The sequence below is a fragment of the Brachionichthys hirsutus genome, chromosome 1 (assembly GCF_040956055.1).
Source record: "Brachionichthys hirsutus isolate HB-005 chromosome 1, CSIRO-AGI_Bhir_v1, whole genome shotgun sequence".
Classification (NCBI taxonomy): Eukaryota; Metazoa; Chordata; class Actinopteri; order Lophiiformes; family Brachionichthyidae; genus Brachionichthys; species Brachionichthys hirsutus.
In genome coordinates this window covers 5,536,423-5,604,296 of record NC_090897.1, presented here as the reverse complement: position 1 = coordinate 5,604,296, position 67,874 = coordinate 5,536,423, and the positions used below count along the sequence as shown (strand labels likewise).

Here is a 67,874-nt window from a genome sequence, read left to right as displayed (position 1 = left end):
TTTAATGTATAAATTAAGAGTGAATATATTTCTTGTATTTGCAATTTAAATATTATTTACAGCCAAGAAGATGCAGTTGATCAAATCGCTTTCCAAAGCTACATTCCAATCCAGAAGGTGGCGACCTCGCAACGGAAAACATTTGCAACCACCACATCTTATGCATAGAAAGAAGAAGACAAAGAAGAAGTGGCTAGTGAGCTAGCCTAGCCTAGCTGTAGATTACATTTATCGATAAATATGGCTGCCGTACTCCCCGTTAGACCTCCTTGCGACAGCAACCCTGCTACTCCTGGAGCGCAATCCATTAAGGTGACGTTTGCATTGCAGTCAAATAGAGCAATAATGAATAGCTCCGATTGCGTATGCTCTTCAGTTAACGCGTATCTTAGCTAATAGCTAATATACAGTCTGTGTATGAAAACTGTAAACGACATTAGTGTGTTGAATGTTAAAGGACGTTGCTGTCGCCTATTTTAACAGAATCACATGAAGCTTGTACGTCATAAATTGGAACCTAAAATCCCCTCATTCTGCCCCTTCAGAGACCAGATTTAGATTTCCGTATGTAAACACCATTATGTGTCCTCTCATAATGGTGCACTGGCTGTTCATAAAACCTCAGTTTCATCAGTCTTCCACGACTTATCTAGACTGCTGTGTACATTTATGCGTGTGAAACAATCACTGTAATCTGGTTGTGTGCTAATTATTATCTTAAAGGATTATCCCTTATTGGTTTTCGGGGGGGCATTTAAGGAACACTGAGCCATTTGTAAAAGAATAAAGTCTGCCTTGCTCTTACGAGGCGATGGCGTTACAGGGAAGCAGCTGCTTGGTTGATCGCCGTTTACATCATCATTTATCGTTGCATCTGCAGGAAGATGCGACAGAAGAGGAGTCCAACGACGGCAGCCAGCCTCCCAAGAGAAGAAGGATGGGTTCGGGGGACAGCTCCCGAAGCTGTGATACCTCCACTCAAGACCTTGGGTAGCTTTGGCTTGATATTTTGGGCGAAGCAATAAATTGTAATTGTCGGAATTTCTTTAAAGCGTTCTTGACAACCGAAGGGTTCATACGCTTTTGGTGATATCCTATGATCTGATTATTATTTCTCCCTGTTAATTTAAAATATGTCTTTATTGCTGTCTTCAAAAGTGATTTTAGGCTTAACCGCTCTTGTCCTTCCTTATTCCCTTCCAGCCTGACGTATTTCCCAGCAGAGAACCTGACGGAGTACAAATGGCCCCCGGATGACGCAGGAGAGTACTACATGTTGCAGGAGCAAGTCAGCGAGTATCTGGGAGTAACATCCTTCAAGAGGAAGTATCCTGGTAAGTACTCGACTCAGAATGGTCAGCTAACAAGCTACCCTGCATTGTGTTGCTGGTGTGAAACTAGTACTATCTAGAATGGCACTTATTAAAGCTTATACCCCTACCCCGGCCTAATATTCACATCTAATTCCATCAAACCATAAAGCCTTTGTCAAATTCACAGGATTGTATCTATTCTATACATTGAAAACATTGAAAACGGGTGTGTAGAGATTTTTTATTTATTACCTGCTGACAGACCAACCAACAAATGGATCCAGGTGAAAGCACAGTCAGAGGACAATAAGAATAATTACTGGAAAGTACATTAGTAATCTGAATCTGTCCTTCTGGCATCTTTGGTGTTTTAAAATGTTTTTGCTCTGCAGATATGGAGAGGAGAGACTTGTCCCACAAAGAGAAGCTTTACCTGCGTGAACAGAACGTCATTACTGAGACGCAATGCACTCTGGGTAGGAAACAAAGCTCAGACCTGGCTTCACTACGGTTCACACGATTTATTCCCTAAATAATATAATATGATGTATGTATATATATATATGATGTGATCACAGAGGGTGTCTTCTGTGCTTTTAGGTCTGACAGCTTTGCGGAGTGATGAGGTGATAGATCTGATGATAAAGGAGTATCCCGCCAAACACTCAGAGTATTCAGTTATACTGCAAGAGAGAGAGCGGCAGAGAATAGCTAAAGAGTACTCTGTAAGTTTACGGAGAATAAAGACGTCTCTTGTGGCTGATGGTTCCAGAGGTGTTTTACATCCCAGTAATACTTTTATACTTGTGTGTGTGTGTGTACTCCTATTGTGTTTGTTGTGTTTCACAGCAAATGCAGCAGCAGAACCCTCAGAAGGTGGAGGCCAGTAAAGTCCCCGAATACATCAAAAAGGCAGCTAAAAAAGCTGCAGAGTTCAACAGCAACTTCAACAGGGAGCGCATGGAAGAGAGGCGAGCTTACTTTGACCTCCAGACACACGTGAGCTCAACCCGAGGAGATGGATAAAACGCTCACCGGCTTCTCCGGGGATTTAGAAAACAGCTGCGTGACCGGGCTCGAGAATTCTTGACATGCATTTTATTTTTTTGGGGCTTTTCCAGATTATCCAGGTGCCCCAGGGCAGGTTCAAGGTGCTTGCTCCAGAGCTGACGAGGACGGGGCCGTACCCAGTGGCTCTCATACCGGGACAGTTCCAAGACTACTACAAAAGGTAACGTCCAGCTTTCGTTTTCAAGACACCGAACTCCAAAATGCGTAGCCTTAAAGGACCATCCAATGGCTTCCCCCCCCCTCATTTATCATTCTATTTTGTGTGGCAGATATTCTCCCAATGAGCTGCGGTACTTGCCGCTGAATACAGCTCTGTTTGAACCGCCACTAGATCCGGAGCTCCCTGCGCTGGACTCAGATCCTGACTCAGATGACCCCGAGGATGGCAAAGAAGACAAAAAGAACAAGAACTCATCTGTAAGAAATGAGGCTGTGCTACTCTGCTAGCCTGGATACGTTTTGGATCAAGTACTGTGGACCCGTCCCAGATGCTAAATGCTAGAACTCTGAATGCTTCTATGCAAACATGGAGGAAACCGCATGATGGATTCAGATGATCTCTATGGAACCTAACCCTTCCTCTTCACTCATTCTCCCCACCCTTCTGCTCCTCTTCAGGACAGTTCTTCAGGTAACACATCAGATGTTGAGAGCCAGGAGGGAGGCGGCGGACCTGGCCACAAGTCCAAGGGCAAAGATAGAACATCCACGCCGGCCAAAGACGGTAGCCATCGGCTTCCAGCCTCCCACAAAGCCACCCCAGGGTACAAGGTAGAGGACAAAACCACCTGAACTCTTCTCCAACAACAGCAGCAGCACTTTTTACCCCCTACTCCCCCTTTCTACTATTAGTACTCCCTTATTCCGTCCATCCCGCCCCTCCTCCCCAGCTTTCTTCACTTTGTTCTCTGGCTTCTACAGTTTGTCAGGTTATCAGCTGGGACAACCTGATTTTTCTTCTCTCACTCTCTCTCTCTCTCTCTCTCTCTCTCTCTCTCTCTCACACACACCGTGTCTCCGTCCTTTTTTTATTTTAACGATTGACACGCGGCTTTCCCCTCTTTTTATCGACTGTGAGCAATAAGAACATTTTCAGTAATAGTTCACTTTCTTTTTTTTTTTTTTTACTGCACTTTCTCTTTTTTGGGTTTTCAGAAAGGATAAAAAAATGTAAGTGTTTTTCCTTTGGAATGTCTCCTATATACCTCTTGTTTGTCCTCGCTTGTCAAAAAACATTATTTCCAAGGCAAGTAAGTGGATGTTTTAGCTGCTAGTTTAACACTTTCATTTTTGGAAATGGGGAAAAAACAAAACACCCCAGTTTTTGTTATTCTTATATAGGAGATATAAACCACACACACGTTTTGTGGTTGCTTTAAAAGTTGGTTGATGTTAACACTAGAGACTTTAGACATTTTTATCTGAAGTGTGAAATGCACTTAACTGTAATGTTTTAAGTGTGTAATGATATAATGAAATGCTTTGTTTATACTAAAATTTGATGTATTGCTAAAATGGGGTTTGCGTGACCCTATAATCTCGTGTTGGAGGGATGCCGACTTACTGACCTTGTTCACACTGACACTGAGCTGAGCTAGAAACAGCCTGGATGCTGCCGATCTGAGTTTGGACTCTGCTAAATATTCATTTTTTCTATATCCTGCCGAAACACAGCAAAAGAAGTAATGGACATTCATTTTAAGTCAACATCATGACCAGTTACTTCATCTAATTATTCAAGGAAGTGCCGATAGTGAAGTATTATTCAGTGTTTCCCAATACTATTCATTTGGAGGTCCTGTCCTGATCAGTGACTCGACTCTGCTCCGCTCCGCTCCGGTCTGGTCTTCTGTTCCTACTCAGGATGTGGATTATCCATGCATCACACGCAGACTCAGGAACAAGTCGAGCAGACAGGTTGAGTCACAGTGACATGAACTGAGGACAAAGTCTGTATATTCATTCATTCATTCATTCATCTTCTAGCGCTTTTCCGCTCTGCGGGTCACGGGAGTTGCTGGAGCCTATCCCAGCTTGCTATGGGCAGAGGCGGGGTACACCACCAACGCGTTGCTAGCGCACCGCGGGGCCACGAATAGACAGACAACCGTTCACGCACACACTCATACGCTATAGCCGATTCACATTGCATGCAGTAAACACTTCCTCAAAACCAAAGATGGACAAAGATCAACCTCAAAGTGCAATCAGGCCAAAAGAAAATCTGCATTTGAAATGAGTTGCTAGAGTTTGGCCTCGGAAACTGTGACCAAATTGGAACATATATTTTTTTGTAGATGGAGATCTTCAGACTGCTAACACTAGCCGCAGCAGGGAAGAAGAGACATATCCTTGGCTGACAAAAACAATAGTGTCCATCCCGATAAAGCGACAGATCCTTGACCAATGAATTGCTGTACATCACATCCGATTTTCTTATTTAACAATGAATCAACATTTATTCATTCCATGAACTCAAAGCAACGACGACAACTTGTCACCAGGCTGATGGAGAGAACTGTTAACATGTAATAAATACATATAAGAAGTGTAGAGTAGCTTACCTCTTTATTACAAATATTTATTAGCCTGAACATAGAATATTTCAGATTAAATGTATTGATGTGTACAGAGATGTAAAAGCTTTTCAAGTGTGACCCACAATTTTGTAACTGGATTAGTCAGTCAATCCATTATTTTTCTTCCCGTAGCAAAAAATCCCAGTAGATACAAAATATATTTATTTCTAATGACTTGTATATTTCCACAAAAGACGGAACCCGTGACGGCAAAACATTTCCCGATGTAAACTTCGGTTTGATGAACGTTGCTTTGCTGCGGTTCGGCTCCCAGCTACACTGTGTGAAATGCTTAAGTGTGATATTTCACCAACAGATGATGAATAAAAAAATAATTCTGACAAACATATTGTGGATTTTACATGTTGAATCTATACGACACCATTAAAGGGACATGTTCATGTTAACTATTCCACAAACGTGACATCTAATCACATTATTATTAACTGTAGCAGATTAGATTGTTAATTTCCCTTTTAACTAACCCCAGATGACCTGAGCGTGGAAAATTCAGTTTTATTTCTTTTTAAACTCACGTTATAAAATTTTATTATGTACGTTGGATACACTAATTTTAAGGCCTCGGGTATTACTATGATTTTCCTTTCACATAGATTCGGCACAGAATTGAATTGAAGGTTATTGCATTCTTGCTATTGTGATAGAACTCTTGATGCCAAGACATGATAACTAATCTGTGAATAAAAGTCAAGCGGGATGTTTATACTGCAAAACTTCCACTGATCTACAATCTGTGGAATCCTTGAGTGCTGGATGAATGTCGGGTCAGCCAGTATGAGATTCCCTTTGTGTCTCTGTATGTATTCTCTGCATGAATTATACTTCATAAGACCCCATGCAAAAGATATCAGATTCTATAAACACAAATATGCCTGAAACTGAGCACTTAGTATGTCTGAGTGTAAAGAAATTAATTTAATTCAGAATAAAACTCTTGTAAACGAGCTGGATTTATCCTGATTAATTTTCTTTGTGGGTGTTTCTGTTGAAGACGTGTTTTGCGTAATTAGACTTAATGTGTTGCTTTGATTCTGTGCAACAAGGCTAAAGATATGAACTATGTAAATTTAAAGTATTTGTTATAGTATGCAGCTGCATATGAAATGTGTATGTACATGTACACTGGCTTTTTCCAGGCCTTCCTTTTTCTTGTTTCCATCTTCTGCTGCTGTTATTAGTCTAATCCTCTGCTTTCTTTCTAAAGTTGGGTTTCCGTAATTACCACATGACCTCAGAAAGCGCTACTCTCGTTGTTTCGTTTGACCTGCTCCCTTCCTGTCAGGTGACATTTAATGAAGGATGTCACCATCTTCATACATTACATAGTGCAAAGAAATCAAAATCCATACGCTTTTCCCATCAATAGCAAGACAGCAGAGCGGATTTGTACTTTGATAAGTGCTGATTCCAATTTGACTGGCAAAAATTAAAGGTGGCTTATTTTATAAAGATAGATTTGTGTCACATCGGCATAAGTTTGAAAGACATTTTTCATTTTCGGGTGGCATCCTGATTTAAATATCCCAAACACGCCCTATCTTACTGCTCTGAAAGGTGTGAAGAACAGAAAGAAACTCTTCAGATCAATTTTCTTGTCAGATGGATTTCAGTGTTCATTTAACAAAACAAAAGTCATGTCAGGACATTTTCCATAAGAGGAGGTCCAGACCATCCCGTTCTTACAGGATGAATTATGGGTGATAGAAAAATAGAGCCTTCTCTGTACAAACAGTGATTTAAGGATTACAGATGCCACAGGAGTGTGTTTAAGACGCCACACACTGTTTTGTGGCCCTAAAAATAAAAATGTTTTTTATTAGCCAGGATAAAGTGTAAAGTGTTTTCTCCAGATATTAAATCCTTTGTTTTACCAGTATATTGTCCATGACTTTAGGATACCTGAGGTTTTTATAGCATTATTCTGCCCTTGCAGCCTAAGGTCATTCCCCATGCTATATGTGGCATTTGCCAGAAGGGTAAAGAGGCCAACAAGAAGGGAAAGCCAGAAGCTCTCATTCACTGCTCCCAATGTGATAACAGCGGTAAGTTGACACTTTCAGAAAATAAATACATTCACACATCGATTAATATTTAGCCACAAATACCAGTTGTATTATTTTTATCATTATCAGAATAAGATTGGTAGCAAGCAGTAATCATGAATCAGTTGTTCCTCTCACAGTGAAGTTGTGCATTTTATTTTTATAGTTCAGATTTTAGATGGTCCTTATTAATATAAATATGTGTTTATAGCTGCTAGTCACATTTGTCTTGAATTCCTTTGTCGAGAACTTTGTGTAAATACTGAAATAACAGGAGGTGAATTCACCTGTAGACCTGATCATTGTGTGTGTAGTTTTTTTTGTCTATCTTCCTTGTGTTTGTGTATCGTACTTACCCCCCTACGTTTTGCCGTATAACTCTGTCACATGTGACTACACATTTGCGTCTGTCTCTGTGTCCACAAACTTTAGGCCACCCAACCTGCTTGGACATGAATCGCGACCTGGTGTGTGTGATCCAGACGTACCATTGGCAGTGTATGGAGTGTAAAACGTGCACTGTGTGCCAGCAGCCTCATCACGAGGACGAGATGATGTTCTGTGACAAATGTGACAGAGGCTATCACACGTTCTGTGTGGGCATGGACTCCATACCTACTGGTTAGCGGATGAACACGCATAAAACTATAATGTACTGTGGGCAGACAGACTATTCTGTCTTTAAAATGTGCTTTTATTTGTTTCTCTTTTAGAGCTGTGAATTCTCTCTTCTTTTCTCCTCAGGTCTTTGGGTATGTGAGGTTTGTGAAAAAGATGTCGAAACACCCAAGAAGAAGGGAGGAGCCACAACATCTCAGAAGTCCAAGTCTGCTAAAAAATAATTAACCACAAAACACACACCAAACTACACTCAACTGCACAAACATTCCTAAAGTCATTTGCATAACCTGTTTTAGTGTCAGATACAAAGTAAATACTTTTTTTTATACTATTCATTAAAGTGCAGCATTGTAACTTGTTTATTACTTTAAATTTATTGAAAAAATAGGTATTTAAATAAAACCAAAGTAAGTAAACCTACCCTTTAATTTGAATCACGATAAGTCTTGAAACTGATTATACCTCAGATGTGTATTGCTCAAAACAAAAACCAAACCCTTGTTTTTGGCATAGCGTCTCTTCAATAGCAGAAATGAACTTAAACTGATATCATAAATAAATAATAGCTAAACTGTGAACAAAATTCATCCAATTTTACTGCACTAAATTTTATAAATTGCTTAACCACTAAGAGAATTGGTGTTTTCCCCACTTCGTCAAGGTGTGAATCTCATTGTTTCTGCCTCCTAACAATTCTGCAATGATTATCTATTTGCTGGGAAACTGTTTTTGTTCTGTTTTGATTGTTGACTACTGGAACAGTCAAAGTTAAGTACCGGTACAGCTCACTGATGACATTTCTGTTTAAACATTTTCCTATGTTTTTGTGACTTGTAAGCTACGGTTGGTATCTTCGCCTTACGGTTAGTGAGGCAGGCCAGTAAATCCCCATGTTATTGAAACAGAGTCTTTTATGAAATAAAAACATGGTGCTAGTGATTCTGTGTGATAAAATGTCAGCTCCTGCCTGTGCTAGTGTGCCTCATTTATTTCTATTCTATTTATCTTAATGGCTTGAAACAATTCTGATTTTAAATGTATTACTTTTGTTGTTAATCCTCTGTTACTATTATGCCACTCGCTGTAATTACAGACACGAACGATCCATCAGATAAGATGATTTCTTTGATATTTTTGTTGTCAGTTTGTGAGAATACTTTGTTATTTTTGTTATTTTGTGTTGTACCTAAGTAAGGGCGCTTAAAAAAATATCTGTTGCAAAAAATGTCACAGTCACTGAATTAAAGAGTTTTTAAATGAATAAAAGCTTCTTTATAAGAGTCAGATTCTTTGATTATGAAATGTACTGCTTCAAATTTTCAGGATGCTGAGTATTTAAATTGTTTCTCACAAATGGATTTAATGTTCCTTCAGTTGATGAGGTACAGAACATTAACTAAACTGTCCCTACATGTCTAGCAGTTTGCTATCTAACAAACAACTTCTGTCTTATGCAACAATTATATCTGTCTTTGATAGATATGTTTGTCCAGGTCGATGTAAATCAAGAAGAGCAAAACAAAAGTCAACTGGGCTTGTTTATTAAGGTTTGTTCGTTTCACCTCTCATCCAAGAGACTTCTTCAGTTCCAACTGGCTGGTGGAGATTCCAGATACTAACGTTGTCAATATTACTCTCACTTTTAAAGAATAAATACAGATTACACTACAGGAAGTACAGCCAAAAAATAACATTTTAATAATGAATTGCGATATTGATCACGTTTTCTAATATCTATCATGATCAGGATGCTTGTAAATGTCTGGGTGATGGTACAGCACAGATCAGTTCACACTGGTATTATATACAAGTCCCAAACAAAATGAAAATAATAATTCAAGGCAAAAGGATCCGATTTTAAAAAACAGAGTTGTCTGACTTTGTATTAACTGACTGAATGGTCTGAACCAGTGGAAACAGTCCCGAACAAAAGTTAAAAAGAACAATGTACCAATCCACGCTTGTTATACAACAAGTCAGCCTCTGGGGGCGCTCTCGCATAGGCTACAGTTAAGTGCACGGATGTGATGACGGTAGAAGAAGAGGCTGCCATATTTGCAGTGATACAGCGACTTTAGCATCTTGCATCTTGGACGCGGTCGGCTTTGTGAAATTAAAATGCTTTCTGCTCCCAGCCTCGCAGCCCCGGGGAAGATGAGAGACTATCACTACACCGGCCCGGTAGAGCACCGGTTCTCACCGTACGCTTTCAACGGAGGGTGAGTGACCGCTTAAAGCCTTGTAGCTAACGCTTCTATCCAGTTGTACTGTGCTAACTAGCTAGCTAGCGAAGCAAACTTCATGCTATTTGACGTAAATGAAAACGAAGGGAATGTAACGTGTGTTAACGGAGCCGAATTTCTTCACACTTCGTCCCGTGTTTTAATGTGCAAATTAACTAGCCTGAGTCGAGAAAGGTATTTGAGCCTATTATACAATAATAATACGACGGTTTCACGTTCGAGCAGGTCTCATTAGCAAGTGTCCGGGGCTGCGGTAGCTGCATTCTCCTCTTTGGCGTGGGGATGAAGCATCAAGCCCGTGTTGTGCTTATTTCTCCCTCAGAACCGTACTAGCTGTTGCCGGGGAAGACTTTGCCATCGTTGCTTCAGACACCAGACTGAGTGAAGGCTACTCAATCCACAGCCGAGACTCACCGAAATGCTACAAGCTGTAAATTATCTAATCCTTTCCGGTTGTTTTAAAGTTTTACATCAAATCATCATACATCACATTTTGATTTAAAGCACTGTTTTCCCTTACGGGTTAAATCACATTCATCTATTCTAGACCAACTGAATGATGGATGCTCAGTCTGCCTGTCTCCCCTGCTCCTTACAGGACAGACACAACTGTCATTGGCTGCAGCGGTTTCCACGGTGACTGCCTGACTTTGACTAAAATCATTGATGCCAGACTAAAGGTGGACTTCTTCTCCTTTTTTTCCCCCCAATGTTTCTGACTCGCATATTCGAACGTTTCTTAATCTCACAGATTCTCTTTGTCTTCAATGCCACTGAATCTCGCTCTACGTCTGTATGACGTGGAGTGAGGGTCTCTGAGGTTACTGCGTGTTTTACTGGCTCCTGAACTCTCATTTTATTTCCCTCACTCAGATGTACAAACACTCAAACAATAAGATGATGACCAGTGGAGCCATCGCAGCCATGCTGTCCACCATCCTCTACGGGAGGAGATTCTTCCCCTACTATGTCTACAACATCATTGGCGGGCTCGATGAAGAAGGTAGGAACTTCAGTGTCGTCAATATTAAAGCTTTTGGATTCTTTTATTTCATTCATTTGCCATATTGTCCTGTTTGTTTTGAAGGTAAAGGAGCGGTGTACAGTTTTGATCCAGTGGGCTCCTACCAGAGAGACACCTACAAAGCTGGAGGATCAGCAAGTGCTATGCTACAACCACTACTAGACAACCAGGTAAATACTACTGTACACAGGCCTGCTGCTGTCTTGATTCAACAGTATTATGGATAATTCTTAATAGACAAACTGCACTCGTGTCTGTCTGTCCTTCCACAGATTGGTTTCAAGAATATGGAAGGTGTGCAGCATGTTCCTCTGACTCAAGAGAAGGCAATTCAGCTGATTAAAGACGTCTTCATCTCGGCTGCAGAAAGGGACGTCTACACCGGCGATGCCCTGCAGATCTGTGTCATCACTAAGGAGGGCACCACGGAGCAGAGCGTACCACTGAGGAAGGACTGAGAAACGAAATATTCCTCTTGCTCTGGTTTCCTCTTTGATCTGTTCTTTCCAGATCCTTCTCTTTGGTTTCCATTAACTTTCTTAAGAGGAGTGTTGATCCAGAAGCTGTTAGTGGCCTCGTAAATCAGGTTTTAACCAGGGAGCTGATTTTCTGTTGTTTCTTTTTATATCGGTTCAACGTTTCTATATATTTCAAATTGGCCTTTGTCATTTTTTTTCCCACATTTACTCAATTAAATTTCGGAGATTACACTTAATTTTTGTGGATTAACAATGAGATTCTAAATCTGCGCTCCTGGTCTGAGAGGGAAGTTCTCCAAACATCCCTTGCCTCAACTCTGCCTCTGTTTGGATTTTTCACTGTACAAACTGGTATTATTTTTACATTCTTAATAAATGTAAAGAACCAAACACTTTGTTCTCCTTTTTCATTTTGTATTTGGACTTTCTACATCTGTTTGAACAGTTTGACTTATAATTGCCCAAATATGTTAAGTGCATAAGAATAGTTCCGTCACAGTCCAAGGTCAAATGTGTATGTATGGGTTGTTGTGAAATTAAACTTTAGAAGTTGAGTGAACTAAATGCCACTTTCCATTAATTAAATTGATAACTCCGCGTACAGTAGAATACTTTCTTTGGCTGTACTTTACATACCAATGAATTTGTCTGCCATTTTGTGCAATAGAGAAACCAACTTTTTGCTTGTGCCGAGGGTTTTTCCACAATTTTGTTTTGACAAAACCCAGAAGTTATTTTCTGGTCCATCAGATTTGCGCAACAATAAAGTTGGTGTAAGTATGTGCTGTGATTGCTTTCTACTTGACTACGTGGATTTATTTGAATACAATGGATGAATGAATGAAGAAGCAAACATTCAACATTTTATTTCTTTTTATTAGGACAAGTAGTTTGCAACTGTAAGTGTTAACTGTCACTTTTAATAGCCAAAAACTGACAGAAAGGCAGACACAGAGTCCTCAGGCGTAGTATTGAAGGTTTGCCTTCTTCTTGGCCTGAACTTCCAGGATTCCCTCCATGTAATCTTCATGGTTCAGCTCTGTGGCCCCACGGCGCAGCGCGATCATCCCTGCCTCCACACACACAGCTTTGCACTGAGCTCCGTTGAAGTCATCGGTGCACCGAGCCAGCTCCTCGTAGTTGACATCAGGACTGACGTTCATCTTGCGGGAATGAATCTGCATGATGCGAGCTCTGGCCTCTTCGTTTGGCATGGGGAACTCGATCTTTCTATCCAGACGACCCGAACGGAGCAGCGCGGGGTCCAAGATGTCCACCCTGTTGGTGGCAGCAATGACCTGAAAATAGAAGTGGAGCCCATGTGGTTACCCTGAAAATAATGCTACTATGGCTATGCAATTTAACTTTTATGATTTTAAAACTTCATAATGTTTTTGGAGCACTCATATCTGATATTTATATTCCCTGTATTCCAATTTCTTCTTACTTTGTACATCATTTCCTGAGTACAGAACATCATAATATTAATTAAAGTGGTCTGTGCTAAGGTTCTAGCATCCAGACAACTATTTTAAATAATTATTACCTCTCTAGACTCTGGATTGAATATATTTTCCAGGATTACTTCTGCCTACTCCTTTTCGCTCATGTAAACTGCATAATTACCGGTACTGCATTGCAAAACTTGACCAGGGTGAACCGGTAATGGACAAAACGGTTAAGAAGATGAATGCTGTAGTTTCCGTACAGTTCCTATTTGACAATATAACACCAACTGATCAGTATTGCTATATATATACCGAGTATATATAGAAACACAAGTGTTGCTGGTAGCGTATTTACCTTGACCTGCATGTTGGGTTGAAATCCATCCAACTGGTTGAGCAGCTCCAGCATGGTCCTCTGCACTTCTCTGTCTCCAGCCTTCTCACTGTCAAACCTCTTGGTTCCGATGGCGTCCAACTCGTCTATGAAGATGATAGACGGCGCTTTCTCTTTGGCCAGGGCAAAGGCATCTCTCACCAGCTTGGCGCCATCGCCGATGAACATCTGGACCAGCTGTGGGCCGGCCAACTTCAGAAAGGTGGCCTTGGTTTGAGCCGCACAGGCCCTGGCGAGGAGGGTCTTGCCAGTGCCGGGTGGTCCGTACATCAGGACCCCTTTGGGTGGCTGGATTCCCAGGTTCTCGAACTTCTCCTTGTGGTTCATGGGCAAGACGATGGCTTCCACCAGCTCCTGGATCTGCTTGTCCAACCCTCCGATGTCACTGTACTGCTCCGTGGGGCGTTCGTCGACCTCCATTGCCTTCACCCTGGAGTCGTACTCGGTGGGCAAGGTCTCCAGGATGAGGTAGGAGTCTTTATTGACACCCACCAGGTCTCCTGGCTTCAGCTTCTCGGCGTCAACCAGCCCGATCACAGGCAGGAAATACGTTTGTCGAGTGGAGGTCTTAATGACGGCGCATTTTCCTTTCCTCTGGGAATCCAGATCTACGTTCGCCCCGTCCTCCTCTTGGTCGTTGGGGTCCACATCCAGCAGCTCGATCACATTAGACACGAGGTACGGCAGGGTTTTGTTCACCTTTATCTTCTCCGTGTTCTCTTTGATCTTATCCTTCATCGCCTGGAGTTCGTGGGTCACCCGCAGCACTTCGCTCTTCATGATCTTTATCTCGCTGTCGAGGAGGCGAGTCCGTTGAACTATCTCGTCCGTGGACATTTTTAACACTTCTTCGCCGATTCCATCCTCCACCTCGTCCCAAACTGACTTGTCACTCAGCGACGCCATCTTTGCTCCGTCTCTGCGGTGAACTTTGACACGGCGGAAATGAAACCTTCCACTTCCGGAAGTTCGACGCTTCGACTCGCAACTCTTAATGAGCGCCCAACCACAGGACCCGGGATGAGAGCCGCAGGAATTGTTTTTAGTCGTGTGTTGAGTTGAGTTTCGCGTGGAAGTTCGCGGAGAATACGCCGCGGGTCAGTGGTAAAGTGTTGCTTTTATTTTAGTGCACAATGTTGTTGCTTTCGCTGTTAGCAAAGCATTCAACCAACATTTTCACGTTAGCTAACGCGGTATAGCTAATATTAGCTCTTCAGCTAATGTCAGCTATCGACTCTGCCGATGCTTTTCGTTTCGTTTCAGAGGCTGCCTTTATGCAGGAAGAACACCTTTTTGTTACCGCCCATGCAATTAAAGCCGTGTTTCCAGTTATATGCGTTAATATTATATGCATGTCGTGGTGAATACTTGCGAGTAAAATGTCTGAATAAGAATTTATTCTGCCCCCCCCCCCTTCCAGGCATAACCGAGCTGCCGGAGAGAAGAAATAAAGGATAGAAGTTCGGAACACTGCGATTGTTGCTTTTCTACATTAAAATTGGACGATCAAAGGCAGCACCTGTGTTAGGGTTAGGGTTACCAGACTGCGTGACCTCCTGCTCTTCAGTGAATTGACGTGAGGAGCAGAAGAGATGGAACAAAACAACAGTATACCAGCCTTCCAGGGACTGGCCTCGCCTCAGGTGACAATCAATGGTTTCAAGTGTTTTACTCTCAATGTATTTACTTCTACCATCAAGAGATGCTTCAGGTTGTTGTTTTTTTGACTGTCTGCACAATATCTTCAGAAAGAGTTGCCTGAATGATGGAATAGGTTTGAAATCGATTCTTAATTCATGGTTGAGAGTTCTAATGTCACTGTCGCAAGTAACGTAGCCCGTGCGACATTTTAAAACCACTAAATGAAACTAACAGCTGTGATTTTGTAAAGTTATGCAGAGGTATAAACATAGATACGGGTGAATGGTTGTATCATAATTTGTTCGTTACAGTTGCTGCTAATGTGACTCTTTATCGTTGTTATTTTTGTTTTTGCTTTGCTGTGTCCTTGCACAGGGTGCCATGACCCCGGGCACGCCAATATTCAGTCCCATGATGCCGTACGGCTCAGGCCTCACACCCCAGCCTGTCCAGAGCACCAACAGTTTATCAATACTGGAGGAACAGCAGAGGCAGCAGCAGCAGCAGCAGCAGCAACAGGCGCAGCAGACAAACACGGGTACGTTGTCGTTTTCTTCTCTGTCCTTTCTCGGCAGTATGAGATGAGATTTGATCATAATAATCTCATCGCCCCAGATTTGTATCTTCTCTATTTATTCTGTGATTTATTTACTTTGAACTTTATATTCCTGGACCGAGTTACACTGAAACGTTCATTTAAAAAGCAGCTCTCTTTGTTCTGCAGGCCTTCCCGGTACATCGGGGCAGACCCCTCAGCTCTTCCATTCGCAGGCAGTAACAGGCTCGACCACCACAGCACTACCAGGGAATACTCCACTCTACAACTCCCCGCTAACCCCAATGACCCCCATCACACCAGCCACACCAGCCTCAGAGACCTCTGGAATTGTTCCGCAGTTACAGTAAGTTTCATTTCGAATCAGAAAATGGTTCAAGCAGAGTCTGGAAATTGTCAGTGGATATTTAGTGATGAACTTCTACTCATAAATCTACACTACTATTATTTCCATACAACATACGACTTCTCATTTCTACTTGGCTTTGGCCGACAACCTGAACGGCTTCTCTTGCCTCCTCGACTATTATCAGGAACATAGTATCTACGGTAAATTTGGGCTGTAAATTGGACCTGAAGACCATCGCTCTGAGAGCTAGGAATGCCGAGTACAACCCAAAGGTGAGATTGTCGTTTATTACTTTCAGCTTTGTCGTCAACACATTGATGTTTTATGCTGCTATCAGTCCGGCTTAAGGTTAAAGTTCATTTTGTTGTTATCTGAGGAGACGAGTGGAGTAAGTTGTTGTTACTTTTGATTTTCCAAAAAGGAAGAAGATGACTTATTTCTTTTTTCACTCTTTCATACGCACGTGCAGGTCGTGATGGTTCGAGAAAGGATTAATTTCTTGTAGCTTCATGTGCGCACAAAAGGGCAGCGAGGCTTCGTACGTCATCATTTCCCTTTGGGATTATAAATTATTCTGAATTCTTGGCTCTTTGAAATAACTCAAGCCTTATAGCTTCCCAGAAATGCCCCTGACGTTTCTTGACACGCTTCGAAGCCCCGGCTCGTAACATCACTCCATACAGGCCTGACGCTCGCCACAGAGGGTCTGTAAACATGCACTTGAGGGAGATGGAGATGGTAGAGTGAAGGGCAAGCTGTGTAGCGGTGCCCAGGGAGCAGTGTCCTGGGTCCCCAAGTCACTACTAACGCCCATAAACAGAAAGAAGCCACCCTGCGTAACGGTCATCACTTTAATCTTTCTGTTTTCTCAATTTCCTAGCGTTTTGCAGCCGTCATTATGAGGATACGAGAACCCAGGACCACTGCTCTAATTTTCAGCTCTGGGAAGATGGTCTGCACTGGTGCCAAGAGGTCAGATGCAGCTCTTTTACAGGCCTAGTGTCTAGTCGGGATGCTGATCTTGTCCTGACTTTCACGTTAATACACTCAGTCAGTGACAACTAATTGAAATGTGCTTTATCTTGTTTGGTATCTCTTTTCATTCATTTTCTTTGTATCCTGTAATCTGCCCCACCTTTTTCCTAGTGAGGACCAGTCGAGGTTAGCTGCCAGAAAATATGCCCGTGTGGTGCAGAAGCTCGGTTTTCCTGCAAAGTTCCTGGACTTCAAAATTCAGAACATGGTGGGAAGCTGTGATGTGAAGTTCCCCATTCGGCTGGAGGGATTGGTCCTCACACATCAACAGTTCAGCAGGTAAGTTACGTTAGGCTGAATAAAAAAACAACAAGTCTGCTATGCTAGGAGATGTCCTCTGAAACCTTTCAAGACATTTACAGCAAGTAATAAGGGCTGCACAGTTTTTGGGGTGGGGGTGGGGGGGGGGTTTGCTTGAAAATAATTTAATGGTTTATGTAATTTGTAATTATTCACATGATTTTTCTGTTTCAGCTATGAACCTGAGCTTTTTCCAGGACTAATTTACAGAATGATCAAACCTAGAATTGTTCTGCTCATCTTTGTCTCTGGGAAAGTTGTGCTCACAGGTAAGACCTGCATTTCTCTGAGTATGACTTCACTTAGTATTAGGAGATCACCCACGTTTCCCTGTTTCCCAGGGGTATTGTGTAACTTTAGCGCATTTGGTAATGGCTTCGATTTTGTAAATGTTATTTTTTAATTTAGCTATAAATTGGTTCTTAATTACTGAAAAACTTTCAGCTTCCAACTTCCCATTGTTGGTTCAACGTTAATAGTTCAGCTGGAACAATATTTTCCTGTTCCCATGACTGCGGAGGAGTTATTTCATCTTCTGGAAACATCTGATTAGAATATAAAAATATTCGATGTTGTGCTTCTTATTGTAGCTGGCGTTGTGGTACTCCTTCTAGCTAAACCTGTTTCGACTGCTTAAAATGTGCAAGCTCACAACCAACCTGAGGAGGGTGATAAAAAATGTATCAGATTCTTCAAAGGTGTCATAATGTCTTTTTCTGTTGTAGTTAGTAATGAATTGTTTCTGTGTTTGTTTTGAAGGTGCCAAGGTGAGAGCAGAAATTTACGAGGCATTTGAAAACATCTACCCCATTTTGAAAGGTTTTCGAAAAACGTAGATCCTGCAACTCCTTTATCCCCAACTGATCTCTTTTTCTTTCTATTCTTTTTCATTTTTATTATTCATATGAAACATTGTCTGTATTTGGAGCTCTACAGGGGGGGCTGCTGTAGGGGCGCGGACGTGTTTCTCCATGGTTTCAAGCTTTTTGGAGATTTATTAGTAGTTTCTATGTTATCATGTTCATCTCATTTAATTGGACCCACTTAAGTTTCTTTCCAGTTACCGATAATTTTGTTTCTGTTCTTAACATTGTTGTACATAAGACTGTAAAGAAATGTAAAAAGGAGAGATGATAGACTAGGGAAGCAGGCTGACTCTGCTTCTCTTTGTTTTGTTTTTTTAAATGCTTTTAAATACTTTTGTAAATCAGCATTTTTATTCACCCTCTGTTCTGTCCCCATATTTTATTAAGACGTTCAATTGTTTCACACTAATTTGCTAAGTTTTGAACCATTAATGCCCATCCCAAACAATCTGGATTTGTGGAAGTGGATTTACCCCCGAATTGACATATTTGAATCCCCATTTGCATCCACCATTGTTTTTCTCTCTGTTTGGATTCTTGATACTAAAAATCAGCCAGAACAAAAATTTGAAGGAAATAAATGGTTGACCCCTACTCCATTGCTTCACTAGTACTAAGAGATTCAATGCGACAGCGGATGATGTATGCATTAAGTCCACCATGTTTTCTTTTATTGTAGCGTTGTCTTTTTGGACATTTCATTTATGCAAGTTTTTTTTTTTATGGACTGAGATGTCATCTGTCTTGTCCTATTCACACTGTAAACTCAGCACCAACAAAATTACTGTTACGTTTTGGGAACCTCTTGGTGTGCTTGAGTGCTGCAGGCAGTTCAGGCTGTTTGACCGCCTGATGTCTGTATGGACGGAAGAGATGACTGATCAATATTGTCAGCAGTATTAATTGACCTTTTTTAAGTTCAGCAGAAGCCAAGCAGGAGAGCGGACCGCCTCACCACATCTTTCTGAAATTTAATGTGCTGCACTGTGCATTAATAAACTTGTACATTCTGGCTCAGTCTTTAAAGCTCTTTGTTCCACAAAAACATTCTCCTGCTGATTCATTTGGCAACAGTATTTTTTATTTTTTTTCCCATTTAATTTTTAAGTATAACATATACTTTGACTGAAGAAAAGGGTTAAAATATCAAATGTACTGTCAACTTGGTCAGAAGAGTTCTGTTCTCTTTGAGCAAAAATAAATTATAGAACTTGTGTAGAGGCAGAAAAAGTCACACTGGAGTTTGAAGAACGGTCAAAGATGATGGTTTTGTGCTCGTTGCAACCAGGTGGAAGGTAAAGATCAGGAACTCGGTACCACCCACTGTACCGTGTGTTTATCGAACCGTGGGTTCAGTCAAACGAGCCTTCATTTGAAGCAGCACCAGACGGTCAAAGGTTTGTCTTCATAAAAAAATAAGTTGTGAATTTGTAAATGATGAGGATAATAAAACTTGTTTTTTTTTTACACAGGTTTTGATTAAATGCTGACCTTAGTGAAATTTGTTAAAACAGCAAGTTTTGGAGGATTTCTGACAACAGAACTGCTAAATGTCAAAAGGTTTTCAGTTGATTTTGATGACTTTGTGTGCAAAGGTGGATCATATATCAAATATGTTTATTACATATTGAGGGAGATCCAGGTGTCACAAGTATTATAGTGAAGTGTGTTTAAACAACAGAAAGCTAAAAATAAAAAAACATTTGAAAATGGGGGGAGTAAAAATAAACCCCTAACAAAACTAAGTATAGTGAGAATGATAACCAGGTCATTCACTGGTGACGTTTCACATTTATCAGCGTCTGAAGACAAATAACTAGCGTAAGTCAACAGCCCCCTAGGGGTAAGGGGCTGTTCTACACGTGTATGGCATTTTCTGCGATGGGCTGGTGTCTCATCCAGGGTGTTCCAGCTGGGATATGCTTCAGCAGAATCTGTGACTCGTGTTCCGGATCAGCATCCGAAGGCAAAAATAATTACAATAATCTTTTCTCCAAGAAGATCAACAAATTAATTTTCATAAATGAAAAGACCATAGCTCCATGTAGCAACAGGCTCATCAAAGACACAGGTGTATCCAGGCAACCTTGCCTTTGATCCACCTGATGAAAGCAAACGGTGCTTCAAAGACAAGCTAAACGTATATAGCTAAGTATCCATAGCTTGCAACAGAAATCCACTGGAACTCTGAGGTAAGGCTGCTTCATATTTCTGTGTCGCTTTATCGTGCTAATACACGTTTGTGCTGCATTTATGGATGATGGTAAAGTTCAATGGAGAGGATGGCCAAGAGACAGGACAAAAATGAGCTGATATCATGTAAATTCCATCACCAAAAATAATTTTATGTCTCTGTGAAGGTTCAAATTGATCTGGATCGACCATTAGTGCAAATCTTGTGTATGCTAATCTTGCTTTGTGACCTGAAAGGTGAATAAGTGGCTGTAGACAAGACGATCGCAATCTCCTCACATGCATCCATTTATTTTTTGCAGGCGAGGGAGATTGCATTTTAAAATAATAAAATACTGAAGATAAGCAGATTCCAAATGCTAAAAATGATATGTAGTGGTTTATTTTCAAGCCGCAAATCAGAGTAAAACAATGTCCCCATGATGACATAACTTATAAGGTCTGTGGTATTTCTTGAGTACAGTGAAATATAAACATATATAAAACGCTCCTTAACGTTTACGTTTACAAAACTGCTGAGATGACTCATGCAGTGATTTATATAGCGCTTTTCTAGATACTCAAAGACGCTTTACATTGCATGTGCATTATTCATTCACTCCATACTTGGTAAGATGGCAGGGGCGAGGCTGCCAATCCGAGCCATCAGTCCTCCTGACCACCACCGACATTCACTCGCTCACTACATTCACACAGGCGATGTGGGTGAAGTGTCAGTTGGTTACAGTTGCTACCAAAATTGTGCAAGTGAATTTTATTTGTGTGTGCGTGTCCTTGTGCAGGAACCATGAATCCGTACACTCCCGTGATGCAATATGGCGGCGTGCCTTTTACACCGCAGCCCATCCAGGACCTCAATAGTTGGTTAATGTTCATGGAACAGCAGAGGCTGCAGCAGCTGCAACAGCAGCTCCAGCTACAGCAGCAACAACTTGCACAACAGGCAAACACAGGTACAACTAACTGTCATCTTCCACTCCGTCCTTTCTCGATAGTATGAGATTTGATCATACGGCAATAATCTCATCGCCCCAGATTTGGTACTTTCTCCAAGTTGTATTTACATTGAACTTTATAATTACTGTCAAAGTTACACTGAAACGTTAATTTAAAAAGCAGCTCTCTTTGTTCTGCAGGCCTTCCCGGTACATCGGGGCAGACCCCTCAGCTCTTCCATTCCCCGGCAGTAACAACCACAGCACTGCCGTGGAACGCCCCACTCTACAACACCCCACAAAACCCAATGACCCCCATCACACCAGCCACACCAGCCTCAGAGAGCTCTGTAATTGTACCAAAGTTACAGTAAGTTTCATTTCCATACAACACACGACTTCCATTTCTACTTGGCTTTGGCCGACAACCTGAACGGCTTCTCTTGCCTCCTCTACGATTATCAGGAACATAGTATCTACGATAAATTTGGGCTGTGAACTGGACCTGAAGACCATCGCTCTGACAGCTAGGAATGTTGAGTACAACCCAAAGGTGAGATTGTCGTTTATTACTTTCAGCTTTGTTGTCAACACATTGATATTTTATGCTGCTATCAGTCCGGCTTAAGGTTAAAGTTCATTTTGTTGTTATCTGAAGAGACGAGTGGAGTAAGATGTTGTTACTTTTGATTAAAAAAACAGAAAGAGAATAAATTACTTAATTCAGTATCAATGTGCCAGTTGGGGGGGGGGGGGGGGCATGATTGGAATTTAAAATGAAACAGCATTTAATAAAATACTCTGATATGTACACTTTAAATATTGATAGTAATATATAATCCAGTATCACAATAGGAAATCATCAGAGCACTCACCCTTATCACCAGCTTTTAAAATACTAGAAGTAAACAGAAAGAAGCCTCCTTGCGTAACGGTCATCACTATAATTTGACTGTTTTCTCAATTTTCTAGCGTTTTTCAGCCGTCATTATGAGGATACAAGAACCCAGGACCACTGCTTTAATTTTCAGAACTGGGAAGATGGTCTGCACTGGTGCCAAGAGGTCAGATACAGCTCTTTTACAGGCCTAGTGTCTAGTCGGAATGCTGATCTTGTCCTGACTCTCAGTAAAATGTTGTCGGTATCTCTTTTCATTCATTTTCTTTGTATCCTGTAATCTGCCCCACCTTTTTCCTAGTGAGGAGCAGTCGAGGTTAGCTGCCAGAAAATTTGCCCGTGTGGTGCAGAAGCTCGGTTTTCCTGCAAAGTTCCTGGACTTCAAAATTCGGAACATGGTGGGAAGCTCTGATGTGAAATTCCCCATTCGGCTGGAGGGATTGGCCCTCACACATCATTGGTTCTGCAGGTAAGTTACGTTTGTGGAGTGGCTGAATTGATCGTCCATCCATTTGTGCCGTTTTCAAATCAATGTAATCATTCATATGATTTTTCTTTTTCAGCTATGAACCTGAACTTTTTCCAGGACTTTATTACAGAATGGTCCAACCGAAAATTGTTCTGATCATCTTTTGCTCCGGGAAAGTTGTGCTCACAGGTAAGACAACACTGAATAAAGCATCGTCATGGCGACATTAGCCTGTGTGCTACATCCAGGGTTATGACACTGGCAGAAATGTGCTCTGAGTCCTTTGCGGTTTAGAAAATGATCGAAGTTACCATGTGTCGTCATGACAACCGTGAAGGATAAATTGATTTGTTAATTCTTATTGTAGCTGCCGTTGTTGTACTTAAAACATTTGCAAGCTCACAGCCAACCTGAGGAGGGTGATTAAGGATTGATCTGATTAGTAATGAATCATGTGTTTGTTTTGAAGGTGCCAGAAAGACAGCAGAGATTTACGAGGCATTTGAAAACATCTACCCCATTCTGAAAGGTTTTCGAAAAAAATAGATCCTGCAACTCCTTTATCCCCAACTGATCTCTTTTTCTTTCTATTCTTTTTATTTTTTATTATTCATGAATTTTTTTTCTGTTGTTCTTAACATTGTTGGACATAAGACTGTAAAGAAATGTAAAAAGGAGAGATGATAGACTAGGGAAGCAGGCTGACTCTGCTTCTCTTTGTTTGGATTCTTGATACTAAAAATCAGCCAGAACAAAAATTTGAAGGAAATAAATGGTTGACCCCTACTCCATTGCTTCACTAGTACTAAGAGATTCAATGCGACAGCAGATGATGTATGCATTAAGTCCACCATGTTTTCTTTTATAGTAGCATTTTTATTGTAGCATATTTTAACCCATTTCTTCAAAGTATATTTTATACTTGAAAATTAAAAAATAATAATAAAAAATACTGTTGCCAAATGAATCAGCAGGAGAATGTTTTTGTGGAACAAAGAGCTTTAAAGACTGAGCCAGAATTTTAAAGAAGATTCAGGAGGAGTGGAACAAGAAATTTAATAGTTACAGATTTTCCAGTGAGATCAGATAATTGTGACAAAATTTGTTTTAAAAAAATGGCAAGTTCATATGTACTAATATATGAACAGCAGTGAGAGTCGTAATTGGAGCAAGACCTCAATGGGGCATGGACGGGCAGTTTAAAGGAGGTTGGTGACTGTAAGGTCATGGTAGGAGAGAGTGTAGCCAACCAGCATAGGCTGGTGGTGTGTAAGATGACTCTGGTGGTGAAGAAGATGAAGAGGACCAAGGCAGAGGACAAAGTGGTGGAGGCTGAAGCACGAAGAGTGTTGTGTGGCTTTCAGGGAAGAGGTGAGAGGCTCTGGGTGGACAAGAGAGGCTTCCAGAAGACAGCTAAGGTGATCAGGGGACAGATGGAGAGGACTGGTGGTGGAACCAGGAAGTGCAGAAGTGTATACAGGAAAAGAGGTTAGCTAAGAAGAAGTGGGACATTGAGAAGCTCCTTGGGAGCGATCAGGTTTGATATGATTAGAAACGAGACAATAAAAGGGACGGTGAAGGTTAGACGTTTTGGGGCAAGGTCAGAGACCAGACTTTAAACGGTTTGGACATGTCCAGAACCTTTTGAGTTATCTTGCTAACTGATGGACAGAAGGACAAATGGTTGCAATAACATGCATTATATAGCATCACAGGTGAGATGGCTTTGGGCCTCTTCAAAGCACCTGTTGCTTTGTTCTTTTGAATCCCCTCAGCCACAGCATTGTTCCTGCTTTAAGACCTCAACCATCGCTCCCCTCCCCAAGAAAAGCCCACTGGTTTTGGAATTCGATCGTCCAATGCAACCCGGTAGAATGTAATAATCAGAATCACCCACTGTACTGTATGTACTGATCAAAACCAATGAACATTGAACAAAGCTAAATGTAATGAGAGTCATTATTCGCAGATTATTCATCTAGATCATTAACTGGTGACGTGTCACATGCATCAGCGTCCGGCACCAGCAGCATATTTGATGCAGGTTTGATCTGCGTTTGTTGATCTGGGCTGAAGTCCTGCTTCCAGACGAACTCGGGGCAGTACTGGTCATCATCGTTACAGCTGGCAGAGCAAGTGTAGATGGCCAGTGTCCCCCAGTCAATACTGGCCCCTCTTGAGTCCACATGAAGACTGTTGAGCAGCTGGGGCATCGCCTGCAGACACACATGATTAATACATGTACAACTCTCCGGCACATACAAGCTTCACGTCTAATCCCAAATCTCGGTTAATCTTGCGAAATGCTTTCTCCGTTATCGGGTCGCGGGTCGTGCTGGAGCCTGTCCCAGCAGCAAACGGGTGAGAGGCCAGGTACACCCTGGACAAGCCGCCAGTTCATCACAGGGCCACACACAGACAGACAATCATTCACACACACACACACACCTATGAGCAATTTAGCGTAACCAATTCACCCAAGTTGCATGTCTTTGGTGGTGGGAGGAAGCCGGAGAACCCGGAGAGAACCCACGCAGACACGGGGAGAACATGCAAACTCCTCACAGAACGGCTGCAAGTCGGAGTCGAACCCGTGACCTTCTTGCTGTGAGCATTGCTTATCACTGTGTCACCCCTAAACAGTTTTATATGAATGCTTTGCCGAGTCAAAAAGGAGATTGGGATTTTTACTAGCGTTCCATTTGGAGGGAATTCGTCTTTCTGACTTTTTTGTAATCCGATTACGTAGCATTTAGGAGACAGGGACTACCTGAAACTCAAAGGTCCTCTTGGAGCCACAGGTGCATGGTGGGATATCCTTATCTGATGGGATGTGCTGAGAAGAGACCCACAAAGGAGAGCCTCCTCGACTGTAACGCACAACCTGCACAAAGTGACACGCCATGAGACGGACAGAGACTGTGTTCATTCCAGAAATCGTTTTTTTTTTTTTTTTTTTTACCTGGTGTGGCTCTGGAGCAACCTTCTTTTTGAATCGCTGGAAGACTTTTCTGTCTTCAGTCTCGTGCAGCGCCATCTCCTCGAGGTCCGTGTCTGCCAGCGCTGAGAATACAAAGTCCGCATTAAGGGCTAAAGAAATAAACAACGTGAAGACAAAAACAGTTAGCAGCACTGCTAAACGCACGCATCCAGCTTTCTGACGTGATTGAACGCTTACGTTCCGCCAGGGAAGGACATTCGACACCCTCGTCTTCCTCAGCCTCCTTTGTGTCATTCTCATCCACCTCCTCCTCTTCAGGCTCAGTGACAAGCTCAGACTCGGGAAACAGGAAGGGTGAAGACGTGACAATGGACGCCTCTAGATAAACAAAAAAATAGACATTTTGGCTGCTGAGCGCAAAGATGGCAAATAAGTGTCTTGTTATTAACGGAACGTGTAACGCACCTGGGCTGCAGCACTCCTTCCTGTGCGTCTGTTTCCAGTGGAGAGTCTGGTGGTGCTTTCCACAGTAGGTAACAGTATGACAGCGAGAGCAAGCTTTGTTGCCAGGACAACCACACACCCAACACAGTTTAACTCCAGAGACGGGCAACACACCGGGGTCTGGTTCAGAGTCGCTGGGGGGCTCCTCCTCTGAAACACATGAAGGCAAAGCAGTCGGCGCACAAATCACTTTATCTGCAGGTCTCCCGTGACGTTTCACAACCACGACTAAATCCGAATAATCAACCGTCGAATCTCCCCTATCACATCAATCAATACCGTATCAATACACATACCTGGTGGAGGGTCGTACGGGTAGAATTCATTCTTCCTCGGTAGTTGACTTCTGAAAACTGAAAGGACGGAGGAGAGAAAACACAAGTGAGTAGAATAAAATAAATAAATAAAATGGAGCTAAAATTGAACCGAGCCGTCCGTTCTGTCCGGAGAAAGACGTTCGAGCAGCAGTAATGGCTACCTTTCATACAGCGGCCGTCGCCAGACGCGTAACACTCAGGACGTTTGCAGCAAAACAGGAAGAGGGTCCGGTGGAAACTTCTATCCTGACCAGAAATTGGGGCGTATACCTGAAAAGGATCATAAAGTATAGACTGAATATATAGATTAAGAATTCAGAGCTGATCTAACCCCAGACCTCCATATCAATTTACCCTACCTAGATTTATAGTGTCTAGAACGGATCTCCAATGATAAACACAGTTTAGAAGAAGTCACGTTAGTAGATTTTCCTAATTAGAGAATATGTATGTGTGTGTGTGTGTGCGTGTGTGTGTGTGTGTGTGTGTGTGGGGGGTCCCCCTTTAAACTTCTGCATCTGAAGACGGCGCTACGTTTTAAAGTCCAGGAGTCCAGGATAAGACGTGGATAATGGATTCCTGATCTCTGGACTGGGTCTCGTCTCGCCTTCCATAGAGCACCAACCTGCAGCAGGAAAGCCATCGGCAGGCGGCACACGCCGCACTCCAGGCCGTGGAACGAGGGCAGGCCTCTCTGTCGAAGCCACGCCGGCTTCCCCCCGACTTTACTGGGGAACTGCGGGGACAAAAGCCGCCATGGCGGCGCATCCTCCAGGAAGCCCAGAACCAGCTCCGGGGAGGACATGGTCCCGTCAGCGGTCCAGAGACGTCGCGGAGACGCCGACCCAGAAGAAGCGTTTCCAAACTGTCGCAACAAAACACTTGAACACGGGGCGGTGCAGCGCAGAATAGTGTCCGTGCGGAAAACGTGGTCGTTTTTCTCTTGGTGTTTGGTTCCGCAGCCCCGAACTTAATGCTGCAATGACTCAGATGGATTTCTGGACGGCGAACAATCCTATTGAGCCGCTTGTCTGAAACTTAAAACAAAGATTTCTCTTTGATTATTTCAAATGAGGTTTTATGCGTGTTTTTTTTTATTATGTCCACTAGTTGTCAATAATCTGTGGTATGGTGTATTATTAATTTACTTATTACTATTTTTTAATTTCCTGAGGACCTTTTCTTTAACATAATTGTTTTTGTATACTTTGCTGCGATACATGTTTTTAATAGTTATGCAGTAAATGTTATTTTTTCCAGATAGAGACATTTCATTCAAAGCATATCCATAGTTTAGGATAAATGAAAATGAAATCTTTCCACCTTCATGCTGTTGACATGTTATTGAGATGTGGCTAATCTATCCAGTTGATCGCTGCTGTATTTTAAAATATGATCCTTTAGGTGGCGCTGTCGCCTCACAGCAAGAAGATACTGGGTTCGAATCCCATCTGTGTGGAGTTTACGTGTTCTCCCCGAGCCCTCGTGGGTTTTCTCCCTCCTCCAAGAACATACAATTTAGGTAAATTGATTATTCCCAATTTTCAGTAGTGTGTGACCGGTGGTGACCCCACCATGCCCTGGCGACACGTCCGAGGTGTACCCCACAACTCAAGTGCCATCAACAATAAGATTGATTAATGAGTTTTCTCGAGGTTATTATTGTTGTTGTCGTTATTATTAATTTCCCCTCATGTGTGTATAGTCTGTCTGGAGCAACCCACGCGCATACACGAACGCGCGCGCGCGCGCACACACACACACTGTGATGTCATCTGCGGGGGTTTTGGACGGGCCCGTCTGTCCATTGGCCGGCTGGACACAGACTAACAATCCGCAGACCCGAACTGAATGTGGACCGTTTTTGATATTTCGGTGAGGAACGGCGCTCCAAATGGACCCGGTCTGGTTCCGGGTGCGGTGGAACCAAGTTTAAACTTTTTCGTCATTTAAACATGGAAACTAAAAGGAAGCAGCGATAAGACAAAGTCAGAATGGACCAGGCGGAGACTGCGCCGAAGCGGGGCTGTTAGTGTCCTGCCCGGCGGGGGGCAGGGGGGGGTTCCTCCAGGTTTTATGTCGCCCTCCACCCTGTCCCAGATGCCTCCGCGGGGCGACGGACGCTACAAGCCGGCGCCGGTGTCCCCCGCTCCGCCCGTGCCGCCGAGGAGGCTCCGGAGCCGGGACAGGGGCTCCGGCAGGACGCGGCGGCGCTCCGGGACGGGACCGACGGGAGGCGCGTCCGCAGAGCAGCGGGTGAAGTGCGTGTTGGTGGGAGACGGAGCCGTGGGGAAAACCAGCCTGGTGGTCAGCTACACCACCAACGGGTACCCCACGGAGTACGTCCCCACGGCGTTCGACAACTTCTCAGGTATCAACAAGTTAAATGTAATTATTATTAATACATCCGGATGAAAGGCGCAGCAGGAGGACCACGTGGTGCCATTTTATTAGTGTTTAATTACAGGTGGACCAGCTGCTGTCATCGGCTTGTGTGGATCGAGCGCTGATGATGAAGAAGATGATGATGATGATGATGATGATGATGATTATAGAGTATCAGTCAGTGATTGTCTCACGGCGTGTTTGTGTGTCTCGTGTACAGCGGTGGTGTCAGTGGACAGTCAGCCAGTTAAACTACAGCTCTGCGACACAGCCGGACAGGTCAGTGATCACACACGCACGCGCGCACACGCACACACTCTTTGATAATTATCTGTGTCAATGTGGGTTGAAGAAGAATTGCCACCAATTGTTTGTTTGCTGGTCTGCAAGACGCGGTTAAATATTGTGTTGCAGTGGATCTGGGAGATTTTTGCTTCACTTTTGCAACTTCTTTCCTCCTAAATGTGAAACGTGTTGCGTTTCCAGGATCACGTGCCATTTACTTAACGTGTAAAGAAACAGATCCATAAAGTGAGGCCATCCGGCAAATGCAGTGATCCTCCCCTGACTATAGATCTACATGGAAAGTATGAAACAGGAACAAACAGAATTTAGACTAATCACTCTCTGCAACTCTCCGGTGTGTCATTCCCCCTCCACATTGCGTCAACGGCTGTTTCTCTGTGTCCATGTGCTTCCAGATATGATGACAGAATGAAAAGGAGGATCACAGGCAGAGGAAGGAAAAGAGTGGGAGATGAAGGCGAGAGCAGGAAAGTCAGGGAGGAGAAACTAGTCAAATCTTCAAAGTGAATCATCTGTCATTAAAAACAGACAGGCCCTCAGTAGCACCAGGAGTTTTAGTATCGATAGGATGTGACGTGTTTGCTCAGATATTCTGTACTTCTTGCTAAATTGCTGCCTTTGTCCTCGCTCTTCTCTTCTCTCCTGTCCTGCTCTCCGTCCACCGCTGCAGGACGAGTTTGACAAGCTGCGGCCCCTGTGTTACACCAGCGCAGATGTGTTTCTGCTCTGCTTCAGTGTTGTCAGTCCGGCCTCGTTCCAGAACGTTCCCGAGAAGTGGGTTCCAGAAATCCGGAGGCACACCCCCTTTGCTCCACTTGTCCTCGTCGGGACGCAGTGTGATCTCCGGGAAGATGTCAAGGTGGAGGAACTGTATTCCGTGCAGCACTCACACATCTATCCACACATACATCTAGCTGTTTCTTTTCCTGTAACGACTCTGAATCAGTGTTATTCTACCCACAAATACATATTGCCCTCTCCAGACACATATTTCAATCTCTCATACCCAGATTGTGATCCAGATTATAATCTGGATCGGGATCAAATTGCACATAGTCGTTGAACATCATGACTTTTCCCTTGCCTGGGTCTTTTTAGTTTGACAGGCACAGAAAAAATTATTACATTATTGCCTCAAGCACCTCAAAATGTAATCAGCAGTGTGACATTTCAAATAGGAAAAGTCCAGTTCAATTCAAATGTTCCAGTAACAGAAGCCTCAACAGAGTGACAGCTCCTCCTTAATTCTGGGGTAGCAAGTTTGGAGTCACAGAACGTCTGCAGGTTGCTTCTAAAATGATTCGTTTCCTGTCCCGTTTCTTTTGACCACCTCCTAGAACATATGTACTGTCTCGCTCCTTTAGGTTCTCATTGACCTGGCTAAATACCGGGAGAGACCCGTGGATCCAACAGATGCCCAGGACTGTGCAATGGAGATTGGAGCTGTGGCCTATGTTGAATGTTCGTCGCTGACCCAAAAGAATTTGAAAGAGGTCTTTGACACGGCCATTCTGGCCAGCCTTCAGAACTGCAGCGCTCATAAGCACCCGAGAGGGAAACAGAAACGACAAAAGCAAAGGCAGGCGCCGGACAAGATGAAGAGTCTGTCCAAGTCATGGTGGAAAAGGTACTGCTGTGTGGCCTAGAGCAGACCTGCACTCAGTTTGGACCTCAAGGTTTGATCCTTTGAGGACTCTATCCTGTTCTGGATTCAGCTGGGTTTGGATTCTGACTGGACTCGCTTTCAGTGAGGGCGACTCTCTAATGGAGCCCAGATGTTGAGCAGTACCTCGACTGGACTGTGGCTTGGAACCAAAGTAAGACCGTCAAGAGTTTTAGTCTCATCATGGAGGATATTTACTACTGAGTACAGCTTGGTTCTGGTAGAACCTGCTCTGAAATTACAAAACTTCTTCCAAGGTTATTTTTTTCAACCTCCATTGAGCCTCTACCCGCCTCCAATATGAGCCCACTAAAGGAAGACCTTCTTCATGGTAGATGAATCAATGAGGCGACCACCAGAGTGAACAAGACATAATGTGATAAACACAGATGTTGGACTAGTTTTTATTCCAGCATTCTGGTATTATACATTCATGTGGATCAATGTGGCGCTTGGGCCTCCACAGTGTCCTTGTTACTAAGTGACTTAGTACAAGTACAACTACATCTGAATTCTACATAAATACTTTTCGGATTGATCCACTGGACATAATTTAAGTGAAAGTTTAGTCAAACAAGTCCCTTTCTTGGTTAATCTTTTTTTTTTAAACTTATTTTCATTATGTTGTAGTATATTTTATTGAGCAGCTAATTATTCTTCCTGGTCACTTTCACAATTTACTATGGTACAGCGTATGCACATGGTCTCATGGTTAACTTTTTATTTTGTCCTATCTACATAGCCACTAATGTTTGATCCACAATAAAGCATTTAATGAACGTCAGGATAAAATATCTTAATTGGAAGAGAATTCATTCTAATGCCCTGGGAAGTAAAAAAGTCAATCTTGCCTTAATCAAAAAATAAGACCTTCTTATTATAAGTGAGGTTTAATGAAAATAAAATAAAACCTACCACATGGGCATAGATTATTCTTTTCAATATTAATTTATATCTTAGTATATATGAAAAAAATAACCCGACATGATAAAAAGAAAGCATGGTTCTTCCAAAACAATGGTGCATCTCGTGGCCTTGTGGCTCAGTTCAGCTGCCACACCTTCCTTTGTAAATTAAAGTTACTCAAACAAGAACACTGCAGCTATTTACAGTCTCTAAAGCTCATCTGAAAAGCTTTTTGTGTTCAAGTCAATGCAGCAGAAGGAAAAAGGCTGCACCCAGTGTGCAGTCTGTAATGATCTAAAACAGATCTGCCATTAGTTACTACATAATCATTCACATTGATCAGACAGAAACCTCTTACATTTATTTGGCCCAATCTAAACTATGACATAACCACTATAGTATAGGTATAGGTTTATAACATAAGTTATAGACAAGGTTAAAATTTCTTGATGTCATTAGAGCACTCGATGTTTAACTTTAATTACCTCACAGTATTTCATTTGACAAATAATACATAGTTGCTTCAGCGAGTAATTCACATTAAATATTTTCACCCTGTTTGTGTCAACAACAACCCGCTTCTGGAGGGTTTTATAGTAAATCCTCCTTTAAGTGCAGGGGGAAAACCAAAGTGAGCAGATTTCCTCATCCATTATGTTCCCTGGGATCACGTCTTTCGAATGTGCAGTTCAATGTCAGCTGGGTGTAAACGGAGCGAGCTGCGGTGTGCCTTGAAATCCAGTCAAGTACCGGTATAACTGTACAATCAAGGAAATAGGTCGAGACAAATATGTCTAGAAAAACATTTCTGTTCATTCAAACAACTGAAATTAAAGCTTAACAAACAGTTATCACAGTTTCATGCAGTATTTCTTTTTTTTAAATCTGCCAGAGGGTTTGTACAATCATATCCCATTAATGATTCACTCAATCAATTCTTTTTTTTTTTTTTTTCCTATACTATACTATTTCCTGCACTTAATCAATTCATTTTCTAGTTTCTTTGAAGCATTTCTGCCACACACTCTGAAAAAACTTAATTGCATCCCCCAAACAGACAATCCTTCTGCAGGCTGTATGAAAACACGTGTGTGTCGCGTGTTCCTAAGAGCAATCTGCTCATTCAACCAACGTTCATGTTGATTTGAAGACGGTGTCACTGGAGCTGAAAATCGTTTCAGCGTGTCCATGTTTTGCTCAGTAAATGTATTGTTTCTGGCCGGGGGGAAAAGGCACAATAAGTTGCTTGTCTTGCTGTTTGTGTGCAGTCTTGGCTGATAGTGGATTTAAGTGGGGTAAAGGTCACGCATACCTTGACGATGTCTTGTGTTTCCTCTGTCAGGTCACTGTCTGTCGCTTACAGAGTGAGTTCAGTCCCCTCAATGGATATGCTACTTCTCCTTTCTAAATTTGTACGACGGCGTCTGGCAATAGAGTCGCAAAAGAAAACCCTTCTATTCGCTGCCTTGGGTTTGTTTACACTGAAGGGCAGTTTAGACAAACACGTAAAGTTTAGAGTCCTACACTCTGCAGTGGTTAGTGTTGGTCTACTGTCGACGGTCTACATCTTTGCAAACAGTGAAATAAGGGAGACATAAAGATGAGTCAGCATTCCTGGTATTTGGCGGCTGATGCCATTGTCTGCTCAGAAGGCAGGGACCTCCGGGACATGACGCTGTCGCTCCACTTTGAAGTCTTTTCCTTTGATTGTCTTATTCCTTGAGTAAGCTGCTAACTGATACCAGATGGTTTTTTTAAACTCCCCGTTGTGAATCACAGATGTCAAATCTTCACATCCTCTTCCTGTGCTACTGACTTGCACTGTTTTGCAGACAGATCGGTGTCGTTGCTGGCGCCACCGCCACCGCCACCGCCGCCAGCTCGTAGGGCAGAACAAGAACACAAACAGGCTGGGGCTAACGAGGCTAAAGTCTCACTTGAATTCATATGAAGCTGCTTCTCCGGGGCCAAAATGGACCGGTTGATCCAGCGTGTCCTGAACGAATGATGAGCAGCTTTGTGATGTCGAACAGATGGGGCTCAGAAAGTGAACAATTAACGGAGTCAGTATTTGTTGAAGGTCGGGCAGAAAGCTTTGGGACAGGTGCAGAATGAATGTGTGACGTTATAATAGGTTTTCAGACGGCGTAAATTGAGTTGAAGAAAGGTCATTTGCACTTCACATTGTGTGTGTGTGTGGATAATCTCACTGAGAGATATGCAGCGATCCAAAGCAGTCTGAGTCTGGATACAAAATCAAACCGGTTCTATTTTTGAATGGCCTCAGATTATAGGGAATAGGATTTCAGACATTTTAGACATTACTTAAATACCCACACATACTCAACTGTTGATTATACAGGAGCGTCCCATTCAGACTAAAGCAGACAGCCTGGGGGGGGGGGGGGGGGGGGGGGGGTTAACAGACAGAAGCTTCATTCTTCAGGTTGAACGTTTTATAGAGGCTGGTACCCCTAAAGCACACCTGAGCTCATCTCTTATGAAAACCAAGCCAAAGTCACCCTTCCCTTTTCCAGTTTCCTGCATGTAGAAACAGAGAGCACGCGGCTGCAACCGGAACATGCTGAAGTCATTTCTAACTGAAGACATTTATCAGAGTAAGATGTGTTTGAGCAGAAGTTTTACACCCTGAGAAATGATTAATATTTAGTACAATGAAGGCTGTGTTTGTCTCGGCTCTCAGTGACACTGGGACTGTAATACAGATACAAAATGGAGTTTGTCTGTATCATGTTTGCATATTTCTGTGTCTGCACATTGTAAGGGACTTGTAATAAAACCCAGTATCATTATTCAGCTGAAACATGCCTGAGGACGCAGTTTTTCTTGGTTGTCTGGACTCCAACTTGAATGTGTGTGTGTGTGTGTGTGTGTGTGCGTGTGCGTGTGTAGGTGCATGTGTGTGTGTGTGTGTGTTTTCTTGCCGTTATTGTGGTTGAGGTAATGTTTTGGAATGCGACAGTGTGCTTTGTAATAACCAAATGCAACAACCATGCCGTGCGCAGCTGATGCACACCAGGACAGAGGGCACTGTTCAGGGACATGCGAACACACACACGCACACACCCACACACACACACACACACACACGCACACACCAACAGAACGTCAACCAACTTCAGACTAGATCATTGTAAACAGACTCGCTGCTCCCAGGCCTTCATGGTTATGCAACAGCTTTATTTTGAAGGCTGTCATGTGATATTTGGTTAGTGGCATGTCTCTGGCGCTGGAGGAAGTGTGTGCACATCGAGGGGGGGGTGGGTGGTTGGGCGAGGGAGGGCGGCTGGTATAATTCTGTCTGGGGAAACAATGAATGTGGTTTTCATTATGGATACAGTCTGTGTCGTTGAGTAAACGGTTGTTGTTGGATGGGCTGAAAGTGGACTGGACTGACACGAATTACAGCGAATCTGTTTGGGAAAATATTCCAGGAATGACTGACGATGCGCAACATATTTTTTTATTATTATGTAGATAATGAGAATAAAATCTGTCGCACCAATTTGACTGTGAATTCAGTCAGAAGGGTGGAGTAGTAGGTAGCCCTGTGCACAGCAAGGAGGTCCTTGGTTCTAATCCGTCTTTGTGAAACCAAGCAAAGGTTGGACTTTGCAGCTGTAGCAATAAAAATGGTTGTAATGAATAAGAATAATACGGTCATGAAAGTGGATTAGATGTTCCATTATAGTCAGCATCCATGTGAAATAGCAGAATCCTGGAAAAGCTTCTCATGCACAAAATCCAGTTATCATTCTAACTCTTTATTATTGTGCTACGCTTTGATAGGTTATATGTTAATACTGCACATATGCCATACTGAATTACTGTATACCATACAATATATATGTCAATATGGTGCATTGTTATAACATTAAGTTATACAGACATGATAGGAGAATACACGAGGAGTCATGATTTATCCATCTAATTTTAATTATTTGAGTGAACAATCCTTTACATTTTGGTGGTGACTGAAGAAGGAACAGCTCTGGGGATAATCTGAACTGGGAAATTGAAGAAGATCAGTTAGATGAAGAATAAGAGGACTGAGGAGGACTAAAGGCTCGTCGCTACGCACTCATCAGGTTTATAATCAACTGATCAGTTTAATTGTTAAACATTTGTCAAAAATCTATTCTTGTTGTTTGTTGTAATAATTTAATTTGTGTATTCTCCCTGTGGGATTATGCTCTCTCTCTCTCTCTCTCTTCTGGGAAACAAGGTTTAGTAACTGATACTGAGAGGTGGGAGAAGGCAGCCTCCCTCTGTGGCCTCTGAAACCAGATGTAACCAGCTGACACACACACACACACACACACACACACACACACACACACACACACGCACACTTGCACTTAGTCCCAGTGACGAGGCTTGTAGCCAGAACCTTTGTCCTTTTCTCAACAGTGTGAGCTTGGGGGCGGGGGAGAAAGAGGGAGTAAGTAAGGAGAGAAAGTGTGGAAGGAGAGAGGACAGAGTGAGAGAGAGAGAGAGAGGATAGCAAATGAGGATAGAGAGAAGGATAGAGTGAAAGAGAGGGGGATAGAAAGATGGAGAGAGAGAGAGAGAGAGGCCCACTTTCAGCTGTCCAGAGCTCAAAGACGTTGCCTCAATGAATCTCTGTGCTGGAGGACAGAAGCTCCTTGAAGGTCTTCAACAGTTAGACTTATTATATTTTAGGTCTGATGGTTCGATGAAACATGTGAATCTTTATCTTCATGAGAAAAAGGGAGAGGCTGGAGATAGAATGACAACATGTGCAAGCATGCTGTCATCGCATGTCAGTTACTTCTGTGTCTGTTTCAGTCAGTCGAATGGTCGGGGAGGGGGTGGGAGCGGGGTGTTCATCAGGCAGGATACGATCTTAGATTAATTTCCCAATTAATCTGAGGCTTTTTGTAACCAAAAGATAACTATATGTTACTTGTTGTGATATAATTACAATGTGAAAAACAGCACATTGTGAGAAAGTTGATGACAGTTACAGCTAAAATCAAATGTTTGTAAGGAGGAATGAGCACAAAAGTAAAAGTCATTACTGATTCACCAGTTTTTCTTCACCCTGAGCAGAGCCATCAGCCACCGCCACCACTGTACCATGCCATGGGGGCGTTACCTTGCTCTCACGGCCATTCAATCACAATCTCCCCCCAGATCATAAGCATGCGAAGACTTTCTGACAGGCTAATTATAACAAATCATCTCCACCAATAAACAGTTATCTTTCAAATTATGTCTTGATTGGATTAGAGGATTAGAGGGTTAATCCTTAAGGAGCACATACAGTATATTGATCACTGAAATTAGTCAAAATTCCTGGTGAGTTACATTGTCACCCTGTAAATGAATCTCAAAATGGAATAAACTAGTTTTCTAGCTCATTGATGAACAGCAGTGGATTCAGTCAAGATATATTTGACGTTTGTTTTTAGGATCTGTGCCATATATAGTCCACAGGCCTTCTGTCAGCAGTGGCTTCCAACCCGGTCACAAGATGAGTCAGCTGTGGAGACAAGTATGAGTTCTTCAATCACAAGATCTATTAAAGAAGAGCCATAAAATCTATTCCTAGTATTTTTTATTTTTTTTAGCTTTCTCTTGTAGTGTAGTTAGGCTTATTAGCGTCTCATTCCGAGTCATTTTGACAACAATAAACTCTCTCTTTATGCCGATGCATGTGATGCATGGCTGCATGCATGGCTGCATGCATGAATCCTCGTGGTAGAAGTCCTCAGTGTGCTCCAGGGAAATGTTCAAATGAGGACATGCTGCACTGAGAGCGCTAACAACACACACACACATGCAACAACAGCTTATATTTTCTTTCTTGTGATCGCTGTATTTTAAACAGCCACTAATGTCACAAAGAGAAAGCACAGTTCTGTTGAGGTAATTGTCCGAAGAGGTAAGGTTGCAACCTAAAATCCTTTTCTCTTAGCGAGTGGTAGTTTATTTCTCTTTCAATCTGCCGGTAACACTCTCCCACTCATAAAAACCCATGATATGAAATGATCAGATGATCTTGTATCTATTTTTACATTTCGGCTGCTGACATGATCCGTCCTTAGTCCTTGAACCACGCTACCCTTCAGCCTGTGAGGGCCTACAAACATCATTTTTATGGTGATTGAGTCAAATGTTTTGTAGCATGAAGATCTCGTTCTTTATGATTGACAATATATTATTTATTTTCCATGTTGTGAACTGGATGCTTGAAAAAATGTGTATGACTCAAACAGTGTTTAATGTAATAAAACCCATGTGGATAAATCTAAAATAAATATTTCACCAAATTCACACTACTTTTGTCACAGCCACACTGTTTAATGAAACTTGTTGACAGAATAATCAGGAGCTGGAATCAAACCATGTGCACCATCTTTTGATAAGAAACAAGAATAGCAGGAAAGTGAAGACAAGACAAAGTGATCAGCGAGGAAGACAGGGGAAAATGTTCCAGGGCAAAGCGGCGGTATGACAAATAAAAGAAGGAAGTAAAGAAGAGAGGAAGCAAAGATGTGGCAGGAAGTGTCAGTGAGAGGACAAGAATCATGGAAAGAGTGGCAGAAGAAAGGTGAAAGGGACGCGGAGAAGAAGAACAAAGGATGTGAAAATGTTCCTGTTTTTCTATCTACCATGATAGCTGGTGAAACACACACACACACACACACACACACAGGATGTGTCTGGAACTGACATGCTGGCACATCCTAGCAGCAACACAACAGCTGACTGTGACATCTTCTTCGTCCTCTGTGTGTGTCAGCAGTGGGGGGTTGAAGAGTCCTGCTGATGCTCTGGAGCGATGTCCATAAGGTCGTCCAGGAGTCAACTTTACAGACGGGACTGTGGCGGTAATCCTGCAATAACAGTTCTTTACCCCGGGCATGACGTCTGCTACCTTATAGAAGTGACTCAGCTAACATAAGGTTATACTTACATGGATCGGACTGTAATTATTATTATGTGTGCAGCTGATACATTTACATCCAATATTTAATCTCACATTCACCCATTCACACACACACATTCACACTCCAGTGGACTTTATTGTTGGCTCCATGGTGAAGTCGCTTTACTGGGATCTACCTCATGTTAAATTAAGAAATAAATGCTAATTCCTTGACTCTGGAAATCTACTCCCTGGATTCTGAATCATGTGTTTATAAATTGGTAAATATATTATTTTCCATGATTTGAATGATGCTGATTATACATGATCCCATCTTTCTATAAGTAGTGCCATGTCCCCTCCCCCTTCTGTAATATGAAGATGATGATTAACATTGAAGGGAGTTTGATGAATACTTGCAGTGTCTAAGTACAACTTGATATTTTGGTTGTGCGTTCTATATAAGACGTTGGCTAGAGGGTATATCATTTTCCTACACACACACACACACACACACACACACGGTTCTATATGTACAATTGCAGGCCAGTCCTCGTTGGACTCCTGCGGTTCTGTTCCAAAGCCATCAAGTTTTAGAGTCTGAACACAAGCAACTCCCCCAACACACCCGCAGCTGGACAAGGCCACCATTGAGATCCATAGTAACCTTTTAGAAAGATTTTTTATAGTAAGTAGAGGGAAATATCAGACAGGAACCTACAGGGGCCTTAATTTATGAGAAAACATTTTTTATAGCTAACAGCTGATCCAATAGCTGAATGAGGCTTTGCAACTGAGATCCCTGAGTTCATTGGCTAGTGGAGAAAGAGCCCGCCTTTTTTTATTAATACAGCAGTCTAGTCCAGAACTGGACAAAAGTTTAGTTCCTATTCCTTTAACAGCCAAGATTAAAACTGTCACGTTCACACAGACACAAATCCTAGTAGGCTTGGGTTTCTATTTTCATCTCTACTGACAGAAGTCTAACAGACAATGTTTGCATGCACTCATCATATGCATTCACATTACAGGAGTGGCTAAACTACAGATAGGAACCAAAAACATCCTGTTAAATGTGTGTATTCTGGTGTGTGTGATGACATTTTTAGCTTCCAAGGACAGGGTGTGTTTCCTCTATTGCTTTCTATTGTTCCTGCAGCAGCAACGATCCCTCAGGGAGCCGAGCAGCTATCTGGGCTGTCTAGCAACTACTGCCAGGGCAGGACAGAGAGGCCTTGAGGCCGATGGGAACTTTCTGACCTCTATGGAGAATTTAAACTAAAAGAATACACATTGTGTCTTCAGTGAGCGTATAGCATCGAGTCCTTGTTCAGTGAAGTCATTGGCTTTGGATGAGGACTCTTCCCGAAACACAATGATGCCTCTATTTGCCTCAAGGGAATACAAGAAGTGGTCAAAATGTTCTGCTGCCATCTGCTGGAATCCGCACGTAATCCTATTTAAACAAGATGTTTTAAGCTTTATCTAAATAGAAGATAGTCACGCTTTACAGCACACACACTGCTGCATCAGCGTTTTAGTGATTTATATTGTCTTGCTGCCGGGGAACTTCTGCATTCGTTAAGATTTGTGTAAAACATTGTGGATTATGGCTATAGGGGAAAGACCTGATATTTATTTATTTTTACTGTTGCTTTAATTTCTGTTTGACTATCAGATTATTTTGACTGTGGGAATTCAGTGTTTATTTAAATTAAACCCTCTCATACGTTTAGAGTGGAAATTCTGTGTGGTGGGAATGTCAAAACCCTCAAAGACACCTGATATCTGCCTTTTGGAAAGTTTGAAAGCTAAATAGAACAAGAACTTTTTGGAGCACATAATATGTTCTCATGCCAAACAGCTGCTACTGAATTAAAAGGTAGTCTTATATTCCTCTGAAATGCAGTGGAGAGCAATTCCAACTTGAACTTAAGTATACAAAGTACAACTACAAGGTTACAGCTGCAGATAACCTGATCTTCATGGACAGAAGAGAAGTTTCCAAATGTAATATCGATTCATTTTGCTTTTCATCACCGAACAATACAGGACTACCGGTACCTTGATTTTCACATTTTCACCAGATAAACAAACTACAGCATGGGCAACATGCGAGACATCTGAGTTGAGGAACTCTCCGCAAAACAGCTGCTCAAAGCCACCGAGACAAATTAGATACAAGCAGAATGAGAAATCGCTGTCCAAAAGAAGCTAAGGAGTTGCTTGTGTGCTGAAAAAAAGGAGCATATGCTGAAAGATGGAAGCCAAGACGTCTGGCTTTGCAAACATTTCGTTATAAGCCTTGGTCACATTGGTTTGTAATCAGCCCCGAGCTCCACCTTGCGGGTGGCTGTGATGAGGCTATGCTCTTGAGAATGTGTTTTGTGATTTACACCCACTGATAAGAGTCAGAGATGCTGCTCCCCATGGACAACTGGACAGAAGTGATCAGTGAGCCTCTGCAGACCTCTGATAGGATAGGAGAAAGAACACACTGTGTTTAACATGAATGTAATGGGCTTGTAATTCAAGCTTAAACATTTAGGCAGTAGGGCTGGGATGATCAGGCTGTGACTTATTGTAAAGCGGGAGGGGGGGGGGGGGGGGTACAAAGGTTGAGCTGGGGTTTTATTAGTCAGTGCGAAAGCACTGTGTGGTGAGGGTGTGTATCCTGAGAGTTCAACGTCAGTAGTCTGCACTTTGTCAGTTTGTGCTGATTTCATCACAGCCCCAGAGGGAGAGAACTCCAACAGACCCCTTCCACACATGATGCTTTGGCCATATATCATTGGAGCACACCTCCTGATGCTCTCTGCCGGTGCCTGGGAACATATTTCTGTTTGGATATGTGATACTTCAGTGGGCAAAGGTGAATGTAAAAACTGGAATTTAGAACTCCCTGTTTTCCACGTTTTCAGACTCATCAGACAGTGACTCACGCCGACGACAGCGGAACGCTTCCTCTTAACCCGGTCTGCAGTTTCCAATTTGTAGCAGCAGCCGGTCAGGCGATGCCGCAAGTGTTGTTGCTACGGTAATACAGCCCCGACCTCAGCATACAGGGTCATCCTGCGTTCACGTCACCATGGTCACCTCGTGTTCCCCGACATCTGACCCTTTCACTGCAGGCCATTTCTCACCTAAAGCCATCGCTCATCTAAATAATGCTGGCATGCTGTCGTTTAACTAAAGCCAGATGTCGAACCCTGAAAGTGGACGAGCCCCCCATTAAAGTCACCGCATGGCTTTATGGAGAGATAAAGCAACTGGAGCCGCTCTGAAAATACAACTCTTAGATTTATTCATCAATACCGGCAAAGTAAAGCTTCTGACTCTTGTACAAAATTTGGCATCTATCAATTTCAAGTTCTCCGTGTGCGGTAGGACTTCCTGTTTTTGTGAAATTTCTTAACCATCATTAATTTAAAAAAAAAATATATATTTTCTCTTCAACAAGAAAAAGGCAAACACAAGGGAGCGGGGGTGTAGTCATTTTATTTGATGAAAATGTAGCAACTGATCATTTCATTCTGAGGAGATGGAAAGCAGAAAGGAATGGAGGGTCAGGCAGTCAAGCCAGTGGGGTTAGGGTGGAATTATGCAGGCGACAGGGCTTGCAGGCTGGTCTTGACGGTTACCAGGTTGGCCTTCCAGGAGGTGAGGCTGTCGTGCAGCTGCTGCCACTGCTGCTTGCCAAAGGTGCGGTGCGTACTGTGGCTGAATCAGAGCAGATAACAGAGAACGTTAAAAAATGGCAAAGTCACACATCCCACATTTTCCACGTGAAATAAAAGCCAGAATTACAATTCCTGACATGACATCGCCTCAATCCGGCAGTTATCTGGAAATGTGGCCCAAAATGGAGAAAAGAGGTTTCTTTGAAGGGAATGCTGGACGGAACAGGAGGATCCACATTAATCACAAGCAGAGTAAAATAATACAAATAGGAAATGTACCGAAGATAAAGTTATAATCATCCCCAACACAGTAGAGATGAGCCTATATGTGCCATTAATGCAGATATTTACTTTGAGCCCCCGTGAGAATGTTACTGTCCCGTATATAACTGGTGACAGCACCTACCTCACAACAACTTTTCGCTGCGTCTGGTCAATTTTGCAGTACACCATCTTCGTACGAACAGCTGGAAAGGAAAGGAAGAAAAAAACAGCCGTGAAAAGAATGAAGAGAAAAATAAGCTTTGACAGAAACCTATAAAAATTCTACTGACACAAGAACCTTCAGAATGCTTTACCCCGGGAAAATGAAACTGGAGGTGAACCTAATCCCACTCACAAAAAAAGTTAAAGTGCTATTCTTGGTTGCATGCCATTTTCCTTAGCAAGAAGCTATTACTCCTGCCTATGAAGAAGGCAAATCTCAGCACCTGGGCCCGCCCACTTAGACAACTGGCCAATCTTAGTGATCAGAATTTACCAGTAATTATAAATTCACCATAACAACAACCTGTTGATCCCCTTGATTAAAAATTATAAATTCACCATAACAACAACCTGTTGATCCCCTTGATTAAAAATGATAATGACAAGATTAAAATGTGTGAAGTCTGGACCAATCACAACAGGGCATTTTATGCTGGTCAATTTAACACCAGCGCTACTAGATCGCCCAGCATTCACTTATTCCTGCTGCCTTCAGTAACTACAGTTAAATCGCCACGTCATCCTGTTAATCAGACATGAACATTTAATAAATGTGGACAGCGAAGGCTGATATGAGGTGAAGTGATTGTACCATCAATGACAAAAGCCTCAACGTCCTCAGCTTCGATCTGCAGCTCCTGCTGCATGGTGTCGAAGGAAATCTCCTTGAACTCCACTGCCATGCCCATGAATGTCAGCAGGCGCATCTTGGACGTGTTTTGCTCATGGGACAGGCCTGGAGAGCAACACACAGGATCATCAAGCACAAAGCAGTCCCAACCTATGACTCTCGGCTCTGCGAGTGTTTCTACATCAAGGAGCATGCAGTCAGGGAATCCACCCATCAAAACAGACAACAGTGTGGTTCACCCTGCATATTTGTATGTGCAGCTAAGCCTTTAACAGTGACAAAAAGGAAATACTGCTGACACACACATTCCTGCACGATGTAAGCAGAGCACAGCACACATATTAAAGAGATGCTGAGGATTCTACTTTCAGAATTTGGTTGTTTTTGCAATATATGTTTGTACGGCATTAAGGTCTCAACTCAGAAAAAAACATTTGTCATTTGTAAACGTGATCCAACTAATGCCGCAAAAGTGATGCATCTATAAAGTTACTTACCAAGAGAATCAATGAAGTCTTTGTTATTCTGGTAAAATTTGACGTATGCAGCTAGTTTCCCGCTCACAAAGATTGTCAACAGCTGGAAAAGAGTGAAAAAGAGAAGAGTCAAAAACTGCTCGGTAATCTGGGCGTTGATGAAGGCTGAAAGTTGTCATAATGATTACATTCAAAATAAAGATTATTAGGCAGATGAACAGAGAATACATTATGTTTAATAAATTGATGGGTCAGCAAATCACCAACAACGTACTGTAATGTATAATGAAGACCACAATGAACATTTGACCAAAGTAGACAGGGTTTGAGAGAGAGGTCAAATATCTGGGACTTCCCACCAGACATTCAGAACTGAAGAAGTCCTACAAGTCCAGCTGACTTTATTCAACATGGACATTTACCTGCATATACTTCAACACTTACATCGTGGATGAGCTCTCCTTCCAGGAAGCGAACAGGTTTCAGGGTTAGCAGATGGTCGATCAGGAAAGTGTTTGGATCTTTGAGCGCACGGACAATACATCTGTAGAAGGGGGGACATGTTTGTACGTAGGGATGAGTGTAATACCGAGGCTCCAATGAGGTAAAACAAAAGTCTCCAAGTTTACCTGTGTGCATCAACACGCGCTTGAGAGGCGTTGTCTTCTGTGTAACTCCCCAGCAGCTCAACCATCACTTTAGCTGCAGCTTCACTGTGAAGCGTGACCAGAAATGTAATTAAAGAAACACAGAAACTCACAAATGTTGAAGTTCCAAGTACCAAAAGTGAACGTGCAGGTATTTGATATCATGTATGGCGTTATGTAAACTCAATACAATATTTGTAGCTACCCTTTTTTGCAATCGACCAAGGCTTCATACACCAGCCTCAAGAGTGTGTGCTTCTTCTCTGTGTTCAGGTTCCAATCAATAATCCACTTGCGCACCTAATATGCATCATAAATATATATCATTAACAAAAGCATGAAATACACAATGTTTTACTGGGAATGTCTATTGTTATACTTGTTAATCATGGCGAGGACATACCTGATCAAGATCTGTGGGGATGAAAGCGATGGCATTACAAGTTGCTGCCACCTTAATGAGGCCACAAAAGACCGTATACCTCACCGGAGCGTTCTCATCCATGCCGTGGAACAGGTTACTCAGCCTGCCTCATTAAGACAAGAGCAAAACATTTCAGAGAACTGTCATTTGCTTTCACATAGTAATGCGGCTGCTTTTATGTCTGTTCTAACAGCAATCCGACTCAAGATTGAGACCAGTCTCAAAGTTGATAATCATCAAAATAAGTATACCAATCCCACAGATTGGGATTGGTATACTTGATTAGGAAGCAAAGATGTTCTGCTGTGACTTGATCAAATAGAAAAAGGTTGGAAAACTCACAGCTGCATCCTGAGGGAGGGTCTCTCTCCTTCGCGAAACTTCACCAGTTTCTCGCAGAGACTTTCGATAAGAGCCTCCTGCTTCTCTGTCTCCAGGATCAACAGCAGAGACACAATGCTGTTCATAACACTCTCTACATCTGAAAACACATACAGAGAGAAGGCCATTAGAAGTGGATGTGCATCTGGTTAACCGCTGCATACACCATAAACACACTTTGCTTAAGGTAGAGTTCAACAGGCTCATTGAGAATACTTAATGACAAATGTAAAAACGCTTCTGAATTCAGCAGATCCGGTTCTAGGTTTCTACGAATGCTGGATTACGGGAATAACACTGGGTTAATTTATCAGTCATAAAGAATGTAATGTGTTAAAATATAATATTCTTAGTAGCACAGGTTAAACCGTCGACCCATGTCGCCGTCAACATGTTACATTAAATAAAAGCAGCCACGGGCAGGACTTGGCGGTGCCTTCACTGTCGCCTACCTTTATCATCATCCTTGAGGCAGACGTCGCATGCTTCGATGATCTGAGCCAGATCTACATGAAGTCCAGCTTCGGAGTTTTCTTCTGATATTTCAGCACCTTTGGATTTGATATAGGCTCTCAGCTCCGAGGCCTGTGGAGGTGCACAGTAAATCAACAGTCAACTAAAAGGGCAGAGTACTGAGTCACACAACACGCAGTATGTTGAGTGTAGTTTTGTCAATAACATAAAGCTGGGGTTAGGGTAAGGCCATGCTTTTAGATTTGAAACATTCTATAATAATTGTTGTCAAAGCGCGAGTCGTCAATATAGTGAGCTTTAAATACAAATAAAGATTTAATATTGGACTGGCAATAAAAATATTTGAACGAAATAAAGTCATTGTACTTTTATAGCTCACATAATAAGCGTGATGCTAACCATCAGCGCGTACGTTAGCGTTGTTAGACTAGCATCATTTATCTGGATACGCAGCCTCCATTTATCGACAGATTCACAGGAGACAAAAACAAAAGCGAGTTTTCGTTGATATGCGGTACCTGATCGTCTTCCGTAATGTCAATAAACGCCGGGACGCTCATTTTAGATGATTTAGTGACACCAGATGATAATATCCACGCTCTCACCGCTGCTAGGACCTGAGCGGAAAAGAAAAGGCGACGAAACTCTTACACTTCCGGGTCAAATAGTTAAAGGCGCAGTATCCTAATCTGCAAAGTGGGTAAGGGCAGGTCAGAACGTCCCATGACTGATGATATAGTCTCTCTACTTAACGTTATCACAACCATGTGTAATTGCTAATAAAATAAAATATTCACCCCATGAAGCGCAACGATTTGAAGGTTTGGGTGTGATTTTTAATCTCAGTTATTAAGAGCAGGCGGTGGTTTGTGTTTTGTCTCTTTCTAGACATGATATATCCAAAGGTTGAGTTAAATTTTGATACAACTTTATGTAAGGGGGGGGGGGTCATGGCAAACCGGAAGTGGTGATTAAGGTGACTATGCACCATTAAATAAAAATTTAGGAGATTGAACAATTAAAATTCAGACAACTCATGCACTTAATTATCGGCTTGTCCCGTCAGGGGGTGCCATAGCAAATCAACTTTCTAAATTCACCGTGCCCTTTGGATCCTTCACCAGCTCAATAATAAAACTAAATCTGTCTAACAGAAATTCCAAACGATATAATGCATTGTTTAAACAGAGACAGGGTGAAGTGGAGGAAGTTGATTTGCTGTGGCGACCCCTGACGGGACAAGCTGAAAGAAAAATAAGAAGTTTTATTGCCCTGATCATTGTGGGTTGTTTCTGGACTAATTTGTTTAAACTTTTTCCTGAACTTTTTTTGTGCTATTACCTTTGTTCTGTTTATTTTATTTGACTGGATTTATTGGAGCCCAAGAATACTAGAAACCACTTTCTGGAAAGCAATGGAGATCTTAATAATTACTAAAGAGTGAAGTACTGATGATAAATACATGAATTCAAATGCTAGCAGCAGCATTCAGGGTCACATAATTGGTGTTATGAAATGTGGTATGGACAGATTCAAGTTGATTAATGTTTACATGCCAGCATCAGCATAGTAAGTGCAACACCCAGAGTGCATTGCGTCATCTGATTGGTGTCAATGGTGTTGGCGGAGGTGTGTGATTGCCGAGTGATCTAGTTTTCCAGATGTGTTAGGAAAAATCCCTGGTACATAGTTTCAGCTATTTTAACCCCTTCCTTCAAAAGTCAGATGACCTCATATATTACATTTATGAATGAGGTGTGCACTTATATTAGTCACTCAAACTGCCACCATTGAATCCTAATTTTTTTTCATTGTAAATCTAGAAATCAATCTCCCGTCTTGGGGATTAACCCTGAATGTGTTAAATGAGAGTTACAGAGGTGAACCTGATCCCTGATCTTTGATCCCTGGCAGAGGTTATCTGATTGAGCCGCAGCCCATCTGTACGGACCACCATGACAGGCCTAACCCACAGTCTTCCAACCGGAAATGCTCCGAGTGTCAGAGGGCAACACTCTTCCACCATACCCCTGCTGACCCATGAGTGTGCTTGTTGGGCCTCTGCACCAAGCGGGGTCCTGTGTATTGTTACCATGGCAGGTCACATTGTGATTGAGGTGAGTGAGGTGAAGAGGGCAAGTGGAGCAGGAGTTCACCCTAAAACCTACGTAATCAGGTTACAAATATTTAAGGTGTTGGGCAAGCTGTATCCACAATGAAGACGCTGAGGTGTGTTTTGTATGCAAAAACTGCACGACAGACAATTCACCTGTTGCAAAAGCATGCATATGTTCATAGACTACAGTGACAGATCGTGTAATTTACTGAACGTTTGCTTGTCACATATTTCTCCAAAGCAGTTATTATAAAGGGAACTAAGAACTGTTGTATTTAGCAGGCATACCATAATATAGTGTACAGAGGGGGACTTGATATCGTTTCACCATAGTGCTGGCGTGATGCGTCATTATATTGAGAAAGTAAGTGCCTGGTACCAAATCCGACCCTCATTCGCTCCCTGCCCTTGCATGCTGTCATAGCAAAGAATTTATAGTTACTTCTCCACAAGAGTGCTTGTGTAACTGTGAGGCTTTCATTATCTGATTAACAGCTGTTGTCAAGTGCCTTTTGCATTTCAAGTCCGGGCTTTGAAGCTCCAGGTGCATGTGAAACCTTAAAAAAAAAGAAATTAATACATTCTTTTAAAACTCCTTTAAATAATAATAATAAAACAGAATGTTGTGATGCCTCTACAATATTCATTAAATAATGTTCTTAAAATAAATTGGGGATGAGTCTGCAGTAAACCTTGTTACTCTTAGGGAGATTTCACCTGCTAAATGTATTAAACTGGGATTTGATCTGTTTTAAATCATTCTAAATCTAACCTGGCAATGTATCTTCAGAATCTTGTCTGTCTGTAATGCAGCAACTTTAAACAAATGGATTTTTAAAGCTTTAATTTTGTTCTTCGTAACGCTCACAAAATAGAAATAAAAAAACAGCTTTTAATTAACTAATTAATTGCTGATACCTCCTCTATATTTTCCATATACAGTACTGTAAAATGTCAACTATAAGCAGACAAAAGGCTATCATATAAAATCCCAAAGGAATATATTTCTAGGTATAACTCATAAATGTGTGTGTGTGTGCGTGTGTGTCAGTATGTCTATATTGACTTCAACCATTAAGTAGCGCATTCTCTTCCTCAACTGCTGGCAAACTGCCTGCTCAGCCTCCTCAAAGAAAGAAGACTGTGTTTACAGCTGCATGTTTCTGAGACCAGGTGTCTGCTTTCTCCCGGTCCACCGACAAAGTAGAGAGTGTCCATGAAAGCCAGCCTCACGGTCACCATCCAACATGGCTGTGGAGCTTCCATCCACTAATTGTCTGGTTCCCACAGTTCTGCCTGCCTTCACAATCTGAAAAAAATCCCCTTGCTCAGGCTCATCTATCAGCCAGTGACCTTGTCAGGGAGCATCGCATGAGTAACTTCCCTACTTCCCCACTTCCCTAGGTGGAGGGAATTACTTGTTAATTACTTATAACCCTTCCCACACACGTGTGTGTACAAATGCTAGAAACATTAATTCTTTCATTTTCTTGAACGCTTAATCTGAAATCCTGTTTGCGTGAATGTTAGAAGGAAAGAAATTCTGGGTGTTAACCAGAGGTTGGATTCCCATCCCACAATGATGCATGCACTATGCATGAACAATCCCCTGGGTGGGGGGTCATTATTAAAATTGATTTTTATTGTCTTTGACTGCAGCAATATTTTCTAAAGCATAAATGATGTCTTAAATAATATGCATGGATGGTTATCCTCCAGGGTTTCAAATTGCTAAAAATGCGATTCACATGCAGCACAAGTTACTTAACTTTCTGTAACACGATGAGAAAATCCATTGGCGTTCAATTTTGCAAACAAACATTACGACCAAATGTCAAGGTTTTTATTTGTCTCCAGGCTTTGCTTTGTGTATTTTTTTTGGTCTATTTTCTTGGATCCATGGAAACATATAGGACATATATTAATTTCCATGGACCGCTGGTTGTTTTCTTTTTTTTCTTGTTTATTTAATCATTTTGAATTGTTACTCATGTCATAAATTGATTTGAGCTTGTAACACTGGCCTACTGATTTACTTTACTGTGAAGCAGTAGAAGAACGTTGGTATGTGAAATGCCACTGTTATCTTGCCGAATCACCCATGACCAGGTTCATATCACACCAGAGAGCAAAGCAATCAATCAATCAAAGCAAGTTTGCATTTGTAGTGTTGATCTGTCTGGATTAATTAATCCCTCTTTGTGGAATGCGTGTGCTCTGCTTCAACCCAATGGCAGCAGCAGCAGCAAAAAATATGATGTGGTCATGTCCTGTCATCAGACTGTGTTTATATTAAACACACACACACACACACACACACACACACACTAGAAGGAGTGTTTGGAGTTTAAAAGACTGTTAAATGAAGAATCATATTTGTTTGAGAAAAAGTCATCAAAATTTGGCTTTAGGTTCCACAAAAATTCTGATTATTGTCATTTTAAATTGTTTGATATTTTGCTTTTGAGGTGCCCTTTTGAAGATCATGCTCTAGAATAGAAAACTATAATTAAATGACTTGTTCCAACACCAAACAAATATATATGTCTTTTTCGCAAAAACTATATATTTTTTCCGAGGATAATTTTTAGAATGTTTTTAAATTTTTTGACAGAATCATAACTAGCCTACGGAAAACGAGCATAAAAACAATTTCATAAATCAAGCGTCGTATTTTATTAAAACTACAGCAACAACAATGAAATGGAGTGTTTTGTGTTGAGAACGTTGCATTAGAACCATTTCCCTAAAGTGACGTGTGATGTTGGTCACTTTTCTATTAAATTACCGTACAAAAATCTCAGAGTCATCCTGGAAACTTGTGAAGCTTCAGAATGAGGCTGAAGGGTAAGATTACAGACAGTAACCTCTAGAGATATAGCTGAAATGTTTTCTGATGACTCCTTGCACTCAGGCCGGAGCTGATAGGGTGTGACAGCGCAGATTTACCACAAAGGACTGATAAAGCCTGGCCTTGATGCTGACACACACACACACACACACACACACACTTGTTGGGATGAAACATAGGTTATTCGGCCAACTTTAATGGGATGCTATAAATGCAAGTCCCTCTGAGTTCAAAAGATTTCCAAGGCAACATTTCATCATCTTTCAGTTCCAGCTTGTGCTGCTTATTTTGTTGTTATAAAAATAATGTTTACGTTCCTCGATGTCTCAATGCCCACTATTAAAATCACAGCAAAATCCATTAGTGAAGCTTGAAATTGTCTAAATAAAAATGTCTGACTTCAGATAGTGGTGACAACCCACTTTATACAAGGTTTAGAAGTTCTGATCCTTTCGGGAAAAATCAGTGTTACCTTTTAATTTTTTCAAGAGTCAACATTAATTCACGCACAATTTTAGTTTGACTTTTTTGATAAAAAAATATCAGAAAAGGTCCAAATATTGTTTTAAAAAAATAATGCTAGACATGATATTTATTGTCAACAAACACTAATAAATAAAATGTAATATAGCCCCATAAAATACTTTGTCAAAATAATGTTTCCTCAATAAAGCACCAGATCTGTAATAATCTAGTGAATATTTATATAGACACTTTTTTTCGTCTGTTCGCACCAGTTGTTCGGTTTCAGTTTGAAGGGTTTACATTCTTTGATTTGAACTTCTTTCCTTTTGCATCTTATCTGGGAACATCCTGCTTCAAATATATATGAATATGGAGCCAGCGGAGGGCGGGGTGTTCTTGTGTAAGGTGAAAGAGGGGAAGGTTGAGCACCAACAACACAGGGAGAACGGGTGTGTGAAAGATCACTGGACCAGTATTATGTCTGACACATGAACCATGGAAATGCCCACTCTCCCACAGATCCTTCTTCTCTTTCTTATCTCCGGTCTGATATCCAACACTTTGAAGTGCGCTCAGAGACGACATAAGAGAGAATTCAAAACTGAAGACTGTTATTTGTCATGTGGGCTGAGGAACAATGTTCTTGCTCTATAAAGCAGAGTTATTGAACTTGGCTATGATGTGAACGTTTCTGAACGCATCCTTAAAGGTGAAACGCTGGTCTGTCACAAACTCATAAATAGCGCTCAAAGAAAGCAGTGAAGGTGGAACAGCGGAATATCATTCCGCATGACTTTTCTTTTAAATAGTAACAATTTCGTGGAACTCGTGCGCAGACGCCAGTAGGGGAAAAAATGATGAAACGTTACAGCACAGTGTTGTTGTGTTTGTTATCAGTTTGTTTCCATGCCCACACGGAGAGGTGAAGGACGGGGCCTTTTCTATGCCACTGTCAAAACTTCAAAATAACACCTGCTGCTCGTCGGCTGTACCCTCTTGCAGGCTGTTGTGTTGAAAACTGAATCAAGCCTGTAAAGACGCTTCTCTTTAGATCGAAGATTTTCATTCAAATAGAAGATTGAATGTTCTCCACGTGTCTGGGTGGGTTCTCTCCGGGTTCTCCGGCTTCCTCCCGCCACCTAAAACATGGGACTTCTAAGGCAAATTTGCTAAGCGAAGATTGTCCGTAGGTGTGAGTATGTGTCTGTCTATGTGTGGCCCTGCGATGAACTGGCGGCTTGTCCGGGGTGTACCCCTCCTCTCGCCCGGAGACTGCTGGGACAGGCGCCTTTAGATCCCGTGACCCAAGATTTCAGTTTAAGCGGTTAAGAATACGAATAAATGGAAGATCTCATTTCTTTGCCTGGAACAAATCCCTTCTGAAATTCCCTCGTTGCCATCACGCTGTATAAAGTCTAAGCCTTGTGTATTTCTCGTTAAGGGTCAGAAGCAGTATTGACCATTTCCCTTCCTCTGCACAGTGATGTTGTTTTAAACCCAGTTAACCAGAGATTGATCTGAAAGAACAGGCGCATTTGGGGACTGCCCATCCATCTCAGGGGCTCAAAGGGCTGTTTTCTCCTGGTCCTGTCACCGTTGATGAATCCCTGCTAGAGACTCCGTTGGGCAGGGCACTGCCTCCTTTCAGGATTGTTGCATTTGCCTTCTCTTTCTCTGATTTCTATCACAATGAAAGACTTTTTATTATGCTTTAACCTTTTGTACATGTGGCCGATTATTCTCGTTTTTTGTTTGTTTGTAGTGGGTGGACCCCAGAATGCTGGAGCAATTCATTATCTTTGCTACTATTTTCAAGTCATCTCCGACAACATCCTCATGTTTTCCGAAGCTGAAAGTCTGGGTGTTCCTCAGGAGGATAGGTTTGCCTTTGCACTAGTTTATTTCTAAGAATAGAGCCAATCAAAGAGCACTTTATCTTCCACATGGCCACAAACTGAGCGGATTAATCTTTTACTGCCTTTAGGGGAATTCGCGAGGTTATGATCCTATGATGGATGCCATCAGATAAACTTGGATTGCTACATAATGAACATGTCCTTGTTTTAGGCTGCTGGTGTGCTTGGTGGGCTGGCTATGCATCATTTTCCTTCTGATGCTGACAACATGACATTCCCAGAAGACAGTATAGACTAATTGTGTTTGAGCAAAAAAGACAAATTAAGTAATTCATGCGCACCTATTGTGGGGAAGGATGGGGATATCGAACCTGTGAGGAAACTAAATACTGCACCACCAGCCTTTCAGAAGAACTCCAAAGCGAAGTGTTGCCAGAATTGGATCCGTGACATTGTGCATGACCACAGTAGACACGTTAAAGCCACCCCAGCAGTTTGCCAGCTGATTTCCTCACTCTTACAACGACTCTCTCTTTCTATCACTTTCTGTACTTTTGTGTTAATCTTTAGTTTAGTTTATTTGTTTGTTTCAAGCAGAATAAAAATAAATAAAAATAAAATAAATAATACCTTTTTGTGTACAAGAAACCATATTTCGACCAAAGAAACAAAAACCCAATAAATATGTCCAAAACAAATGCCAAAGGTCATGTACACAAAAATAACAAATAATACGTTATATAGTGCTTGAAAAGGAGTGGGAAGAAGAAAACTTATTCAATCCCACCCCCATAATACAGCTAAAAGTTTATATCTGTTGGAATACTAATAATGGAAAAAAACAAACAAAACAATCTTTATTTCTCATCGGCCGTTTCTAGTGTCCCTCCCCCTCTCGACCACCAGTTGAATTAGTGGCCACTGACATTCACTGGAATCCTAGACTAATATTCCAGATGGTGATGACATGAACTGGCCCACACACACACACTCTCTCTCTCACACACACACACACACACACACACACACACACACACACACACACACACCTCACAGTATTGTCTGTGGTAAATTATATCTACACTAAACTAAAAGATCTAGATCTTCCACTATATAAAAATAAACATTGTTGTTTGTTAGGTTTCCAGGGTCAAAATATTAGGATGTAATGGTGAATTAATAAGTTGACAAAAATGCCCCAGGTGCAATGATACAAGACTTGATGACCTCCTGGTACATGTTGTACTATAAAGCTTGTTACAGGATTTTGCTTTGACAGATTGACCTTTTTCCTGATTGTTCAGGTTCCAGTCAAGTGATTTCTAAATGATAACTATGACTTGCTATGAAGGATGTGCACGAGAGACTGTTTAATTTAGCAAAATAAAATCCTATATGATGATTTTTGTTTATCATGTCATAAAATGTTGTATTCCAATATATAACTGCGTTTTAAGTTGTTGTACGAACCTTAAAGTTTCAAGAACACAGTGGTCCCATCATCGGCCAGGCCCTAATGGACTGTTATGTTACATTCAATGTAACTCTGTATATTTTTGACTGCCTTGCAACAGCTTTTAAGAAGAGGAAGAACCTGACTGCTGATCTGACAAATATAATAATGTTAAAAGATCAGCCGCAGCTGTCTTGAATTTATAGGCATATTCCAAGTTACTGCATTCCTGTGTAGTTCCACATTGAGTTAAACTTGAGTTAAGGTCAAAACCTCTATCTCTCTTGAGCACTCAATCACACACACACATGTTCACGCACACACACACACACACACACACACACACCAAACTCCCCCTCTCCTCAACTAATAAATAATTATCCTTTTGTGTGATGTGGATTTGTTCCAAGGCCATGCAGTTTTTCTAAGCTGTGTTTTTTTTTAGCAAAACAGAACTTGTTCAAATGCGGGAATATTCTGACCACATTTGCTGCGTGTTTTTATCATTTTTACATTTTTTGAAACATTTTTGGCTCATTTCTATATCAAATATTTGAGATTTAATCAGCACTTATTTTTTTTCAAACATGTCACTGGGGGAAAAGATGCCTGATATATTGAATAAAAGCCCTCCAAACTCTGTAAAAGAGACCAGAATTTGTAAAACAAACATGAATCTGAAGAGTCAGATAACATGAGTGTTTGAGTAGGCAACATTGTTCAGATAAAAAAAATCAGCTTCGCACTTTGTCAAATAGCATCGCTTTTATGGATTAATTGAACTGTCTATCCATACTCAAAATTATTAAATGCTATTTTAAATATGTTTGAAGATGGAACTCTGAATGAGGGAGATTTTCACCAACTGCTCGTTAACTTTCTTATTCATTCAACCGTTCCAGACTCCCAGCACCATTTCTCACTTTCCGAACATTTACACAGAAAACATCTCGACTGTTCACAATATGAAGAATGACTGAACTTGCATGAAGAATGAAGAGCAGCACTCTCACATGCAAATTAGTCAGAAACTACTCAGAAGTGCAGTCTGTGCTGGCCAGGCCAAAATAAGGGAGTCATCTTCTTCTCAGCCTACCGCGCTCCTCCCCCTGTTCAATGAGTTATGCTGTATTTGAGCCTTCAGGAGAGTAAGGCTGGTCAGACGTTATAGAGACGGAGAGACAAGGCACTGCTACCCGATCCGAACCCGCTGTAGGGACCCAGAGAGCCTGAGATCTGGCATTCAGAGTGTCATCATCATCATTGCTCATTCATTTATTTTCCTTACTCATTTAATTGCTTGAGATACGAAAGATGGCCCCTTTTATGTTTTGAGTCCTCTGATGTGTGGATCCGGAGCATTCCCCTTAATGCTCACTATTTCTCCGGCTAGACTTTGCGTCTAACTTTAAGAAGATTACCACCCTGTGACTTTTTAATTTCCCATCGGCACCTTCTTCTGGAATACCATCCCTCCTTCTTTGGACTGCCTTGCCTGCCGTTACCAATGCTGACTGAGCCATATGGAGCCATGTCCATGGGGTCAGATGTTCGAGATCTGACCCTCTTATCTCCAGCACCCCCTGTCCCTTCCATACCGGGAGCCGGCGGTGGCTGTGGGATGTCTGTTGGTGGCGGACAGTGGACTCAACTCCTGGACCTCCACCCAGGTTCTCCCTACAACTCCTTGCCCTCCCACCACTCCCTCATCAAGCAGGAACCAAGTTGGGGGACTACCGACCCAGTCGATGACCCTCACTGTGGGCACGGGGCATTCACGGTACACTTCTCGGGCCAGTTGAAGGGATCAGGCCCCTGTCGAGTTGGGGCATTTGGAGAGCCAACTACAAGTCACCCAAGGGTGTTTCCCAATGGGACCTGCCTGCCTGGCTGTATGGACAGTTCTCCACCACCCAGGAACCAGGGTAAGCATGATCAGTACCCCCCCCCTTTCCCCCGATCAATTAAACCTGGTGTTTTATTACATGTCCTGCCGTATGTGTTCCTGATGTACATTCATGCTCAGCGGTTGTCGACAGTGTTGTGTCTGAGCAGGATGTTATGTGCTGTACCGGGTCAGTCTGTCCCCTTTCAGGAATAGATTTGACAGCTTCTCGGTAAATGTCTGTCAAGGATCTATAACAATTCCTTTCCAGCGGTGTTTGCAGCGTCTTCCATCAAACATGCATGTTTGACATCCAGTCGCTGACTTGAGTCACAAGAGCTGTTGTAGTGCCAGTATGTTGAATTTATTTTTCACAATAGACAGTTAGGGCAATCATTTATGAACGTTCTCCAGGTCTTATTTCTACACCCCCCCCCCCCCCTTCCATTTTGGAAATGAATTTCCCATAATCTGAAATTTTTCAGAACAAGCATATAATTTTTAAGATTCACTTTCAATGTATTTTATAATACAGCCTAAAAAGCAACTAATTAATTGGGTCAATATAAAGCCACACAGTGTTGGTGCTTTGTACTTTACTCCAGATAAGAAGGTAACGTTGTTTTGACTGTTTATTCTATTTATTGTAATTTCTGGGGTTTTAGTGCATGAAAAGTTTGCTAATTGCAGTAGCCATTTAAATGGCCTGTTGCAGTGAACGCCACACAAGAAACTTAATCCAACGTCATTCTAAGAATTCTTTTCTGCTTGAGAAGTTACTGGTGCGTACAAATATTGAATGTCAAAACATTAAAAAAAGTAATTGAAAATTTTATCAAACATATTGGGTTACATATACCTTAAGTAGAATTCCTGAGGCAAAAGCGATGAGCTTTGAATCGTAAACTTGATTTACGTTGCTTTTGGGATACTTTAATCCTGGTAGCGCTGCACAAAACAGGAAAGAGGGATTTATACCGTTATTTGTCTGGAATCTTAATCTGGAACTATAAACTTGACTCATGTCCATTTGAGGCTCTTAACCTATAGTTTTGCGGTTTAACCGTTATGACCCTGTCAGTGGGATTTTCAGCGTCAGTATGAGCATTTCAGGGGAAAGTAGCTTTTGATGAAGTCACATATTCTTAGGATTTAAGTCAAACTGTCATGTGAGTCATTTTCCTCTGAAACTTTTTGACATCCATCTCAAGCCTGACAGAGGATAAAGCAGCCTGTAAACTCAATTTAATTCGCTTGCATGATCATTTTATGTAGCTTTATGGAATTTAGCATAAATTAAGTCCATCTTTTCTTACGTGACTTGATTTACGTGATTTGCGTCCCTAAAATCGTAATTAATTTAACATGCATGCAGTTCTCATGTGTCATTTCTCCTTTTTATTTATTGCTGCGCATAGTCCACAGTAGCTCACTACAGGTGATCTCTGGTGCATTTTCCAAATTTATTTTTCCACCTGCCATAAATATTGTGACCACGAGGCCAAAGATAGTTACAGAGAAAAGAGGATTTATTAGCTTGATGAATATCTCTTTGTGTTCAGGCTGCCAGAGTCTAAAAGCCAATTCCACAAGACTGACCAGTTACTGGAGACCTTTTTGCAAAGCTATCGAATTATAAAATTATTTATGAGATGGTAATCTAATGAATTGACCAGACAAATAAGATATTTTTAAAATTCTCATTGCTTCTCTTTTGGCTTTCTCTTTTCAGGCTTTGGAGTCATGGGCTTAGACAACAACCCCAACTATGGACACACTCCGTCTCATCACCCCTCTCAGCTCGCCAGCCTGTCCTTCAAACACGAGGACACGCTGTCACCGACAAACAACATAGGTATCCATCTGCACGCTGACGGGCTTTCACTAAATTGACTCGCAGACTGAGGAGCTGTCATGTCACAGGAAGTCAGTTTTCACATCACAACAGCATTGCTATTATCCTTTATCCTTGACCTCGCTTTGCATCTATCTGCAAACACACACACATGGGTAAACACATCCTCTGTCGCGCCCTTTAAGCACGCGTATGGTTAATGACTATGGAAACGATAACTTGAGGAAACAACTTCGTGGAGCTCTGACAGGATGTCAAAATCTGCCAGGGGACCAATATACTAAATGAAGCAAAACCACCGGCGTTTCAGATCGACCCGCTCTCTCTCTCTCTCTCTCTCTCCGTGAGAAGAAAAGCTGCATGTCTATGAAGACACGCGTGTGCAATAGTGTTTTATAGGTGCTCTTGTGTTTTCTGTTCCAATGAAGGGAGCGTGGAATAATAACATTTACAAAGAAGGTCTTGGGAAATGTTTCAGTCTTAGAAAATAGGAAACTGCTGAAGGCAAATTTGAATGACTGGAAATAAAAAGGAACTTTTTTTATTTAATTTTTTTTGCCAAAGATCAGCACTTCAAGCCTCTCAAATAAGAACAGCCGCCTACTTTCCAAGTTTTCTATGATTGATAAATAACATTGTGTGTCTGCATCTGGGAAAATGCATCTTGCTGAATATTTTTGTATGTTTAATGGTAAAAAACAGTTAATGTTGGCTGAAAAACAGATAGAGCAGGTGAGTTGATAATAACAACTCTATTTTGAAGACATTTTTGTATATTTTGATTTTCAGTTGACCAGCAGTACGCCGCTCCTCCCGCCATGTTTGGCTGTCATAATTCTTCAGAGTCCTGTCCGAGCAGCCAGGCTCTGCTCCTGAGGAACTACAACAGGTAAAATCATTCGCTCCTGAACGCACCACACGCTCTGCTACTCTACCCAAAGGTTTCTTGCCCAACATTTATTATGAGATATATTCCACTAACACCACTTGCTGGCAAGTCGTAGGAGCGTGAACTCTCTCTCATCCTGCACTGAGCCCAGTTTCGGCCTCTGCGCTGTGCGAACTGGGACTCTTCATTTGTTCCGAGGTTAAGTGCTGCCCACTGGCGCTCAGCAGGCCAAAACAAACAGCCAGTGATCTACTGCTGATGTGTCCACCCTGAGGAGGAACGAGGAGAAAGGGAAAAAAGACAAGTTCAGTAAAAGTGAAATTTGAGTGGGAGGCGGTTTCGATGACGGGAAGCTGCTTATTTTAACCGGTGAATGTTTTTTCAACTTGTCTTCATTTTGAAGCTGACGGTCTCAAAAGGAGAATTTAGAACCAAATCCTCTGGATGCTGCCCTGCAGATGTTGTTTAAAAAAAGTAACATGTGCAATCCAAATGGTGAAAGAGCCGTTGATAAGCAAAGGGAAGGCTTCACTGTTTTCACGGCTCATGACACGAATTGGAAACCCTCAAACAAAGGAGGCGTGCACGCACACACGCACACACGCACACACGAACACACACACACCCACACACACGTAGATATCAGTGAGTGTTTCCACAGTTTGACATAGCTCACTGCTGATTAGTGAACCATCACGATCCTTCCCTCAAGGTCTTCTCAAGGAATGCCGTCCAGAATTCCCCCGAAACCGGTTTCTGTCTTTAATGATACTGAGGACAGAGTGATGTCATGCACTGGTCCGTGGTGTACTAGGCACGGAGGCTCTCACCCCCACAGAGTGCACAACTGCATCTCAAGTTTGCATTACTGTGAAATGAGTGTGTGTGTGCGTGTGCGTTTGAGAGAGTGTGTGTTTGGGTGTGTGTGTACGTGCACTAGCATGCTCTGCCAAGGTGAAGAATGGCTCAGAGGCCATGTTTTTTAATGAAGCCAGTGTGGTGGGTGGACAGGATGTGCTAATAAGTGAGCAGCACGGAGTTTCCCCCAGAATTAAGTGTCTTGATTTTCCAAGGGAGGAGACATGACAGGATGACTGCAAAGTATAATGAATATGTCTGCTTCCTAATTTTAGGATTTCCCAAGAAACAGCAAGTTAATAAATAAGGAAAAATAAAACAAGGAGTTGCCTTTTCCCCTTCATCTTTTGTAGCCATGGAGCTACGACTTTGCATCCACAACATTTCGATTTATCATTGCGGTAAATAAATTAACACAAATGAAAAAATGTTGATCGCTGTGTTATTTCTTTCACACAGTGATAACCTGTACCAAATGGCATCCCAGCTGGATTGTGTCGCATGGAATCCAATGAACACGCTGGCGTCTTCCATGAAGAGGTGAGCCTTGTTGCTGCCGCTGTGAAAATCGAGCATTGGAACATTTGACCATGTTGTAAAATGGCTTTATTGTGGGTTCACCTTTGACTATTTCTGATTAAAGGAACACAAATCTGGTATCTACCTTTTCTATCTATCCGTCAGGAATTTTCATTGTTTTATTCATGTATGATTTTGCTCCCGTCCAGCAACGGCCACTTGACCGGCTATGACAGCGACCCCGTGGCCCCGCCTCCCCCAGTGCTCGTCAGTCACCAGTATCACATACACACTCACAGTGTCTTCAGGGGCCTTCAGGTCAGTCGCATTTACCAAGCATTTGTACAAACTAATGCACGTCTACACTCACAGATGCCCAGTAAATAAATTTCCCTACCGTAAAGGCATCTGTCTTCTCCTTCCCCTTTCTTGAAGGATGTTCGCCGGGTGACTGGTATTGCTCCACCGGCCGTCAGGTCAGCAGAGGTCAATGAAAAGCGTCCATTTGTATGTGCTTATCCTGGTTGCAGCAAGAGATACTTCAAACTGTCACATCTCCAGATGCACGGCCGCAAACACACAGGTCAGATAATGACTCACCCCCCGACCCCACCCTGAGAATTTGTTGGAAACAAGTGATGACAAAAATGCCCTTAGCTTAGTAATGGTGTACGTGCAGCTTTGCGTGATGGTGTTGATGTGAGTGCTTTTCTTTTTCAGGAGAGAAGCCCTATCAGTGTGATTTTACAGACTGTGGTCGCAGATTCTCCCGCTCAGACCAGTTGAAGAGGCACCAGCGCCGACACACAGGTACACTGGGGTGGAGCTCCTTTCCACACCCCAATGAGGACACGGATCATGTCTGTTTGTAGCGGGAATGTTGTGACTATATGGGTACTGTTCCATTAAGAGTAATAAATAACACAAAGTAGAAAGTTTAGATATTGGTTCGAGTATTTTTATACTTAATTCATTTAGTATGATTTTTATTATTTATTATTTATTATTTATTATTTATTTATTATTTATTACTTGAATGAATGGATTTAGTATTTCTGAAACCTTCCCAAGGGGAAGAATATAAACTTTGATTCAGTAACTGAAAAATACCCAATATTGTCAAAACATTCTACAAATTAAGATTTTTAATTTAATTAATTTGTAGACGTGGTGTTTTGCCATTAGAATCCTGACCCCCGTTGTTTCTAATATGCTGTCTGGAGCCTCGGTTCCTCTTCTTACTTCAGTTTTTATGCCTCCATCATTGTAACAAAACTAAAATGATGAAATATTGCACAACAATGCCTCATATTTCCACCGAAACACAAACCCATGCAGCATCAAACTAATGCTCGCTGCTTGTTGCTGTTGTCTAATCCTTCAAAATCGTTTTAGATTTAGATGAGAAACTTTTGACCCTCTTATCTCTGCGTAGGAGTGAAACCCTTTGAATGCGAGACATGTCAGAGAAGGTTTTCACGGTCAGATCACCTTAAGACGCACACTCGGACTCATACAGGTAAAACAAGTGCGTATACCTTTATTTTCTACCTCTTTAGTCTTCCAGTGCCCCGCTTACTCTACCTGCCTTCTTCGAAGTTAATTCACCCTAAAGCAATAATCTCTCTCTGCCATTTCGCCCTGTGTACCCCCTCCTCCTCGTCAGGTGAGAAGCCCTTTACCTGCCGCTGGTCCAACTGTCAGAAGAAGTTTGCCCGCTCAGACGAGCTGATGCGCCACCACAGCATGCACCAGAGGAACCTGACCAAGCTGCAGCCTGCCATCTGAGCAGTGAGAGGAGGAGGAGGAGGAGGACGACAACCAAGAGGAAGGTGACAATATTGTGTGCCAGCTAGTGGAGAAAGCTGCTGGAGCCTGGTCAGCGGTTATGGTGGTGCCAGACTCGCTGAAGTGGGGGGGGGGGGGGCACAGATGATGCCTCCCTCAGCCAGCTGACGTTGAGCGACTCGGATGATCCTCAAGGCCTTCATGATGCACCTTGTTTTGGTTGTCAGACAGTAAAACCGGGAGGGTGCGACGCAGCAGTTATTCTGAGCTGGGAGGAAGAAGCTTTTTGTGATGTTAGCATGCTGTTTTGGATATTTTAGGATACTTGCACTGGCTTTCTTTGTGTGTGTGTGTGTGTGTGTGTGTGTGACTATGTGTGACGTTGAAATGTGCTGGACAATGTAACTGGATTTAAGAAATGGACAATGTATTTTTTTTCTGTGAACACAGAGAATCTTGTCCTCACAATATACCTGATAGGCAACAGATTGCTTTGTATATATGTGTGATGCATTTACTTACATATTTAGTCATTCATTTTGCATTTTTCGTATATTTTTGTATGTTTATAAAATGTTGATTTGCGTCCTTTTCCAGGCTCTGATTGTGTGTGTGTGTGACGTGTTTCGTTGAGGCTGCCTATGATATAATAACCAGAATTTCAGAGAGTTCCTTTTACAACCTCAAGGTGGCAGCATCAGCCTTTGCGGAGCAGCAGATGGAACCTGAGCTCTGAATGCTGGGCTGTGACTAAAGTCAGAGCTCAAACTGGTACATTCCATTCTTCACGAACTCCACATCCACTCATCCATCGGTCCTGTGCAGTACTGAGTGGACATCAGACATACGTCAGAATGAACACAAGTCACTGTGACGTTTGCGTGACGTCAGCTTGTGTGCGAGGCTATGACGGCTCGTCATTCAGCTGCAGTCTTGATGTTAATCAAATATGAGCAGCTGTCGCGTGGCTCTGCGTGCGTCACATAGCTGAAGCGTGGTTACGCACATCGGGGCCACAAAGCACACTCTCAAACGGAACACGCGTGCACACACACACACACCAGCCCCCTTGTTGCTCTTTCCTTTCCCACACCAGATCTTGACACACGCCGAATGAAGATTAAAAGGCCGCTCCTCTTCTTCAGGGGTCAGATACCGCTTATTTGAAGTGGTGATTCAGGTTGTTTTCCAATCCACTTAATGGCTGCTAGGTATCGTGTCTGTGTGATGTTCTGCCCCCCCTTCTGCTTCTTAATCCAATGCACTTTGATTAAGAAGCGCTTTGTCTTTGTTCTTTCTCTGCGGGGGGCGCCGGAAAGCGGAGGAAGATCAGAGGGACAGCGGAGTTGAACATTTTACGCACACCAGTTCATTCCCCATCGGAACCCGTCACGGGGAGGCTGTGAGAAGCGTGAAGAAGCCACGCTTCACTAGCCCTGCCAGCATCACCCCATTCACTCGGAGAGATGCTGACCTCGACCTCACATTTATCCACCTGATCTCCAGTCCTCGGCACAATTGAGGGAACCTTTCTGGGAAGGAAAGTGATCTTTACGCGTCCAATTTGGCCAAAATGCTACGAGAAACCTGAATGCACGAACACACTGACCCACACACGCATCCTCCCTTACGTGCATACCCCCACCAGATGCCCCCTCAGCTGTACTGCTGGCTGTTTGCCTCTAAGCAGTGTCAGTGTGCGTAATTGCAGGTGACGTTCACCCTATAGCACGCAGACATCTGTAGTATGGCAGACCTGCTAGCTTCTCAATCTCCTCATTATGTGACCTTCCAAAAGGATTCGTTGTGAACAAAACTGTGGTAACTTCACTGGCACAAGGAAAAGTGAAGAAGAAGCACAGTTCTCTGCACAGTTCACGAGGCTCATTGTTTCAGCCATATCATATATCACACGAAGAGTGAAAGCATTTTTCAATGCGAAAATCAGTTCAGTCCCAGGTGCATCCAGCATTGCCACTAAGCCCGGCTGTTGGCCAAAATGATGTTATTTAACCTCTGGGAGTTGTAAAGGTCAATGCGCATGCAGCACAGAGAGGCCTCTATGAGCCCAGAGGGATTGTTAACAAGGTCAAGGCCCCCTGGAGTCAAATTAATGGGGGTTACAAGAAGGATTGCATGCAAAGACAATGCTGAACCAACAGGAGGCGCTGTCAGGGTCCGTTCAAATGTTAAGTGAGGCATGTTTTCAGTTGCATTTCCAGACCCCCCCCCCCCTCCCCTCAGGCGAGCTCTCTTGAGCAGAGCTGCTGCTCCACAGTCGGAGGGGCCTCGGGGTTCTTGGGGGCATTCCCTGTGGTAAAGCAGAGCGCCTGAGGGGCTCCGGTGTGTAGGAGCTTTGGGAATGCATAGGCCTTGGGGGGCCTGGAGCTCAGATGGGGCCTGGAGGGTCTCACTCAGGGAGCAGAGATGGGGCAGATACAGAAAGACACCTTGAGACGAGTCTGTCAGATATGCAGGCAGCAGCCGGGAAGGTCCCATGAGGCTGCGCAGGCACACAAACACAAACGCACAAACACACACACGCGTGTATACTGTACTCCAAACCGATATGTGGGCCAGCAAATAGGGCCAGAGAGCTTTTTAACTACTCCCATCTTCCCTCAACCATCCTGCCTTTCATCTTCTCCACTTTTCTCCCTCCTGCTGTCTCATCTATTCCACTGTAAGATATTAATGCCTAACAGGATTAGATGTCTCTCTATCATGTGAGACACAAGATCACAAACCAACACGAAGCCCCCTGGGGAACAGTGGGACGAATGTAGGGATAAAGCAAGGCCTCCTTACCCTGCCACCCCCCCCCCCTCCCCGCCTCCCCCTTCTCCATCCCAAAGGTATCCAGATGCTGGGATATGGACCAGATAAAGGAAAGGGAAAAATGGAGCGAGAGAAAGATTTTGTCCAAAGATATCAGTCTCACTGGGATGGCATCGTCTCAATCCTCACTGCTGTCAACTCTAAAACATCTTCACTAAGGGCCACTTTGCTTATATTTTAATTAAAACTTGAAAAGTATCTCTTTGCACATTTCATATAAGATAAGCAGCAGTTTGTCAGAATGAGTGGGCGACTGAAGCAGCGAAGCAGCTGCGTGAAAGCTGTTTGAAACTGATTTTGAGTCATGCTGACCTCAGTTCAAAGGCCCCCCATTGCTCCAGTTACCAACTCACTCGGTTTATGGCTCCTAAATTGAAATCTATTGCTCTTTAAAGCCTTCTCTCTAATTGTGTAGTCATTAATGGCTGATTCCTTATCTGCGCTGCATTGATGGGTCGATAAAAACTCATGATGATAGATGAGAACAAGCGCCGTTGCAGCGAGGAAGGAGGCTGCGTCTCATTCCGTGTCGTCGCCACTTGGGGGAGTAGAGTTCTGCGATGCGAAAAAATGATGGGATAACCACGTTCTAAGAGAAGGCAAAAATAAATAAATACACAAATCTAATGAAAATGCTCCCTTTCTGGTTGGTAAATACAAAATGCTGTCGCCAATCAGCCTAATAATGAGATTTTCCTTTTCGCTATTATTATATAATGGATAGCAGTTATGAAAGTGTCAGAGCAGGATAGGTCAGGTCCCCGAAGATCATTACAAGCAACGCCCTGGGCAACAAAACCCCGGGGCAGAAGGAACAAACACAAGAGATAAAAGACAAAGAAGAGGGAGTGTAGATACATTCAAATGAAAATTGGGAATTGCGATGATAAGGGTCAGCTCAGTAGTGGCAACCTAAACATACCTTAATAGTGGCAGACATCGCTCTCAACACATTTCTACCCATTTCTCCATTAGAAGTTAGTCTGAGCCACTCGGGAGAACCGACAGCAGAAAATGCAGGTACGTTAATGGCGATGGAGATTGTTCCTCTTTTACAAGGCCTTACGTGCGGCTCTGCAGGCAGTGCGCAGGTTGCATCAAGTTAAAGTAACACGACTGTCCCTTCTCATTGGAAAGTAACAGTTATAATGAGTCAGCCTCTTTCCCCTTCATGTGGTTTAATATGACCCGCCTAGTAAAGCTCAGATCATCTTTTCTGTGGTTGAGAATTAATGAACCTGTGGTCTCGGGTTGTCTGCGCTTCAAAGTGGGATCAAAGAGGTCCACAGGAGTGACATTCATGTAGACTTTATTTAAAGGAATAATCAGTGTTGAACTGCTATTAAGATGCCCATCCTTTATTCAGTCAACATATCATCAAGTCTAATTTAGATATACCATAACATTTTGAGAGTGATCAGGATACCCATCTCGATACAAAAAAGACATATCTGGATTTTCCCATTTATTTATAATGGAGGCTTTAAAAAAAATGTGGAAAAAATATTAAATTTTAACATTGAAAACTCAATTTACAGATTTAAATATCAGTTAAAAATACACAAACTTCGATTCATTTTTACTTTTCTTAGTTGGTGTATAATGATACCAAGAACAATTTAGAACCTTTTGATGATCTGGATTAAGGAATTTTTAAATATACGACCGGGCCATTTATTTATTGTGCCTTGGTGGAGGTTTAAGCTTTTCTAGTTAAAAATAAAACCTTCATGTTTGGTAAAAGCACACAACAGCTCTCCTAACAGTCTCCGAGCTCAGTGACGAAGCAAAATCTCAACTGTTTGGGACATCATGTAATAAGCATGTGCAACTCAGAAAAGGTAGACATGTTAAAGTTTTATTGCTATTTTGTGAATATCAGTGTGAGTGAGGTTTGGGACAGCGGTGCACGAAAAAAACACCTGCTTTACATGTACTATAAACAAATTTGGTACAGTTGTTGAAGGCGACCTCAGTAACATAACAGGACACAATGAGTCACGTGAGAGTATAGTACCACAAGCATAAATCAGACAGTCGTAAATGGCTACAGCTTAAACAGCAACATCAACATGGAGCATACTGTTGGCTTTAAGTGTACCAATAAATACATTTCAAACTAAGTATGAATTATTATTTTTTTTCCCACAGGCTAAACTAAAAAACCAAATGCGTGCAAAGACCAGGCCAGTTAATTAAAGCACAAAAGAACATCTAAAACATTTGGCCAAAGGAATTTGTAAACAAAGAGGCATCGTTTCTGTTTTGTTTTAGAAGAAAATTATAGTTAAAAACTGTATTCCTATCAAATCTAACATTCAAAAGAATGAATGATAAATAAATAAAATCAGACCATCGCTCTGTGGTGTAGTTTCACATTACCATCGCCATCAAAAACTGCTCCTGTACCTGAACATTCAGGTAATCCTTAAGCTTTGACATGTTTATCTACAGATCTCTGTGACAGCAAAGCCGGCGATGCGGCTGAAAGGCACCGTGGATGGAAAGTAGGTCCATTGGATCTAGATTTGCTCCTGAATGTCAGAAACAGAATCGTCGATATAAAAGTGAGCGAGACGCTTAGCGTTAGTGGTAGGATAGACACTCGCTCCGCCTCTCGTCTGGTATCTACAGTGTTTAGAATTCAATGCTGACATGTGTCCTGCTACTGTGCAGAAAGGATGGAGGGACGTGTAGGAGTTTGTCGTTCTCTCTTTGAAATCAAAGACGTTTCAACACTCTTCCTCTCACACACACACACACACACACACGTCAGAAGCTGCACCGCCGACTCAGAGCTCATCGTGGTTCCTGGTGAGGTCTTCTCCGTAGTTTGTGGCCTGACTTCCCACAAACATGTTCCAATTTTCAAGGATCTCTTCTTTGG

At 42.3% G+C, this 67,874-nt stretch overlaps 10 protein-coding genes across 10 annotated transcripts in view; 6 read left to right on the top strand and 4 right to left on the bottom strand.

Moving 5' to 3' along the window:
* The first annotated feature begins 240 nt into the window (after positions 1–240).
* On the top strand, positions 241–7,868 carry phf10 (PHD finger protein 10). The gene is made up of 12 exons (XM_068740172.1): positions 241–312; positions 881–990; positions 1,204–1,334; positions 1,706–1,789; positions 1,914–2,038; positions 2,163–2,312; positions 2,435–2,544; positions 2,654–2,801; positions 3,003–3,155; positions 6,918–7,026; positions 7,459–7,647; positions 7,771–7,868. Exons 1-12 carry the CDS (start codon positions 241–243, stop codon positions 7,866–7,868), a joined length of 1,479 nt encoding a protein of 492 aa, XP_068596273.1.
* Positions 7,869–9,684: 1,816 nt separating this feature from the next.
* Positions 9,685–11,783, top strand: psmb1 (proteasome 20S subunit beta 1). The gene is made up of 6 exons (XM_068746878.1): positions 9,685–9,866; positions 10,213–10,320; positions 10,489–10,570; positions 10,764–10,893; positions 10,978–11,084; positions 11,187–11,783. Exons 1-6 carry the CDS (start codon positions 9,766–9,768, stop codon positions 11,370–11,372), a joined length of 714 nt encoding a protein of 237 aa, XP_068602979.1. The 5' UTR covers positions 9,685–9,765; the 3' UTR covers positions 11,373–11,783.
* A 451-nt stretch (positions 11,784–12,234) lies between these two features.
* On the bottom strand, positions 12,235–14,158 carry psmc3 (proteasome 26S subunit, ATPase 3). The gene is made up of 2 exons (XM_068740339.1): positions 13,197–14,158; positions 12,235–12,691 (listed from the first exon to the last, which is right to left on the bottom strand). The coding sequence occupies exons 1-2, from the start codon at positions 14,139–14,141 to the stop codon at positions 12,353–12,355; spliced, it is 1,284 nt and encodes a 427-aa protein (XP_068596440.1). The 5' UTR covers positions 14,142–14,158; the 3' UTR covers positions 12,235–12,352.
* A 669-nt stretch (positions 14,159–14,827) lies between these two features.
* LOC137894087 (TATA-box-binding protein) lies at positions 14,828–18,990 on the top strand. The gene is made up of 8 exons (XM_068739594.1): positions 14,828–14,878; positions 15,252–15,414; positions 15,601–15,778; positions 15,966–16,053; positions 16,662–16,753; positions 16,928–17,095; positions 17,291–17,385; positions 17,876–18,990. The coding sequence occupies exons 1-8, from the start codon at positions 14,828–14,830 to the stop codon at positions 17,950–17,952; spliced, it is 912 nt and encodes a 303-aa protein (XP_068595695.1). The 3' UTR covers positions 17,953–18,990.
* Positions 18,991–21,418: 2,428 nt separating this feature from the next.
* LOC137907735 (TATA-box-binding protein-like) lies at positions 21,419–23,023 on the top strand. Its single transcript, XM_068752129.1, has 6 exons — positions 21,419–21,480; positions 21,576–21,663; positions 22,083–22,174; positions 22,310–22,477; positions 22,572–22,666; positions 22,947–23,023. The coding sequence occupies exons 1-6, from the start codon at positions 21,419–21,421 to the stop codon at positions 23,021–23,023; spliced, it is 582 nt and encodes a 193-aa protein (XP_068608230.1).
* Positions 23,024–23,519: 496 nt separating this feature from the next.
* pdcd2 (programmed cell death 2) lies at positions 23,520–27,114 on the bottom strand. Its single transcript, XM_068751906.1, has 8 exons — positions 26,865–27,114; positions 26,401–26,509; positions 26,219–26,275; positions 25,884–26,072; positions 25,656–25,796; positions 25,440–25,540; positions 25,248–25,361; positions 23,520–24,693 (listed from the first exon to the last, which is right to left on the bottom strand). The coding sequence occupies exons 1-8, from the start codon at positions 27,042–27,044 to the stop codon at positions 24,448–24,450; spliced, it is 1,137 nt and encodes a 378-aa protein (XP_068608007.1). The 5' UTR covers positions 27,045–27,114; the 3' UTR covers positions 23,520–24,447.
* Positions 27,115–28,315: 1,201 nt separating this feature from the next.
* rhoua (ras homolog family member Ua) lies at positions 28,316–32,350 on the top strand. The gene is made up of 4 exons (XM_068752019.1): positions 28,316–28,610; positions 28,845–28,903; positions 29,601–29,789; positions 30,295–32,350. Exons 1-4 carry the CDS (start codon positions 28,316–28,318, stop codon positions 30,574–30,576), a joined length of 825 nt encoding a protein of 274 aa, XP_068608120.1. The 3' UTR covers positions 30,577–32,350.
* Positions 32,351–41,893: 9,543 nt separating this feature from the next.
* Positions 41,894–46,253, bottom strand: eif3m (eukaryotic translation initiation factor 3, subunit M). The gene is made up of 11 exons (XM_068756893.1): positions 46,133–46,253; positions 45,593–45,725; positions 45,102–45,240; positions 44,739–44,862; positions 44,541–44,635; positions 44,318–44,401; positions 44,133–44,232; positions 43,710–43,791; positions 43,174–43,317; positions 42,502–42,562; positions 41,894–42,135 (listed from the first exon to the last, which is right to left on the bottom strand). Exons 1-11 carry the CDS (start codon positions 46,172–46,174, stop codon positions 42,015–42,017), a joined length of 1,125 nt encoding a protein of 374 aa, XP_068612994.1. The 5' UTR covers positions 46,175–46,253; the 3' UTR covers positions 41,894–42,014.
* Positions 46,254–55,862: 9,609 nt separating this feature from the next.
* On the top strand, positions 55,863–62,149 carry wt1b (WT1 transcription factor b). The gene is made up of 9 exons (XM_068746342.1): positions 55,863–56,280; positions 57,973–58,095; positions 58,885–58,984; positions 60,302–60,382; positions 60,571–60,679; positions 60,797–60,944; positions 61,082–61,171; positions 61,797–61,889; positions 62,028–62,149. The coding sequence occupies exons 1-9, from the start codon at positions 55,863–55,865 to the stop codon at positions 62,147–62,149; spliced, it is 1,284 nt and encodes a 427-aa protein (XP_068602443.1).
* Positions 62,150–66,840: 4,691 nt separating this feature from the next.
* rcn1 (reticulocalbin 1, EF-hand calcium binding domain) overlaps positions 66,841–67,874 on the bottom strand; it is a 4,191-nt gene continuing 3,157 nt past the window's right edge. The window contains exon 6 of the mRNA XM_068738731.1: positions 66,841–67,874. This exon is cut by the window's right edge and continues 13 nt beyond it. Within this exon, the coding sequence (XP_068594832.1) occupies positions 67,780–67,874 (95 nt within the window). The 3' untranslated portion in view covers positions 66,841–67,779.

Excerpts from the sequence above, each read along its gene's own strand:
- psmb1 (XM_068746878.1), top strand. The coding sequence starts at position 9,766 with ATGCTTTCTGCTCCCAGCCTCGCAGCCCCGGGGAAGATGAGAGACTAT. Across the intron at positions 10,321-10,488 it reads TCACCGAAATGCTACAAGCT|GACAGACACAACTGTCATTG; the intron begins GTAAATTATCTA and ends TGCTCCTTACAG. Across the intron at positions 11,085-11,186 it reads AACCACTACTAGACAACCAG|ATTGGTTTCAAGAATATGGA; the intron begins GTAAATACTACT and ends GTCCTTCCACAG.
- LOC137894087 (XM_068739594.1), top strand. The coding sequence starts at position 14,828 with ATGGAACAAAACAACAGTATACCAGCCTTCCAGGGACTGGCCTCGCCT. Across the intron at positions 16,054-16,661 it reads ATGCCGAGTACAACCCAAAG|CGTTTTGCAGCCGTCATTAT; the intron begins GTGAGATTGTCG and ends TCAATTTCCTAG. Across the intron at positions 17,096-17,290 it reads ACACATCAACAGTTCAGCAG|CTATGAACCTGAGCTTTTTC; the intron begins GTAAGTTACGTT and ends TTTCTGTTTCAG.
- eif3m (XM_068756893.1), bottom strand. The coding sequence starts at position 46,174 with ATGAGCGTCCCGGCGTTTATTGACATTACGGAAGACGATCAG. Across the intron at positions 45,726-46,132 it reads ACATTACGGAAGACGATCAG|GCCTCGGAGCTGAGAGCCTA; the intron begins GTACCGCATATC and ends GCACCTCCACAG. Across the intron at positions 42,136-42,501 it reads CAGCGAAAAGTTGTTGTGAG|CCACAGTACGCACCGCACCT; the intron begins GTAGGTGCTGTC and ends GCTCTGATTCAG.
- wt1b (XM_068746342.1), top strand. The coding sequence starts at position 55,863 with ATGCTGACTGAGCCATATGGAGCCATGTCCATGGGGTCAGATGTTCGA. Across the intron at positions 56,281-57,972 it reads TCCACCACCCAGGAACCAGG|GCTTTGGAGTCATGGGCTTA; the intron begins GTAAGCATGATC and ends TTCTCTTTTCAG. Across the intron at positions 61,172-61,796 it reads GCACCAGCGCCGACACACAG|GAGTGAAACCCTTTGAATGC; the intron begins GTACACTGGGGT and ends ATCTCTGCGTAG.
- pdcd2 (XM_068751906.1), bottom strand. The coding sequence starts at position 27,044 with ATGTCCTCCCCGGAGCTGGTTCTGGGCTTCCTGGAGGATGCGCCGCCA. Across the intron at positions 26,276-26,400 it reads CGACGGCCGCTGTATGAAAG|TTTTCAGAAGTCAACTACCG; the intron begins GTAGCCATTACT and ends CCGTCCTTTCAG. Across the intron at positions 25,362-25,439 it reads TTGCTCCAGAGCCACACCAG|GTTGTGCGTTACAGTCGAGG; the intron begins GTAAAAAAAAAA and ends CACTTTGTGCAG.
- phf10 (XM_068740172.1), top strand. The coding sequence starts at position 241 with ATGGCTGCCGTACTCCCCGTTAGACCTCCTTGCGACAGCAACCCTGCT. Across the intron at positions 1,335-1,705 it reads CTTCAAGAGGAAGTATCCTG|ATATGGAGAGGAGAGACTTG; the intron begins GTAAGTACTCGA and ends TTTGCTCTGCAG. Across the intron at positions 2,802-3,002 it reads AAAAGAACAAGAACTCATCT|GACAGTTCTTCAGGTAACAC; the intron begins GTAAGAAATGAG and ends GCTCCTCTTCAG.
- rhoua (XM_068752019.1), top strand. The coding sequence starts at position 28,316 with ATGTCGCCCTCCACCCTGTCCCAGATGCCTCCGCGGGGCGACGGACGC. Across the intron at positions 28,611-28,844 it reads GGCGTTCGACAACTTCTCAG|CGGTGGTGTCAGTGGACAGT; the intron begins GTATCAACAAGT and ends TCTCGTGTACAG. Across the intron at positions 28,904-29,600 it reads TCTGCGACACAGCCGGACAG|GACGAGTTTGACAAGCTGCG; the intron begins GTCAGTGATCAC and ends CCACCGCTGCAG.
- LOC137907735 (XM_068752129.1), top strand. The coding sequence starts at position 21,419 with ATGACCCCCATCACACCAGCCACACCAGCCTCAGAGAGCTCTGTAATT. Across the intron at positions 21,664-22,082 it reads ATGTTGAGTACAACCCAAAG|CGTTTTTCAGCCGTCATTAT; the intron begins GTGAGATTGTCG and ends TCAATTTTCTAG. Across the intron at positions 22,478-22,571 it reads ACACATCATTGGTTCTGCAG|CTATGAACCTGAACTTTTTC; the intron begins GTAAGTTACGTT and ends TTTCTTTTTCAG.
- psmc3 (XM_068740339.1), bottom strand. The coding sequence starts at position 14,141 with ATGGCGTCGCTGAGTGACAAGTCAGTTTGGGACGAGGTGGAGGATGGA. Across the intron at positions 12,692-13,196 it reads AACCCAACATGCAGGTCAAG|GTCATTGCTGCCACCAACAG; the intron begins GTAAATACGCTA and ends TTCTATTTTCAG.